The sequence below is a fragment of the Oncorhynchus kisutch genome, linkage group LG3 (genome assembly GCF_002021735.2).
Source record: "Oncorhynchus kisutch isolate 150728-3 linkage group LG3, Okis_V2, whole genome shotgun sequence".
Taxonomy (NCBI): Eukaryota; Metazoa; Chordata; class Actinopteri; order Salmoniformes; family Salmonidae; genus Oncorhynchus; species Oncorhynchus kisutch.
The window spans coordinates 40245051-40317139 of NC_034176.2; the positions used below are offsets into that span (position 1 = coordinate 40245051).

A 72089-nucleotide genomic window follows, 5' to 3' on the forward strand; every position below is an offset into this window, starting at 1 on the left:
TAACTTCACCCGTCAAATACATTTCAGCTGCCAAAGCCTGGGAGTCTGGCACTATACATTGTATTGCCTTAGTAAGGTAGGAGCAGGTCTGAATTCAAGAGACTTCACGTAATAAAGATTTGAGCTTTTCCAGATCCTAAAGCAATGGATCTCAGCTCATATGTGTAACACCCAACTGGATGATGACTCTGTGCTACGAAGCTCACCACACATCAGCTATCTTTACAATCATAACTATATAACATCATTGAGAATGCTATTCTTTGACTACAGCTCAGTGTTCAACACCATAGTGTCCTCAAAGCTCATCACTAAGCTAAGGACCCTGAGACTAAACATGGCCTAAGCATGGCCAGGCATGACTCCAACACCATCATTCAATTTGTTGATGACACAACAGTGGTAGGCCTGATCACCGACCACGATGAGACAGCCCATAGGGAGGAGGTCAGAGACCTGACCGTGTGGTGCAAGGACAACAACCTCACCCTCAACGTGATCAAGATAAAGGAGATGATTGTGGACTACAGGAAAAGGAGGGCCGAGCACGCCCCCCATTCTCATCAACGAGGCTGTAGTGGAGCAGGTTGAGAACTTCAAGTTTCTTGTCGTCCACATCACCAACACACTAACATGGTCCAAGCACACCAAGACAGTCGTGAAGAGGGCACAACAAAACCTATTCCCCCTGAGGAGACAAAAGATTTGGCATGGGTCCTCAGATCCTCAAAAGGTTTTTACAGCAGCACCATCGAGAGCATCCTGACGGGTTGCAATCACTGCCTGGTATGGAAACTGCTCGGCCTCCGACCGCAAGACACTACAGATGGTAGTACGTTTCCTGCCATCTATGCATTTTCACTTTAATAACTCTACCTACATGTACATATTACCTCAATTACCTCGACATTGACTCTGTACCGGTACCCCTGTAAATAGCCTCACTATTGTTATTTTACTGCTGCTTTTTAATGATTTTTTCCTTTTATCTTTTACTTATTTAGGAATTTTCTTAAAACTGCATTGTTGGTTAAGGGCTTGTAAGTAAGCATTTCACTGTAAGGTGAAATTGAATACCTGTTGTATTCGGCGCATGTGATAAATAACATTTGATTTAATGTTTGATGTTGGGGACGATTCAGACAGAGATTGATGTCTTTCCTGCGCACTTCTCAGTATTTGGTATTTAGACTTATCAATCAATTGGTAGATTTAAAAATACCCTGATCTTGTAGATTATTTAGGTATAGGAATGTTTTTGTGAATCATAAAAAACTGGTTTGGAGAGCCTTTAAGCACTAAAGAAAGAAAAAGGTGGTTTGATTAATTTAGAAAATTGCCATATTCAGTTCTTCAACCCATGGTAATGTTGGAAGTTTAGTGCACATGTAATTATAATAGGGAGAACAGTGTACAATAGTAGGCCAGTTGCCTGCACTAACCATGAACGTTTGTGATGACATGGCAAAGTACTGCGCCATGGGTCGGGTTCAAAATGTTACAGATTGGTCTGCGCTCCGCTCCATAACAAGTTAACTAGCCTACAGTGCATTCGGAAAGTATTCAGACCCCTTGACTTTTTCCAGGTTTTGTTACGTTACGTTATTCTGAAATTGATTAAATACAAACCCCATAATGACAAAGCGAAAACAGGTTTTTAGAAATTAGTGCAAATTGATAAAGAATTCTAAACAGAAATACCTTTTGTGCATAGGTATTCAGAGCCTTTGCTTTGAAACTCGAAATTGAGCTCAGGTGCATCCTGTTTCCATTGATCATCCTTGAGATGTTTCAACAACTTGATTGGAGTCCACCTGTGGTAAATGAAGTTGATTGGACATGATTTGGAAAGGCGCGCACACACACCTGTCAATATAAGGTCCCACAGTTGACAGTGCATGTCAGAGCAAAAACCAAGCAATGAGGTCGAAAGAATTGTCTGTCGAGGCACAGATCCGGGGAAGGGTACCAAAACATGTTTGCAGCATCGAAGGTCCCCAAGAACACAGTGGCCTCCATCATTCTTAAATGGAAGAAGTTTGGAACCACCACGAGTTAAATATGTGTGGTTATTAGGCCTACTGACGGCCGATACTGATAATGGCTAATATTTAACATATTTAAAAAATCGGGGGTAGCCTATAATTAAGACATTTGAGAGTTCCCATTCCTGAAAGTTAATAGGCGTACAATTTCAATTCTGCATAATGGCACAGCATTTCATAAACTTTACTGTCAGAAAGTTGATGTGTTAATATGCGTCAGTTTAATGCCATATGACTGGTTTCACATTTGTCTTAAGCGATTATAAGGTAAAATATATCTAAAACAAGTTTAATTTATATTTGCAATTCCCTTATCCAAATCGATTACTCCGTCCTGCTCTTATCAATAGCACTTATCAAATTGTAAATCACAGTGCATGGACAATGGTGTTGTTTTTAATGAGATTGGAATTATGAGGAAATTAAATCAAGGTCAGAATACGGCATATCTGTAGACACACCTCCGCCTCGCCTTAATTTATTCTACCTCCACCCAAATGAATAGCGGGTGAATGGCATGCTATTCTCATGCGTATGTTCAAGGTCAGAATATGCATGGAGATAAAGGTACATTAAAAGGGAATTACTTCTGATTTCCATCGGCCTAACTTCGTTTGGAATCGGCCCCATTGTGCTTATGTAATGCATTTATTATGAAAATCATTATGCCATTTTATTCCTGGGTTTACCACAGCCTACAAAGTCAAGTCACGCATACTTTACAGACATGTTTAATAGTCATTTCACATTTTTTACAAACAATACAGAAAATAATTATTTACTGGAGTGTTTTCTCTTACTGTAATTTAGGGGAAAGCAACTAGATTCAGCTGCTGGCCGAATTTTGTCAGAGTGGATGGTAGGGGAACCGAAACATAATTATAATAATTTGTACACTGCAAATTGACCACAACCAAAAAGAGATTGTATTTGAAAATAACTATACTTTCTTACCTTGATTACATTCAGACATGATCACATCTCTTTTTTATTCGTGGGAATACTTGATGAACAGATTTTGTTCATACATTTACATTTAACTGACACAAAACAATTCTAATAGTATAAAAAAATAATTTTGTTAGCATATTTGTATGTAATTTCTCACTAGGAACCACTTTGTGCCTGCCTAATTTGCAATGCAGAAATCATCCTGCCAGTTCCTCCTGCTCAGGCAGAAACTGTCACATACAGAATATGGAGATGAGAGACTACATGTCTACATTACACAGTATACTATTATAAGTGATGTGTCTGTTGAACGACCAATAGGTCCCTCAGCTCAGTACGTGGTTATGTATCTCCACTCCACACAGTTCATCTGGTAGTAGATATTGCACGGTCGTGTCTATTGCGGCCTTCAGTCCTGCCTTTCCTGAATAATGGGACATTGCCGCTAGTGCCATAGATGAAGATCTGCACATATGGCTCAATATATAGAATCTATATTAGACCCTGCTTTGCCACATACATTGTCCTTGCTTCGGGCTCTTGCGGTTCCTATGGTTATGGAGGTATATGTAGATAAACTGGAAACAGTTGGTTAGGTGGTGGTGTTCAGAAATGGCCCACTCTCACCACTTTATCCAGCTGTTCCTCAGAGATTGTCTCTGTGTGGGGAGGGGGGGGGGGTATTGTCTCTTCTATCGCAACCTTTTTGAGGTTCTCAGTGGTGAGGGGTTCGTACGGGGTGATGGGGGGTGGTGTCTGGGTTGGGGCTGCTCTCCTGGTCTTCATAGCCGATGTTGTCGTAGATGTTCTTGGCATGGCTACTCAGCTCCAGCTCCTGGGCCTTGGCCTGCTGTAGCCGTAGCAACACTGCTTTATTCACTCCAGGACCTGAGAGACACACAGGATTGGGAAAAAGGTATCAGTCCAAAAAAGGTCACAGAGTGAAAAAACCTTCATTCAGTGACTAATCTGTTGGTTGACACGCGCCCACGCACGCACACACGCACGTACGCACACACTCTCACCAAAGTAGCTGAGCAGCACGGGCAGGAATATGAGGCCATGGGCCATGCCCAGCAGAGTGATAACCAGGTTTAAACGGAAGAAGAATATCTGGATGAGCTGGGCTTTGGCAAATGCCAACACAACTATGCCAGGCAGGTTCGTCATGGCGACGCCAGCAAACACCTGTAGAACCGCACAGGGACAAACATACGTTCAGCGTAAAGAAAAAAGAAAAAAAGAAAGTCCATTAAGTGTCCACATATTATAGTTTTGACAAGGCCATGTATCTAATGGCTGTACAGGGATTGTGTGGTCTGGCACTTGGACTCACCGCACTGCCCATAGTAGCAGTAGCCTCCTTGGCCCTCTCTACATGTGTAGGCTGGATGCTCATGGCAAAGGATCGTGTCATGTGAGATACAAACTCCACAGAGATACCCACCGCCTGTGGACCAGACAGAGAGGGAAGGGGGAGGGTTAGGGTGTAAAAACGCATGTTTGCTTATGTCAAGTGCAGCTTGGGTGGGGACAGTGGCTTATAGTCCATTTCAGGGAGTAAAGATAGGGGACACTATCTACAGCACGTTTACAAACAGGATTTATGAGGTTTCAAACTGGTGCTGAAGTTGAGACACGTTGCAAGAAGTTGCACCCGCGCCAACACAAGTAGTGCTCTGGTTCCTTACCGTGACCAGGTTGATAAGAGCCACTGCGTTGTAGTCGATGCCCCACAGTGTCATGACGCCCACGGTATCCACGGTGATCATGATGATGGTGAGGAGGTTGAGAGCGCCGGAGCGCAGGTCCATGCCCAGCAGCAGACAGCACACCACAAAGGTTGGCAGTAGGCACAGGGAGATGTTAAACAGTCCCTCAGACACAATGGTCAGGTACTGTTCATAGAACACATAGGTCACCCTGGAAGGAGAGGAGGAGGACAGTCTGATTAACTGATGCTTGTCCACAGCCTCTCCCAGAGGGGAAAGGAGGAATAGATGTATACGGAAAGATGTGAGAAGTGGAGAAAAAGACGAGGAGAAAGGAGGAAGACACTGAGCTAACATACGTGTAGGGGAAGACCTCAAAGTCCTGGGATGTGCCAGGTATGGATCTCATGCTGAGGGTGATGTTGTGGGCCAGCTCTCTGGCTATTTTTAGAGCTGCAGTGAACTCCTTGGAGGTGGTCAGGGCCGTGTGGTACGCCATGAACCTGGTGGCTAACAACACAGAGACACAGGTCACCTTCGACTTCTGAAGCTTTATTGTCTGTGTATTAGGTTAAAATGTGATAAATAATATTCAGTATTCCTCACCTATAATTTCTCCACTCTCATCTGTGATCACAGCCTTATCATAGGCTCCAAGACCTCTGTTAAGAAGAGAAACAGACCATTACACACATGCATGTGTGTGTGCGTGTGTGCGTGTGTGTGTGTGCGTGTGTGTGTGTGTGTGTGTGTGACACTCACCCCTTAGGGCACTGCAGGTCGGGCCTGTTGCCTAGGAAGTCTGGTAGGAAGCGGTTGAATTGCTCCTTGTCGGGCCTCAGTACACCGTTAATAGGAGTCTTCATACACTTCTGCCCACACAGGAAGGCCGCTACGCACACAACACATTATACATCAGGTTAGATACATGTTTCTTTATGTTATATTCATGCATAACAAACAGAGAGGATAATGTTCTTTGTTTTTAGTTCCCGTTGTCCGGCTGTCTCTGAGGTACTTGGTACTCACATTCGCTCGCGGGACAGAATTTCCCTTTGTTAGGACCGATGGAATAGAGCCGACAGCATTTGGATCCAGGGTTTAGCCAGTCAATGAAGTCGTCCACCCACGAGTTTGCTGGGATGGCCATGTAAGATCTGTTAATCATATCAATGAGTTGGGACTCATTAAAACAAGCACCGTTATGTATCAGAAAGTACCCATCATTCTGGCATCGTTACGAACTTCCCCCTTATTTTATTTCACTTTCATCAACGTTCACGCAAACCCCCAGAGTCAGCCCGAACTTTGGCTTTGGAGTACTACCTTTTACGTTTACAACACCAGCTGCTGATATGGCAAATCGAAAACAAAGGTGCATTAATGAGGTGGTGATACCAGCAGCCCTGAGACCTTATCTCCACGCTAGAGAGGACAGAAGTGTGGCGCTTTCTGACCACAAAGGCTATTTAACCACTAACCATAACCTTAACCCTTACCCCTAACATTAACCTTAATCCTAACCCTAGATTAAGAATTAATAGTTTGCTCATCAGATGTGATGATATAGCCTTTCTATCCATCTAGTCCCTGATCTATTCTTGAATGTGTTTTGCGTAACTGGGTTGATCAGTAAGCGCTGTGATTGGCTGTGTGTGAGGTGGCCTTGCGGATATCAATAAGTTCAAGGTTGAGTGCAGTGGGGAAAAGGGTGAGGGAGGAGTCAGAGAGACAGACTGGAAACAGAACAACAACACCGTTAGAAGGAAGTAGTGTTTGAATATACACTCCGTATCTAAAACATTAAGAACACCTTCCTAATCTTGAGTTGCACCCCCCCCCCCCCTTTTCCCCCAGAACAGCCTCAATTCGTCAGGGCATGGACTCTACAACGTGTCGAAAGCATTACATAGGGATGCTGGCCCATGTTGACTCCAAAGCTTCCCACAGTTGTGTCAAGTTGGCTGGATGTCCTTTGCAAAAGGGTTCTTCAGCTGTCCCCATAGGGCAACAGCTGTCCCCATAGGGTTCCAGTTAGAACACTTTTTGCTTCCAGTTAGAATTATTTTGGGTTCCATGTAGAACCCTCTAGGGAAAGGGTTCTAAATTGAACCCAATAGGGTTCTACCTGGAACCAAAAGGGTTCAATCTGGAACAAAAAAAGGTTCTTCAAAGGGTTTTCCTGTGGGGACAGCTGAAGAAGAAACCTTTAATGTTTTAGATAGCACTTTTTTTGTGTGTGGTGAATCATTCTTGGTACACTCGGGAAACGGTTGAGCATAAAAATACAGCAGCATTGCAGTTCTTGACACAAACCGGATGTGCCTGGCACCTACTACCATATCCCATTCAAAGGCACTTCAATCTTTTGTCTTGCCAATTCACCCTCTGAATGGTACACACACAATCCATGTCTCAATTGTCTCAAGACTTAAAAATAAGTTTAACCTGTATCCTCCCCTTCATCTACACTGATTGAAGTGGATTAAAGTGACATCAATAAGTAATCATAGCTTTCACCTGGATTCACCTGGTCAGTCTGTGTCATGGAAAGAGCAAGTGTTCTTAATGTTTTGAACACTCAGTGTATACAAGCCAATTTACCCACACCCAATATAAAGTGCTTTGAGACCAGGTGAAAATAACTAGCTTTCTAAATGTAATTATTATTATTGTTTTTAATCCTCCGTTTAATTTAAAATCGAATGACTACTCACAGGTCAGGGTATTCAGTGGCGTACTGGATCTTCTGAGTGAGAGAGAAGGGGTCACAGCCCACACTGGAACAGGTTGCATTCATACCCGCTATGCTGGTGAAGTTAAAGCCCTTTGTCGTGACAAAATAGGTTGGGACGCCCACCTCAAAGTACGCATACAGGTACTTGAAATACTCCAACATGTAGGAACCCTGAGACAGAGGATGAGAGGAGAAGGTGTCACGTGGCCAGTACATGGATGAAAATGAACTGTTATTTAGGCTGTTTCCTGTCGTTCATACTGTATGTTGTTATATGTTATTCATGAATGAATGAAAGAATGAATGAATAAAGGGTCATGGGAGGTGCTTTCAAGCAGTAGTCCAGGTGTCACTCACCTGGGGCATAGCCAGCTCCTGATCCAGACCCACTGTCACATAGAACATCAGGTAGATGGAGGAGATGAACATAAAGATGAATACAACAATCTGGCAGAGGGAGAGAGGAGGAGGACTTCAACCACAACCGCAACCAAAACCAGCCAACTGAGCTAACTAGAGGGAACACCAATGTATAAAAGGTCAAAAGACAATCGTTTATTTACCACTATGACCCTGGTGACGGGGTGGAGGAGGACGGGGGCATAGTATTTCCTCATGGCGGGCAGAAGGAAACCCTCGTTGGGTTTGGTGGGGGCCGTGGTCTTGACGGTGACGCAGCAGGCCAGCTCGCAGCGGTTCCCGTCCTGCCGTCTGGCGTCCAGGGACAGCAGCGCCACGAAGGCCGTCATCTGCAGCACGAAGTCCATGAGCACAGCCAGGGCAGCGTACAGAGCAAAGGACTTGACAGCAGGCATGGTGCTCAGAGCGCCTGGGGGACAGAGGTGAGGTACAGGAGTGGTTAGTCATTAACATAGAGTATGTAAACCCCCTTCACAGGCGCCATGTGTATGGAATTGATTAAACGGATGGAATGTCGGCTACATCCTGGTATGTATAGACCACTATTGTCATTGCCATTGACGGCGACTTTTGAAAGAACGCGTTGTTGCTAACCTTGTACCCAGGCTCATTGCTACCACATAGGTTTGACAGAGAGAGTCGGCTGGTGGACGAGTCTACATATTTGCACACCTGATGAATTACTACAGGGTTAGGGTCTCTCTGACAAGAAATAACCGTGTCTTTTCTGTGTGCTCTGTTCCTATGTTCTAGAGTGCGCCAGTGGGAGCTCACCCAGGAAGAAGCAGACAGACTCGGAGAGAGAGCACAGGAGCATGCTGGGAGCGACATTTCCAAGGACACGTCCGATCCGCTCCTCCCTCTTCTCGCCTGGCCTCCGTGCGTCCCTCTGGGAGAGAGAGTTTTACTATTACCGGAGAGAGAAAATACTGCCACCTGACGAAGAACATTATGAGTGAACCAAATGAACAACCGGTCGTTGTGGAATACCAAAACAGTCAAGTGTCTTACAGCCACACGCACACGCACCCGCACACACACACACTCAAAGCAGCTGAGCAGTAGGAGTATGAGACCGTGGGCCATGCCCAGCAGAGTGATAAGCAGGTTTAAAACACACACACCTGGTACTCCAGGACGAAGATAAAGATGTTGTCAGCTCCTACGGCCAGCACCAGGAAGGGGACAACCTGGAGGATGATCAGAGAGGAGGGGATACCGATCCAGGCGTAGAAACCCATGGAGGCCAGGACAGAGCAGCCCACCACCAGGATACCACCCAGACCAACCAGGAACTTCGAGTCCACCTGTAGGGACACCACAGAGGGGCATTTGTTGACCACAGTTTCCTGTATGGCATAGGAAAACCTTTCAAATCCACCCTAGTCATATACAGTACAGTGCTTCATCTATTTTACAAACTAGCGTTACAGTTTTTGACATTACGGAGAATTCCATTTGTGTTCCATCTAGCCCTCCAAAAGGCTAAGCAGGCATAAAAATCAGCAATTTTAGAGAATATGACTGCCTGCATCTGGACATGCTGTATCTATACAGTCGTTTCCTCCTTTCTTTCCTTGTGTAACTACTAAGGTTATTGATTTCACTTTCTGCTTCGGGCCAAGTGTTTTCTGTGTGTGTCCGGCTAAAATGGCAGCAGTTGAAAGGCAAATTGGCACATTGTATTTCCCCGAGTGGTCTCACCAGTATTCGACTGAAGGAGGTGTACTCCCCCAGAGCCACAGCGATGTACACAAAGATAACAGCATAGCTGATCATGAAGATGGGGATGTCCTCCGCTGTCGTCCTGTTAATCTCATCCTCCAGTGACCTCTACAGAGAGGGAAATAGAGGGGTTCGGAGAAGGGGTGAGAGATGGAAGAGAGCAGTGGCAGAGAAGGATATATAAAGAAAAGGAGAGAGGGTAGAGAACAGAGAGAGGTAATTATAGACTAATAAAGCAATGTGTTTCAATATTATGACCATGTAATGTCTTCCAAGGCAGGTAATCAATAAGTAGACTGTCTGTATGGGAGATATTCCTGGCTGTGTGCTTACGTACGTACCTCAGCCATGTACGCAAAGGTGAACGGGTTTCCTGGACTCTTCTGGTACTCTTGGACTATGTCCAGGAACCTTTGCTCCCACTCCAGGGCCACCTTGAACTTAATGTTATCTCGAGGGTAGTTATTGAGGGAGAATGTCAGGATGAGAGCTTCTGCTGTAGTGTAGCCTTCCTCTGAGAGGGGGGAGATTACGAAAGCCGGGTTAATACACAGGATTCATCTGATATATAATAACAAATGCCATTTAGCAGATGGTTTTATCCAAAGCGACTCACATTTCACATACGGTTGGTCCCGGGAATCGAACCCACTATACTGGCGTTGCAAGCGCCAAAGCTGTGCTATGCTCGACCGACTGAGCTACGGAGAACCACTAGTCATCTAGTCTATGAAGTGTCATCAAGCTACTAGGTTAGTGTCGGCATCTGTTCTGCGGGATTGGTAGCAGAGCCAAAGAAGAATGCAAGAAAGTATTATTACAAAAAAATAAAACGACATGAAGACTTACTCTCGTATCCTCCCACTGCGAGGAAGGGGAAGACTGGTGCTCCATAATCAGCCATGCAGCTCAACTGCAGGTCAGTGATGTCTTTGAACGACAGGGGAGAGCTGCAGGGAATGGGGCATACAAGATCATGTTTCATTTAGCTGCCTTACTGTCAATGATATAAACATATTTGAACAACGGTAAATGAATATTTAAAAAAAGGCCCTAGAATCTGATTGTGTTTTCACTGACAGAAAGGGAGGCGCGTCACAAATCAGACTTACTTGACGCAGTAGATGAAGTGGTCTCTCCAGTCCACCTCCTTGGTCACTCCTAGCTCCGTCATGTTGACTTTAGCGTTGAGGTTGGCCACACTGTTCTGGAAGTACTGGGGCAGGCTGTTGACAGCACAGTCAGTCAGGGAGGGGTTGGAGGGGTTGAGGGGTGCGAAGCACACATCCTTCAGACTTGCCATACGGTTCAGATCATTCGACCAGAACTCAATGTTCTGCAGATAAGAGTTGAAACAATAAAGGAGTTTAGTATTGCATTACTTTAGTGACTTCTGATTATCACAATCATTAAGAATAAATACAATATGTCAATAATCACATGTTCTCTATCATAGAACTGGTAGAACTACTACTAACACAATGTTCATGATATTTCAGTAATACCAATTGTAGTGCCATTAGTGTTGGTGTCTGTTCTACTCTACCTGAATCTTTCGCTGCAGCTTTAGAAGTTCCAGGATCAGGTCTTTGGCAATGATTCCACTGAAGTTCTGCTTCCCGAACAGCAACGAGTCGTAGAAGTGACCAGGTCGGCCCGGCGCTGTTAGGATCATCTGGTTGGTTCTAAAGAATGGGTCAAAGTGCTTGTCATGGAAGTCCTTCTCCATACGGGCACGGCTGTTTGGGGCTGACCACAGCTGGACCGGGTCGGTGGTCAGTTCAATGTGCATGAGTCCTGTGGCGAAGGCAGCTGTGACCACAGCCGACGCTAGCAGCACCTTGAGGGGGTGTGAGGCGACGAGGGTGCCCCATGCCCGGAACCCAGAACCCAGGAACTCCTGAGTAGCCAGGCTGTTCTTGTCTGTACACGTCACCTCCCACGGTTCAATCAGCCTCTCACTCACGTTGTTCCCATTCTTATCCATCCCTTTCCTCTTTCCTTTCCCTTTCTCAGAGTCCTTGCCCTCTTCCTTCCTCAGGAGGTAGGTGGAGAGCACAAAGAGCAGGAAGGCTAGAATGAGAACGCAGAGGAAGATCACACATAGCACCAGGTAGCCGTCCACCCCCCCGATAGTGAAGGGTTCTGCGGGGGGTGGGGGAGAGGGTACGACCGGGCACGAGGCCTGGCAGTCCTGGCAGGAGCAAACCTCTGCCCCTGTTGGGGTCATCTCGTTACACCCCAGCGCCCTCCCAGCGTAAGGCACTACCCCATCGGGTATCCCCTCGGTGACCCCTTCTGGGATCAGCCTGAAGTCGATGTCCAGTGGGGCCAGGCCATTACTGGAGTCTCCCTGGAAGTCATACCAGCGCTGAGCCGTACACAGTGCTGAGCCATAGCGTCCACACATGGTAGCGATGGCATACCCACCCGTGGCGGGAATCCTCACGTTCTTGCAGGACTCAAAGGATTTGTCGGCAAACGAGGTGGACAAGTAGGCCTGGTAACCCACCACAGCCTCTTTGACAATCCCCAAGGTGGTGATGTTCATGGTGCGTGTCACGTTAATGGTTGTGGTCTGATCAGGGCTGCAGGTGTTGATGCAGTGGAGGTGGGCAAAGTTGTCAGCACAGGAGGGGCAGCGCATGAGCACTGCCTTGGACAGCATCAGGCTCATTTCCAGGGACTTGAGCTGCTTTATAGAGCAGCAGGCGGTGGTGCTGCCCTCTCCTCGGTCCAGCATGGGGCACACCTAGAATCATAGCAACAGTAAGGTCATTTACCTGAAACTTGACATTGCTCTGTCGCTTTAAAACACTGCCGCTGTCAGCTCTCTCTCTCTCTCGCGAGCGTGCGCTCTCCAGAGCAAACAGACAGAACCACCCAGAGAGTTACTGGGCCAGAACCACTGACCTTTTTGAGTTGCTGGTAGTGCTCCCCCTCGAGGGCTCGGGCACGACTGTAGTTGAGGCAGGGGATTATGGGGGGGAGGAGTGATCCCACCACCGTTGGGTTTCTACCACACTCCTCGTAGAAGGCACAGTATCCTGGCTCATGACGGGCCTCTAAGACAACCTGGGGGAGACATACACAGTAGGATCTCAATTTGATCACTATTTGTTGCTGAGAATTGTCCTGCACGGCAGGAAATGCAAACTTGTAGTGTATTTGAGTTTTAAAAATGTTGTCATTACCACTTTGACTTGATTTGCCCTAACGAAAAGTGTATCAACCCCTACAAAAATGTCCATTAATTATAATCCACATAATAATTCACATTTCCTGTTGCTGGAGGATTATTTCCTGCTGGAGCAAACGGGCTCAAATGAAGATCCTAGTGAAATGACAGAGTTAGTATGACTGAGGGGAGATAGTGGTGGTGTAGCCATAATACACTTTCACCTTTTCATCCTTCTGGTTGGGATACTCTTCTAATTTCCACTATCTATTTTTCAACTGATTTCTGGCCTACAAATATTCTTCTGTATTCGCCTTGTTTTTTTAACCTGTTTGTGCGTAATGACAATAAGGGGGTGGAGAGAGTAAGTTACTGTATGTTTCAAGGCTTAATCACCAGCACAGATAGTATTAGTATGTACAGGAATAGAGAGACAATTTTCAACAGAAGGAAACAAAATGTCAGATCAGCTCACTATTTCTGAGTACCTGACTGTTTCTGCATTCAACATGGCTAAATCACTGGATTATATGTTTGCCTTGTTTAGTAAGGTGGCAATAAATTGGTAGTGAAAGAATATCTTCACTCCCTCAATTAGTCCATTCGTCTGCATCAATACAGTCAAGTTCCCGGCATCTCTGTTTTATAACAATAGAGGAAACGTTATTGGACTATTGACCACTAAGTAAACATGACGGTCGTCCCTTAGTGAATAAGTATAAAAACTACAGTCCCTCTATTTTTACAATGAATTGTATAATATTACATACACCTAAACTTTGCATTAACATAAACACATCCCAGTAGATATTACAGTTACACTTTCCTTTAAGTCTATTATTATATTCAAAGAAATATAGTCTCATTCGAGTACTGGATTCTGAGTTATTGTGATTCTGTTAGTGTTGAATGGCAACGTAGACACTTGCAAGTTGTTTAACTAGCACACCCTGTAACACCAGTGGTGGAAATGGAAACGCCATCAACACAAAACGTTCCGTCTCTACCTCTGGGTAACAGCCATCGGGGAGAAACAGAAGGACTTACCAGACAGGCCAGGAGTGTGAGCAGGGCAGTGGCACGGCTCATAGTGGGTCTACCCATGCTGCTATTCCACAGCACCTCACAGCTTAGAAAGAGCCTGGAACTCCAGGTAGATTAGGATGGAGTGTCGGTTTAGTTGCCGTCGTACTATGGCAGGTCTCCCCTTTCAAAAGAGAGTTTTAATCTCAATACGATCACTTGAATAAATAACAAAAATTAGATGGGTTTTTTTCCAGTGAAGGGATGATATAGTGAGAGAGGCCTCTGTGTGTTAGTCCTCTCTCTCGTTCTCTGTCTGTCTGCCTGCCTGTCTGTCTGTAAGTCCCAGGGGTGACAGTCAGGGGCAGGAAAAGGCGAAGCCATCAGCCACCCCACCCCATGACTAGTATCAGTGGTGTGATGTCACCTGTTTTATCTGGCCTGATGCAGCAAATGCCAATCAGAACGAGCAAAGAGACATTCATCTGATTGATAATTAACCGGGGCAATGAGGATGGTAGAATGTTACCAGGAGACAGAGAAACTGGGAAAACAAAATAACAAACATACCGCCACCGCCCTCTACGGCCCACAAAACCCCTGCGCTTATCCCCCTTACCCCTATTCCAGCTTTACCCCATTAACTCAAGGTTTGCCTCACTTGTATTTGTGTCAATGAACAGGGAGGAAACGAGAAGGAGACAGCGAGGGAGAAACAGAGAAAGAGAAAGAGGGTGGCGGAAAGGAGTTTACAAGAGAGAAAGAGTGAAAAGTTAGGAGAGAGAGAGAGAGAGAGAGGAGTAGTGAGAGTGGGAGAGAGAGAGTTGCTGTAATTCATAGGCTGATGTCCATCTCCTGAGCACGTGTGTTTGTTTAACTGAATGTAAATACTTCTGGGTCGATGGGAGCTTCTATTCCAGAGCACTTTATGACCTACAGTTGGACAGGTGGTATCAGAGATTAGTTTAACGTTGTGTTTGGGTCCCTCTGATATCTGTAAAAAAATATATATATATTTTACCCCATTTTTCTCCCCAATTTCTTGGTATCCAATTGTTAGTAATTACTATCTTGTCTCAACTCTCGTACGGGCTCGGAAGAGACGAAGGTCGAAAGCCATGCGTCCTCCGAAACACAACCCAACCAAGCCGCACTGCTTCTTAACACATCGCTCATCGAACCCGGAAGCCAGCCACACCAATGTGTCGGAGGAAACACTGTTCACCTGGCGACCTTGGTTAGTGTGCACTGCGCCCGGTCCGGCACAGGAATCGCTGGTGCGCGATGAGACAAGGATATCCCTACCGGTCAAACCCTCCCTAACCCGGACAACACTAGGCCAATTGTGCATCGCGCACCAGCTGCGACAGAGCTGGCCGGCTGGCTGCGACAGAGCCTGGGCACGAACCCAGTGTCTCTGGTGGCACAGCTAGCACTGCGATGCAGTGCCCTAGACCACTGTGCCACCCAGGAGGCCTGACCTTTATGTCTTAAAGTAATGACGGACTGTCGTTTCTCTTTGCTCTTTGCTTATTTCAGCTGTTCTTGCCATAATATGGACTTGGTCTTTTACCAAATAGGGCTATCTTCTGTATACCACCCCTACCTTGTCACAACACAACTGATTGGCACAAATGCATTAAGAAGGAAAGAAATTCCACAAATGAACTTTTAACAAGGCACACCTGTTAATTGAAATGCATTCCAGGTGACGACCTCATGAAGCTGGTTGAGAGAATGCCAAGAGTGTGCAAAGCTGTCATCAAAGCAAAGGGTGGCTACTTTGAAGATTTGTTTAACACTTTTTTGTTACTACATGATTCCATATGTGTTATTTCATAGTTTTGATGTCTTCATTATTATTCTACAATGTATAAATAGTACAAATAAAGAAAAACCATGGAATGAGTAGGTGTGTCCAAACTTTTGACTTTGTAGTGTAGCTAAAGCCTTTCTCATGAATCTTATCAGGGCCTGCTTGGGATATGGTCTCTACTCCAAGAGTGTGAACCTTAGACCATGGCCTTCCATGAGGAAGGCTCAAGGTCCCATTCCTGTTCCCGGCCATAGTGCCCGTTGTGTGGGAGAGGAGGGAGGGATGACACTGGGCGATCACTGATCATTCTCTGCACACACCTTATACAGTCTGACAAAGCTTAGTCTGTTATTCTCTAACCCATATATAATCAAGTAATAATGATGGCCAGAGACTACTTTCTCTGTCCACATGGTTGTCATACCCTGAGCTGCTGTAAAAGGGGCAGGAATGTTAGATTGTAATCAGTTAGGGCATTCCTTTCAGGCTCACAGGGTAGCATCAGAACATATCAGCAGAAAGAGACGCATGACATGGCCCAGAAACACAGCAGCGATTGCACTTGTGTTTGCGCTCATGCTTCACTATATGGTTCAGTTTACTTGGTGGTTCACATATTTCTTATTAGAAAATACTGGGGTCTGTTCTTTTTCAAAAATGACTGATGAAAATGTTGGCAAGCCATCTGAAGTGGGAGGTAGAAATCATCACATTATCAAACCTTGAGTTGCCAAGGGTTCAGGGCTAAGGGGATGTTTTTGGAACTGGGCGATCACTATCTATCACTCACTTCTCAGGTAGGTAATTATTATTATTAATTATATCAGGACAAGAGTCATCTCATCATAAGATCTATGCTTATGTTTGGCCTGCCTGGACTGTGTCCATCACTATTACACGTCAAGGTAATCTGTGAGGTACAGCCTCTGCAGCTCCATGACTGAGGCTATGGGGAACCAAAAGATGCTTCAATCTCTCTGTGATAACACACAGATATGGGTGATAAGACAAGAGGTGATCTGCCAGAGATAGTTCTTCCTCAACAGTGGATATAGGGGACAGTCCACTGGTGATGTCAGGTGCAGTATTTCATAGTAGTGGTCCCTATATTGAACAACTAAGGGACATTTTTACAAATCAGTGCTCTTAGACTAGTCTCATTAGGGTTCATTGACACAAGTGCCGCTTGTACCACTGTTGTGCTGAACTACAAATACCAGAAGGCTAGAGAGCCTAATAGAGGGTTTTCGGTTGAAATCCCAAGACTGATGTGTGAAATCTGGCGGTATTGTAGTCTATATTGCTTTCCTCTTATCTCGCTCTATCTTTTCCTCAGCAGGCTTGTCCTTGAGCAGGGTTCAGTGTACTTATATTGTTGTCTTTATGGGGCTCTTTCTCCACACACTCTTTATACTGTATCTATGAAAGCCCTGTCTGGCACACTCCCCATATGCAAACACACAACAATATTTGGTAACGTCTTGGTGACAATTGGTACTTCCTGGTGTTCGATGCGAATACTATTATTAAGTATTATCGAGTAATAATTATGTAATCACACTGTTATAGTTTGTAGGTAATTAGTGGGCTGTAAAATTAAGTGTTACCATTATTATGTTTTTACTTTGAAAGTGTGAACTAATTTCATAATAAATCAAATATTTAAGAAAAGTTGAATGAGTAGAAGGGTGACAGAGCAAAAAAGTGATTAAACAGGCTGACTATCCTTTATTGGCCAACACAATATGATGCCAAAGTAATCTTTCGGGTTTTTATACCATTCTCATCAGCAATATAACAATTTCCTCTTCGTCCTGCCAGTGTGTGCGTGTGTGAGAGAAGGTACAACCCTGGCACATGTCCTTTAGAGCACAACTGTGAAGGCCACTCCTTTCTTTCTCATTCTAAACAGCGTCATGGCTCCTATCATCCCACAGAAATCATGATGGCGTGATGCTGTGTAGGTCGACATCTTCAATGGGAAGTCATGGACACACGCCTGCACGGATGCACACACACTCACACACTCACACACAATTACTCATGCACTTAGCTATAATTTCTATTAAAAAAGTGATGTAATACATAAGTCTCCAAACAAAAATTTGTATATTTGTTTACTTCCCATGATAGGAAAACTCTAACATAATAATCGGTTTATTGCTAAAGTACCTATACTGTGGCTGCCCTAAAGCCGTAAACTTTACAGTCTATCGTTCATCTCCTCTGCAGCCAGTAGCCTTTGAACAGCCTACAGGCCAATCTAAAAGTAAACCACATACAAAATAAAACATCATAATTAACAGAACTTTATTATGGTCAGGCCAGGCTATTCTACGCTATGGTTTTTATATGCTTGACAAGTTAACATTCCTCTTGCACTAGGAAATGTTTGTTCCAATTGCATCAACAAAACCAATTGTATCACATTAATATTTTGTTTCAATGATAACTTTAACCTAACTAATCCTGATTCAAACATGCAATCTTGCAGCACAAGCAGCCGCATGCCTATACTTCTAAATGCCTGGTTATCCAATAATTATTATGATCAAATTGAACAATGTGTAAACCCACTGATATAAGGCCCCTGTGGTCTGTGCAGAGATAGAAGGACCCCTGGCTCTGTCTATCTGTGTAGTGTAAAGGTCTAATCACTAGATAGCTAGGCAACATCGCTCATCTGATACCTAATATCGCAGGCACACTTCACCTGTATGGGAGATCTGAAAGTTGTGTGGAGATATTCTGGTGTGATAGAGTGGAAAAGTCATGACCCCACACCAATTAACAGGATAAGGGGAGTACTGTATTGCAAGGTCGGGGGGGGGGGGGGGGTAGATACAGATATATGGTAGATACAGAGCATTTGGAAAGTATTGTGTTGTGGACATCTTTTGTGAAAGAATGAGACACCACGGTAATACTGAGAAAAGTTCCGAATTGTTATTAGTTTTCTTACATGCAGAGTCCTGAGTCCTCTTCAAAACTCTCTTCATGAATCCGAAACAATGATTTCATGGCGTGCAGAGATCCTATGGACAATGAAGTGTCGTCTCCCACTACTCTTGCAAAAGTGCAGATGACAACACCACAATTTCCCACTCGATGTTTCCAGACAGTATAATAGAAAAGTCATATGCCTGTGGGGAGAAGACCGCCTACAAGATCAATTATAGTCTTGCACCTTACTTGCGGCACCACCTCCTGGACAAGTTGCAAAATAGCATTTTACATTTTAGTAATTTAGCGGACACTCTTATTCAGAGCAATTTACAGTAGTGAGCAGATACATTTTTCGTAACTGTCCCCCGTGGGAATCAAATTCACAACCCTGACGTTGCAAGCGCCATGCTCTACCAACTGAGACACACGGGACTGTAATGTGCTGCTTTTTGACGAATCGCAGAACAAACCACTTCAGCTTGTTGGATTCGGGCTAAACTTTGAACATTGAGATATTAAAGACATGATAGATCAGACGCATAGTATATAAAGGAGTGAGATCTGTAGAAAGACAGTTGCTGTGGAATGTGCTGGGTGGACGGGAGAGAGTCACCGAGTGCGACTGGTGATACGAGAGGACATCTGTGGATTAGGCGAAGGAGGGGTTGAGTTGAGGAGGTCAGGTCAGATCCCCCAAAGGGAGAAATAATGTTTATATTATCCTGTTACCCTCTTACTGTCGAACCATAAGATGTAAGGATTGGAGAGAAGGAGGGGTGTCTAAAGTGGAGTATATATATTTGTGATGGTGAGAAATGTTTTTTTTTGTCTGAATTACATCTGTAACGACCCTTTGGGAATAATTAAACTTGGTTAAGCTTCTCTAGTGTCCGTGAATGATTTACTCTGAAAAATGTGAACCTAACAAGCTAAAGCAAATGGATGTTCACGTAAGGTTTTTAAACCCCACAACCAACAAGGTTACCACACACTACCTGGACTCATCTTTTATGGGACATGGCTCAGCAAAGGACTGTCCTTCACAGTGTTGACAGATAAACTTAACATGTTTCACCTCCTACAAATTTCGATGTTTGGACCAAATGCTAACCACAAGTTTTACAGAGAATTCATATCTAATGCCCTGGCAGAAGCCACAGACAGAGAGATAATTGACATTGAAACATGTTCCTTGCAGTGTTCAGAAAGCTTTTCGAAATGCATTTGACTTCATAGACTGGGACATAGTGTCTGAAGTCTCTCGTTGGTTTATCTTGATCAGCAAAGACAAGCAATGACACAAGTATTTAGTGAATATGTTAGTTCAACAATGCTCTGCAGTCATCCCAGTATCCCAGTACGGTTTGAGTTGAAAGCTCTTATGAATGAAAGGTGTGTGGTGTGAACAGGATTGTGATGGAACTTAATTTCAAATGAAGTGTTTTGTATCTGTGCCAGTGCCCAGACTCCTGTATTTGTCAACACATGGTTCCCAATTCATACTGAACAAAAATATAAATGCAACATGCAACAATTTCAAAGATTTTACTGAGTTACAGTTCATATAAGGAAATCAGTCAATTGAAATAAATGCATTAGGCCCTAATCTATGGATTTCACATGACTGGGAATACAGATATACATCTGTTGGTCTCAGATACCTTGGACATTCCTGCAGTCAGCATGCCAATTGCGTGCTTCCTCAAAACTTGAGACATCTGTGGCATTGTGTTGTGTGACAAAAACTGCACATTTTAGAGGGGCCTTTTATTGTCCCCAGCACAAGGTGCATCTGTGTAAGGATCATGCCATTTAATCAGCTTCATGATATGCCACAGGTGTCAGGTGGATGGATTAATATTGGCAAAGGAGAAATGCTCACTAACAAGGATGTAAGCAAATTTGTGCACAACATGTGTGCGAAATAAGCTTTTTGTGTCTATGGAGAATTTCTGGGATATTTTATTTCAGCTCATGAAGCATGGGACCATGATTGGCTGAGATAATGGATGGCCTGGACATATCAGGAGATGAGTTTGGATTCATCTGTCTATAACATGAGCTGTTCAGTATGTGTTGATAGTCCTTTCTACCGGGCCGTTTTTGAAAGATATAACGTTAGTCCTCAAGAACTACAAAAGTATTGCTACTTTTCTCAAAGACATTGAGGCCTTGAATTTAGCATGCACTATCGACAGATCAGTTGGAAAAAGTGATGGGCTACTTTCTGCACACGCCACGGTCAGTGTGAACCGGAGTGACTTGACACAACGCTGTCCAAACAAGATGTAGCTACAAACAAAACTGAGTTAAATGGTTCCAGTCTACCGTAAAGCGTTCATCCATGTATATGAGTATGTCTAGCTACATTTTCAGATATTATACGTTTCTAATTTACTCAGTCATTTTCATTGCAAGTTAAAGCGTACTGTTAGCTAGCTAGCTAGCGAACGTTAGCTTGCTGGCTCGCTAGCTAATGGTATGTGTCTGATCTGTGTAGTAATATTATTTAAATCATAAATTCATTTGGATTGCTAGTTATAGCCTAATGTTAGCTAGCTAATGTTGACTCTAGTTGTTAGCTTTAGCCACCTGCAGATTCATACTATCCCTATGACAATGTTTGTATTGGTAGTAGTATGAGTTGGGATTATGCCGGTTCGTTGTTTAGCTAACTAGCTAGTCTAACAAAAGTCTCCACTTCGCCAGATGATTACATGACCCATCAAGTTAGCATGTTGTATCTGGGGGTGATTACGGCCATCTAATGTATTTCATGAACATGTGTACATCTCTAGACAATAGTGACCCATCCACATCTGCTAGATGTGGCTTGGGGGTGGTTATAGAATTTTCTTCACATGACCCATCAATTTAGACAAGTGTTTTTCGGAGAAGCTTCATCTAATAATTATACCATTTTTTTTTACCTGGACACTTTCTGGTTTTGCTATTGCTACTATGCTAGTTACCATTTCACTGAGCAGTTTACTTACACCTTCTGTGTCCTGTGCATGTGACAAATAAACGTAGATGTTATTTGATATAGTGTGTGTGTTTACCAGATGTAATGTGAAGAACAACATTACCTGCACCAAAGTCATGTTAGGATATAGGCCAAGGACGAGAAAGTGTATTTTTACAGGCTACTACTTTTACCACTTTTAGTCTTAATCTTTGGTTGTTTACTAAACTACTCACTCTGTTTAGCACATGGCCTCACATGTGAATCCTTAGTCCCACCCACAGAAATGGGTGGGGCTAAGGCTTAAGAGATGCTGAATGGGTGGAGACAGAGCTCTCCAGTAAGTATACCAAAACATTCAAGGACCAACTTTATCAACTTTCAAAGCAGAATTACTTTCCCATTATTCCTCAACTGCAGTGTATGATATACCATTGTCTAGTTCTGAGTCTCTACTTTTATCCAATGTAAAAAAAAAAAAACAGAAATTCCAATTCTGCCACATAAGACCAAATTGAGGGGGTCGGTCACATTTTTTCTCAGTGTGGACATGAAGAACAAAACACAAATGCTGTATGTAAACAAGCCTTTATTATTTGAAAAAATGTATTTCCTCTACCTCAGCTAAATTATGAGGAGCATTTAAGGAAATCTCTTTTGATTTCTCTCTTACTATTCAACAAACATTTTGTCAAGTTACTGTATGTCGATATTATGACTTTGCTGTCAATGTGTGAAAATAATGTACATTAATCCACAATTTATAAGAAAAATAGAAACTTTGATTCTTTGTTTTGACTACTCTTCAAGGGTGGGAGGTGATAGTAAAACAAGTGCGTAATCTACAACCACCAGATGTACATGATCTCTGCAGTACATTCTCCAGGAAAGCTTTGCAACAACTTTTCAAATTGAATTGGTATAAAATGTGTTTTCCAGATATCAGTGGTTCTATTTTTCTACTCTAAACTGACATTTTTGTGTGTGTTAACGTTGTATCAAAATAGCTACTCGAGCAGTTATACAGACCACTGGCATTAGCTTGTGTGCCTGACTGTTTTTGCATTCAACACTGCATTGTTCCTTTGCTCAGTTTTTGCAGATATACCTAAACACTTCTTGTGGCCCCTTTGTTGATCTGAAAGAATGGATGGCTGGGAGGCTACCAGAGTTATTGGAGTTTCAAGAACCTGTCAGTTCTTTAAAGGGATACTTTGGGATTTATCTACTTCCCCAGAGTCAGATGAACTCGTGGATACCATTTTTATGTATCTGTGTGCAGTTTGAAGGAAGTTCTTAACTAGCGCTAGCGCAATTGCTAACTAGCTTTAGCGCAATGACTGGAAGTCTATGGGTATCTGCTAGCATCTTTCTAGTCATTATGTTAATGCTAGTTAGCATTGGCTTGCGAAACTAACTCGAACTTCCTTCATACTTGACACAGAGACATAAAAATGGTATCTACGAGTTCCTCTGACTCTGGGGAAGTAGATAAAGGGCATCATTGCTAAATATCCCTTTAAGGGGTCACTTAGTTGTCTACTCTAAGAATTGAGTTGACAGCCTGGGCTCAGGACTATGACATTGTTCCTGTTCAAATACCTTAGAATGCATAGGAAGTGGGGAGGAAGGATGTATTGTAAATGTATTTGAACAAGGCCTTGGTGTTTAGTTTAGTAATCGTCGATCTTGTACTCGTATTTGTAATCCAAGATGGAGTCCGTGAAACTTTCCGGTGCCGACGTTTGCCCCTCTCCTATGAACCACGAGTCGTACCAAGCAGTGGTGGGCTCCGCCTCTATTGTCGTGGGAACCGGCGTGGTCGTCGGGGGCAACGTTGTTGTCGATCTCCTCAGTCTCTTTTGCTGTAGACTACGATGGCGGTCGATCCGTAGCTTTTGCTTTTGTTCCTGGCGCACCTTAACAGCCATGGCGGAGACCCCGTGATGCCTGTTGCCATTGGAGACCGTGTACTGTCTTGTTCCGCCGTTGCCGTGGCTGAGCAGGCGTATGGGCTTGTTGCCGTGCAGGGCCATGATCTGTGGATGAATAGATGGCATTTACATAGTGCTTCAAGTGGCTAATAGGCAATATAATTGCAGGTGTAGCAGTACCCACTTGTTTGATGCGGTCCCAGTTGGACTTGGCCAGGTTAAAGCTGCAGGTGGTTGCCCCTGCCTCGTAGCCCACCACACACAGCTTGGTCAGGGGGGCAAAGCCTTCTGCCCGCACCGTCACACGGTACTCACCTGGGTTCAACAAGCGCCAGTAGTCCCCTGTTACAGCTGTGGAGGGAGCAGAGAGGAGAGGGATTAGACTGCTCACTCACTAAAGATGGCACTTGCAGGCTCCTGGACGTCCACTGCATGTACGTTTGTTCAGGGGGAAGGGACAACAGGTTGTTACCAATATCTACCCCATCTGTAGTATATACCAATATAACAGTGCATAGCTACATTCATGTGTTCACAGCAGTCAGAATGCCAAGGGCAGTAGGCTATGGTACATGGTTAACACAAAGCCAGACACTGTACCCACCTGTAGAGACATCATGGTTGACCCCCTCTACAGAAACTGTAGCATTAGCGATGGGGTTCCCCTCATTGTCTTTTACTACGCCCCTGATCCCACGCTGCACCTGAGTGGGGTGAAAACCAGGGTTCAAAAGGTCAGTCACTCTACAGAAGTGGTATACAAACTTTTTCAGTGGGGACCCCCATTTTTCCCACAATTTCTTGCGATCCCAGAGATGGTTGTCCTTCTGGAAGGTTCTCCCATCTCCACAGAGGAACTCTGGAGCTCTGTCAGAGTGACCATTGGGGTCTTGGTCACCTCCCTGATCAAGGCTCTTCTCCCCCGATGGCTTAGTTTGGCTAGGCGGCCAGCTCTAGGAAGAGTGTTGGTGGTTCCAAACTTCTTCGGACCTTCAATGCGGCAGACATTTTTTGGTTACCCTTCCCCAGATCTGTGCCGACACAATCCTGTCTCGGAGCTCTACGAACAATTCCTTCGACCTCATGGTTTTTTTTCTCTGACATACACAGTCAACTGCGGGACCCTTATATAAACAGGTGTGTGCCTTTCCAAATCATGTCCAATTTACCACAAGTGGACTCCACTCAAGTAGAAATCTCAAGGATTATCAATGAAGACAGGATGCACCTAAGCTCAATTTCGAGTCTCATAGAAAAATAGAAAAGGGTCTGAATACTTGTGTAAGTAAGGTAATTTTTTATATACATTTGCAAAAAAAAAACTATTTTCACTTTGTCATTCTGGGGTATTGTGTGTAGATTGAGGAAACATTTTTATTTATTCCATTTTAGAATAAGGCTATAACGTAACAAAAATGTGGAAAAATTCAAGGGGTCTGAATACTTTCCGAATGCACTGTATATATACATAATTTTACATTTTGGCGACCCCAGATTTGAATACCACTGCTCTACGGCCACAGTCCAGGACTGTGTGCGTGTTTTGGTATACTCTCAAAATGTGTTAATAATTTCTCTGTGTGTGCATAAGTGTGTCTCTGTGTACCTGCTCCATGAAGGTGAGCATGGCCTCTCTGTTCTTCTCCCACTCAATGACCAGCTCACTCTGATGGGGGAACTTATCACAGCCAAGGAACACTGACAGCTCCAGACAGTTAGTGTGCAGGTAGCTGAAGTCATTCATACCTGAGGGAGAGGGGGAGAAGATAGGTGAGAACCCGCAATGCAAATGATGAACCACCAGAGAGCGCCATTATCCCCAAAACTGGGTCCTTTACTCTGATCAATGTTACATTACAGGTTTCAACCTTTTTGAACTACTGTATGTAATGTCGACTATCATAAATAATGGCTTAATGAACAGCAGACAACAATGGAATAAAAAAGGGATGTTGTCGGTCCTTACTTCCTGTGACGGGCTGCCACTTGGCGCGATTGACGATTCCAACGCCTCCAGTGATGTCATTGCCGTGACAAGAGCCGTGGGAAGTGTATGTCATCGACAGGTGAGTAGAGGCATAAGAGATGGCCAACCACCTATAACACACAAACACACACACACAGTCAGATAGGGTAATCTGATCCTAGATCTGTGGTTAACTTGGGCTCCCGAGCGGCACGGAGATCTAAGGCACTACATCTCAGTGCTAGAGGTGTCACTGCAGACACTCTGGTTTGAATCCAGGCTGTATCACAACCGGCTGTGATTTGGAGTCCCATAGGGCGGCGCACAATTGACCCAGCGTCGTCCGGGTTTGGCCGGTGTAGGCCGTCATTGTAAATAAGAATTCGTTCTTAACTGACTTGCATAGTTAAATAAAAACATTTACTTCATGCTACACACCTGAAAAAGGAGGCGTCTGCTGTGGCCCTGGGTTCATCCTCAGGCTCTGCGTACCCCCCTCTCCCTCTGTCATCCTCCCCTCTCCCTCTGTCATCCTCCTCTTCCCTGTGGCCATAGCCATGTCCCCTCCACTCCTCCTCCGGCTGCTGGTATCCTCTGTTATACTGATCTTCTTCTCGCTGCTGGTATCCCCTGTTCCACTGGTCTTCTTCTGGCTGCTGGTATCCCCTGTTCCACTGGTCTTCTTCTGGCTGCTGGTATCCCCTGTTCCACTGGTCTTCTTCTGGCTGCTGGTATCCCCTGTTCCACTGGTCCTCTTCTGGCTCCTGGTATCCCCTGTTCCACTGGTCTTCTTCTGGCTGCTGGTATCCCCTGTTTCTATCGTCTTCCTCCGGCTCCTCGCGGTCGTAGTCCCTCCCCCACGCCGTCACGTCAAACTCCTCGTACCTAGAAGAATGATTTAAATGGAGTTGATTGTTTATTTGGTTTCATATCATTATTATTCCTGCCAAAAATACCAAGAGTGCAGGAAGTGAAAGAGAGAAGAAGCGCCTCGTACTGTCTCTTCTTGCGACTCTGTGCCCTCTCTCTCTTGCCCTCTCTGGTGCTGGTGCCGGCGGTCTTGGTTAGGTGGTGATTGTCGTATGGGTACGCCACGAACCTCTCCCCCCCCTGGAAGTTGGCCCCCAGTACGAATGGGTGGCTCTCCATCCACAAGATGATGGCTCGAGTCTCCACAGCAATCTGCAGGACAAGAAGCAGCCGTCTTTTTAAAATGTAACTAGGCAAGTCAGTTAAGAACAAATTCTTATTTACAATGACGGCATACCCCGGCCAAACCCTAACCCGGAGGATGTTGGGCCAATTGTGTGCTGCCCTATAGGACTCCCAATCATGGCTGGATGTGATACAGCCTGGAATCGAACCAGGGTCTGTAGTGACGCCTCTAGCACTGAGATGCAGTGACTTTGACCGCTGTGCCTCTCGGGTCCCCTTGTTAAGTTGATAAACAGAGAAATGGACTTGCTTGTACTGTCTCTGCTCTTCACACCATCTACATTTACTTCCCTCCTTTTTCTCCCCTCCTGTCTTCATCCCCTCTCTTTCTCCCTTACCATCCTCTCCCTCCCTCCACCTCCTTCCTCCACACACCCTGTCTTCATCCTCTCTTTCTCCCTTACCATCCCCTCCCTCCCCTCTCCCTCCCTCCACCTCCTTCCTCCACACACCCTGTCTTCATCCTCTCTTTCTCCCTTATCGTCCCCTCCCTCCCCCCTCTCTTTCTCCCTTACCATCCCCTCCCCTCTCCCTCCCTCCACCTCCTTCCTCCACACACCCTGTCATCCCCCTCTTGATCTGCAGGGATCTTGACATGGTGATTGGGGATCAGTTTGGGCACCATGCCCTTGTCCTCGGCCTCCCACAAAACACTGTTCAGGTCTGGGAAGTTCTGGAAGATGTCATGGCCGTCCTCCGTCCAGTGGCCTGTTGTCCAACCACTCAGCTCGGAACCCTATGGTGTCAATGGGACAGGATGTTATGGAGATATGGGCTGCATTTTTACTGCAGTAATATCAATGTGTTAAAACCAAACGTCTTAGGTTTTGCTTGAATGTCTCTAGTCTTGACTTGAGGTATGTTTTCTTCTCTTGAGGAAAATAAAGTTGGGTGCTAGACTGTTCCTGCATACAACAATACTTTCCTACAGGACAACAAGTTGGCTAAATCAGAAACTGTCTGGCACCCCTTTTCCTTAATAGAAGAAAACAGATTTGCACCCTGGAAGTGTAAAGTATAAATACAGGCTGTATTTCCCTGTAAGGGTCGTTCTTGAATTACGGTGGCATTTTGGCATGGCATTTTGGAAAAGAATTACTTGATTTTTCATTGAAATGTAGTTGGGTACATCTTCCCATTCTAAATCAACTAATATGGTAGCTTAATGACTTAAAATATGTTTTTACCATTATGTTAACATTGTGCCACCAGTGGAGTAGTAACACCAATGAGGATTTTGTGAAATGGAGGCCACAAATGCTCAAATCTAAGGTTAATTTAATTAATTTAAGGTTCATCCTTAAATTAATAATTTACTATAGTGATTCATTATTTCATTTATTTAAATTGGCTGACACAAAATGATAAATGAAATTCTCAAATGTATGACATACTGAAAGGTCGTGATAAGATAATAATTTTCTTTAATATAGAACCCTCCCTCAATAACAGTTTGCCACGGGAGAAAATGCTCAAGGTCTTTGTATATCTTTGTAATCAGGGATTTTCAAAGTGGTAACACCAACGACATAAAACTGAGGGACACACATTATACTAGTAAAACAATAGGTGTTTCTATTGATCTACAGCAAGGTTATTCAACTCTGACCCTTCGAGGTCCAGAGCCTGCTGGTTTTCTGTTCTACCTGATAATTAATTGCACCCACCTGGTGTCTCAGGTCTAAATCAGTCCCTGATTAGAGGGGAACAATGAAACAATACAGTAGAACTGGCTTCAAGGTCCAGAGTTGAGTTTGGGAGATCAAAAGTATATTAAATACTTTTGTTTACTGTCTAGCATTCAAAATAATAGATACAGTATCTCTAAACAACAAAACATGTCACTACACCCCTACACATCACCAGTGGGACAAGCCAATTTGCTAGCCCCCTGTAGTTTCAACAATGCATACAAATAGTTGTTTTGCAGTATAAAGGACTTACATATGTTTTCTTATTAAATAACAATGAAATACATTTAGAATATATTATTTGTAATGTTTTGGTCATTTTTAATTGTTTTTACATGGTGCCAAAGTCAAGGGACAACGTTTACCAACGCAATACAAGAATGAACCGTATGATATCCAGTACTGACCACTGTCAGGGCCTTCTCCTGCCCATCCGGGTTGAGTGAGGGCACCAGGTGGATACGTATTCCCTCCACCAGGCGGCGCACTCTGGGGTTGCCATCATTGTACTCCTTACACAGGTACTGCAACAGAAGAAGAACCATCTCCCGCCCCGTCGCCTCGTTTCCATGGAGACCGGCCGTGTAGCGGAACTCCGGCTCACCTAAGGAGAAAAACACAGATTGTCATTGTCTTTCCATGCTTGAGAGAACACGAGTACAGAGCTTTCTATGAAGGTTAGCCTGGAATAACAAACGGGTGCAGTTAGCCTGGAATAACTAATGGGTGCATGTTCTGAAAACTGTGGACACAGACACAATATTTGTTTCATCCTACCTATCTCGTGTTCTGTGGGGTTGCCTGATATCACCATGGCCAGGATGTCCAGTCCGTTGGAGCTGCGACCCAGGCTGTACATACTGGTGATGTTGGGACACTCCTCAGACACGGACTTCATCATCTACCAGAAGAGACACACAGGGGAAAGCAGCATTTACCAACCCTGGTCCGGGACACCTTCAGTGGGGTCTGTGCAAGTCTTTGTTCAAGCCCAACAAATCTTATTAAATGAACAGAGTTCACGACAGAGTTGAAGTCAGTTGTCACAATCTGTCAGACAAAACATTAGACCTGATGGCACTGATGACCTTAAGGTTTGAAGTCCCCTGAAATGGGAGTGTTCCGTCTCACCGTGACCATGTCTGAGTAGTTGTGATGTCTGAAGTCCAGGTACTGGACTGGAGTCACCTCATTCTGCAGCCTCTGGTAGGCACTGGTGGGGTCTGAGGAAATAAAAATGCACAGTGTGAATGTTTGCATGTATTTTACGTTTTACTATCCTTGTGGGGACCAGAAGTCTAGTAGGGTGGGTGCGTGTGTCACTCACCAGGCAGTGGGCAGCCTAGTACCTCCAGCCTCATACAGCAACTACCATTCCAGCTCTGAGGGATAACTCTGATGTAGCGTGCTAGTATGGGCTCAGCTAACTGATTCAGCACAGGGGTATCCTTATTGGAGTTACCAAAAAACAACTAGAGACAGAGAGAGGGGGGAGGAGGGGGGTAAAAAGAGAGGCAGAGACAAATATATTTGACATGGTGAACTTTTGTGCCCCATTAAAAAAAGCATGAGAGTGAACCCTGGGACCAAAGTACATTTGAAGCAGCGAGGCTGACACTCACCCAGTCAGAGTAACCGTCATGGATGGTTTTCCATTCTCTGCTGTCATTACTGAATTGCACGTAGTACGATGTCACAAAGTCACTCCTGAAACAGAAAGACGCACACACATTTTGTCACCATTTTGTCTTTGATATTTCTGAAATTCACTGTGTGTGTGTCTGTGTGTGTGTGTGTGGTTTGGTTTCACTATCCTTGTGGGGACCAGAAGTCCTCACAAGGAGGGTAAAACAAGGAAAAAGTATATTTTAGTGTTAGGATTAAGGTTAGGGATTAGGTTTAGGGTGATCTGATAGGGTTAGATTCAGTTTCAGGGTTAAGATTAAGGGTTCGGGTTAGGAGTTAGGGAAAATAGGAATGGGAACTCATGTTTTGGTCCCCACAAGGATAGTAAAATAAACGTGTGTGTGCTTGTGTGTCTTACTCGTTGCGTGAGTCTCGTCCCTGTGTTATGATCCCAGTAAACTCTGTTGCTCTGCGAGCGTCCATCTCAAACCAGTGAATATTGTCCTCTGGGTTAGGACACCACGCCCCACCATGCATGTCCTCCTCATCATCCGAAGCCTGGAAACCATGGAAACCATACAGTGTTGGAGATGAGTGTAAGGGGGCTTACCGTCGGGTTCGAATTATTGTGAGGAGTGTACCTGCATGTTGAGTCATGCTCTGTGTTGGCTGGAGCAGTACTGAGACTTAGGGTTAGTCAATGTGTTAGGGTTAGTGTATAAGAGTTATGGGTTAGTGTGAGAGGGTTAGGCTTAGCATGTGAGAGTTAGTGTGTGAAGGTTAAGGTTAGAGTGTGTGAAGGTTAAGGTTAGTGTGTGTGTGAAGGTTTAAGGTCAGTGTGTGAGGGTTAGTGTGATAAGGTTAGTGGGTGAGGGTTAGGGTCCGTGTGTGAGGGTCAGTGTGTGAAGGTTAGTGTTAGTGTGTAAGGGTTAGGTTTACCTGTATGTTGAGTCGTGCCCTGGCTTGGCTGTAGCGGTAGTGAGACATGGAGGAGGCCAGCAGCTGGTCTGATTCTATCCTATGAGACTCCATACCCAGGGGAGGACACTCTGCCACCAGGGGAAAACATCTCAGTCACACACGCATCACAAAAACTTCAAACCACAATGGAAAACCTCTGAAGCTCTTGCTAAAACTTTTACTAACCGAGTATTGTATCATTGGATGGTAGCAAGTTACTTACTTTTGGGCTCCTTGAATACGTGTGGTCTCTTCTTGGCTTTGGCCCTCTCTTCCTCCTCCCTCCTCTGCTGAGCTCTCTCTGTCAAACAGGACCATAGTCAATCACTAACTACAATTCCAGTAATGGATTCTCTGTGTGTGTGTGTGTGTGCGTGCGTGCGTGTGTGTGTGTGTGTGTATTTATCGACAACTGCAGTAATGCCTCAGAGGATCCACATTGCAGATAGGCAGGAAACCAGATGTATTATATTTCTCCAAATTCAGGAATGTGCTGATTAAATTCAGATTGTTCTTTTTTTCTTCAGTAAATCTAAGACAGGCCGCACACTGTTGTATCCGAACTTTCATAACCACCAGTCACATTTTATGGGTAACCCTGCTTAAAGTGTCTATCTCTAACTGGATGTGAAAGCTGTCACATTTTGTATTAAATGTGATTTTGTTCTGCATACACATGTGCAATCACGGCTAGTGGTGGACAGAGTAACCCCGCCCCCCATTCTACAAGGTGTTGAAAGCGTTCCACAGGGATGCTGGCCCATGTTGACTCCAATGCTTCCCACAGTTGTGTCAAGTTGGCTGGATGTCCTTTGGGTGGCAGACCATTCTTGATACACACGGGAAACTGTTGTGCGTGAAAAACCCAGCAGCGTTGCAGTTCTTGACACAAACCGGTGCGCCTGGCAACCTACTACCATACCCCATTCAAAGGCACTTAAATATTTTGTCTTGCCCATTCACCCTCTGAATGGCACACATACTCAATCCATGTCTCAAGGCTTAGAAATCCTTCTTTAACCTGTGTCTCCCATTCATCTACACTGATTAAATTGGATTAAACAAGTGACATCACGAAGGGATCATAGCTTTTACCTGTATTCACCTGGTCAGTCTGTTATGGAAAGAGCAGGTGTCCTTAATGTTTGTACACTCAGTGTAATCTCCCATAGACAAAAGTCCCTGGTTCCATTCTGATGATACATTTAGCTGGTTCTACTCTCCTCGCTGTGCAGGAGGTACAGTACAGAATGGAACATGTGGCAACAGCTGTTGGTTCTTATCCCAAGTGTTTCGATCTTCATTCTAAGCTCATGATTTCAACATCTCTCCCCTCCATTACTGTTGACTCTCTACTCTGTTTTTATCCCTTATGTTGTTTCTCTCTTTCCCTCATCTTTCGTTCCAGCATGTTCTGTAACCTCTCTCTGCTGTCCCGTCTCTTCCTTTCTTTCTGCTCCAGCTCAAAGCTTCTTCCATGCACCAATGCAGGTTAAAGACGTTTACATTTGAGTCATTTAGCAGATGGCACTCAATGGCACAGCAACAGGGGATTCGAACCAGCGACCTTTCCTTCCCTCACAACACATCTCTATGGTTCAGATTTGTCCTGCTCTAGATAGAATTCACTTTTGTCCCTCGTCTTAGCAAGTGGAGCCATACTGAAGCTTCACAGCTACATGTTTGCAATGCCCAGGTAGAGACTGATATCTGTGTTTTTTTTCTCCCTCATTCGCTTTAAGCGGAAACATGAACCATTAGGGACTGATATTCCTCCACTACATTATGAATCTGTGAGTGACATGGTCATATGTTCATCTGCTTGACTGACAGTGCAAAGTATGACATCGCAGTGTTACTAAGTTTTACTTGCAATGACTCTGATATGTGGTTGTTTTACCTACCTTAGTTTAATGGACACAAACAAAAATGCTGAGTTGTTTGGCTGACCCATCTGCTGGGTTGCAGACATTTTTTTACGTTGTGACCTTCCATTATAGAATTTTGCTTTGATGTGGATTGAGGCCTATATACTGTACATTCATATCAGTTGTGTTCCTCCGTTGTATTCAACTTTCCTATTTCTAATGTGGGATTGTGTTTCTGTGCCCAATTGGAAACTAAAAAAACTATGGAAATGGATTGTGATGATACCCATGAATGACTGCTGCACAATGTGCTTGTTTTATTATTTTTTTAAATCAGGGATCAAATTTGATTTGATATATATGAAATTGTTTGGTGAAACATGCATAAAAGGAGAGTAATTGCCCATAATTCTGCACTTTATTATACTTTTGTACATCCAATTTTGAAATTGGACAAAAGTGTGGTTGCGTTGATCTTTTTGCAGGACAGTTGTGTTCCTTTTGATGAATGTATTTGCAATTTCGATGGTTTAATATAGTTTTGATGAATGTATTTATATTTTGAGAAGTCAACTATATTTTGACAATGCATTTTTTGACAACACAAAATAACCCAGTGTGTGTTCTATCCAATATTTACCCATATTTACCAAAAACCCCAAATTGGGTTGTTTTTAACCCAGCATTTTTTTTGTGAGTGCATTGACTGTAAGTTGCTCTGGATAAGAGTGTCTGCTTAATGACCAACATGTAAATGATACTGTATATGTGAAGTATCTACAACTGAAGATAGATAGATCACTGTCATTCAGATCATAATGGAAAATAGGCTGTGCACAATACCTCTATCCTCTCTCTCCTTTTCTTTCCTTTGGATCTCTCTCTCCTCCTGTTTTTTCGCTGTGGTAAACAAAGGAGGGAAAAACAATCATGGCTGAATTTGAGGTTACTTTCCCCCACCTCCCCATTACATGTACCAGTATACTGTGTATGTGGGGTGTTTTCAGTGGAGTGAAATATTTAGAACGTTGCAGATAGAATAAAAGATAACGTCATGATTTCCTATTGTACCTGACAGACAACCAATCATAATATACACAAACGTTCTGTAACGTTTCCCCCTCCTGAACAGACCCAGGTGTTTCTTAAGGTTTGCCACAATATCCAAATGATAAACATGACAAAGTGTTTGAAGGGGGTAATAATCTTGATCTGACTGTTGTTTGTTCCAGTTACTTGGTATTTTCTTATTTGGGAGTTTGGAACATCAGCTGCCAAAGTCTTGCTCAACCCAAACTTGGACAACAGACCATATAATTGAAACAGTATACAGTTCTTTTTTTTCATTATTGTGGGGAATGAGAAGTGTTGGCCCATTACTTTAGACTCTGTGGTAAAGGCCCAGTTCTTTATTGTGTCTATCTAATCTTTATTTCACCACAGGGTCCCATTTGAAATGAAAAACATATTTCTATTGAAGATTTGGCCAAGGGTTTATTTTACAGTGCAGAGTGTGTGTGTGTGTGTGTGTGTGTGTGTGTGTGTGTGTGTGTGTGTTTTACCTCACAAGGATAGTAAATCAAGGAAAATACAGACAAGTGGAGACATTTCGCAATGCTATTTTAGGCTTAGGGGTTATGTTTAGGGTTGCAATTATGGTTAAGGTTAGAATTAGGTTTAAGGGTTAGGTTTAGGGGTTGGGGTTCGGTTCAGGATTAGGTTTAGGGGTTAGGGAAAATAGGATTTTGAATGGGAATCAATTGTTTGGTCCCCACAAGGACAGTGTGTGTGTGTGCCCGTGTGTGTACGTACTCTGTCCACCACTATGCCCGTAGTCATACTCCTCGTACCATGGGCTTTCATAGGTGGGTGGTGGTGTAACAAGCTCCTCTGTATTGGAAGGAGAAAACACAAACCCATCATTACAGTATCACACTGTTTCTGCATTGATTCAACAGTACATAACCGCCATGGCAAAGCCACAACAACCTGGCTCAAGCAGAAACAGACTTGCAGTCTGTCTAGTAGTACTAATCTATTTTTTACTAAACAACATCACAGAGAGAGTCTCTTTGGTTTCATGTGTGCCTTCCAAAGCTCTCTGAAGCTGAAATGCAGTATGTAGTTTCAAAACATTAATACAGTAATCTTCCACTACAGTGATGGTGGAACAGAGCCTTTATTTCTGCAGCGACAACAGACACTCTGTTTGGACCCACATAAAGCTAGCATAACACGCTGCCTGTTATTTGCCTAGTTAAATGTTTCATTTAAGTTTACAAGGAATATCACAGAGCAGCCATCTTGTGAAAGGCTTCTCGCTCAAAAACAAACCATGAAAAGCCTTTGGCTGTTTAGAACTACACTCTCACACACTCACTCTCCTCTAAAAAGCAGGGTGATGATCTAGCCTCCTACTCTGTCATTCCCTGGACTAAGAGCTCTATTCAATCTGATCCGCTTTAGCCGACATCAGCGTGGCGGTTGTTTTGGCGGTGTTGGAGGTGGAACTGCATTAGAGCTATCAAATCCACAAGCGTCTCCAGGCAATATACCTAAAGCAGACATTGGCATTGGCTGCACAGAGTTGCATTAACCTCTACGGAATCGGTGTCCCTAAACCGGGACGGTTGTTGCTAACATTCAGTAATGTTACTAGAATGACATTGTAAGTAACAGAAAACTTTCCAGGACATAGACATGTCTTATATGGGTAGAAAGCTTAAATTCTGTATAATCTAACTCCTGTGTCCAATTTACAGTAGCTATTACAGTGAAAAAAGACCATGCTATTGTTTGAGGAGAGTGCACAACAACAAAACACTTTTATCACGGCAACTGGTTTGATACATTCACCTCTGAAGGTAAATAATGTCCTTACATTCAGTAATCTTGCTCTGATTTGTCATCCTGATGGTCCCAGAGATAAAATGTAGCAACGTTTTGTTTGATAAAATCGATTTTTATATTCAAATGTAGGAACTGGGTTCTACAGTTTGAACCCCTGCTGTCTACCCCTGCTGTACACCTCAGACACCGCCAAAACATCAACTGATCTGATTTGAATCTAGGTCTAAGCGTATGGTTTACAGGATCGACTTCCACACTATAAACCCTAAAACAGGGGTTGTCTTTCATTCTTAGAAAGGAGGAATAGCAGCATACACTGTGGCCCTCTAAACAGTGACTGACTGCCTGATTGACCGACTGACTGACTGATTGATTATTTGAGATGTAAGTCACCTGTAACAGCATAGCTCCAGTCATCTTTCTCTGTGGGGACGACCTCTGTACCATCAGGGAAAGGAAGATTCTCGGGCACCTCATCTGTTATTGGAGAACAGAGAAAATGAGAAAGTGAGAATGGAGATCTCAGAGAAGAAAGAGAGCAGCAAAGAGAAAAGAGAGAGCAAGATCGAAGAGGCACATGAGAGTAAGGAAGGAGGCAGATGGAGAAGTAAGAGAAAGGAGAGGGTGAGAATGGAGAGAGATGGTGGAGTGAGAACAGAGAGAAATGGAGAGGTGCAGGAGAGTGAGATACTGTAGGAGTGAACATCTGGAGGAATGGTAGAGTGAAACAGTAGTGGAGTTATGGACACAGTAAAAGTAATGAAAACCTGTTGCAGCTATCACACAAAGTTCAGATGAGCTGAGCATTGCAATGAATGTCACTGACAAACCTTCACATGAGATGAGATTTCCATCATATAAGGTGGAAAACCTGACTCATTGGTTAAAGGGTCCAGTTGGCAAATATCATAAAGGGTTCGATTTAGAGTGGATCTAGATAAGAAATCGAAAGATAAAAAGTTATTGAATTTAACCCCATCCCATCCCAATCCACACCTTAACCATTCAGAGTTCATGCCAAACCTTAAGAATTTGGAGTTAATGCCCGAACTTAACCTTTAACACTTCGAAATTCAACATTTGGAACAACTTAGCAATTTAACATTTGAGAAAAATCTAATTCTGACGAGAGACTGTGCGGGCTGGTAGGTTATACACCTATAGTACACGTTTAAACTAATAGCTAGTGTTTGAAAAAATACTTTGATAATAATTTTGAAGTAGTTAGTAAAGTTAATTGAAATTGTTATTTTTTGTCATTGATGCCTTTGTTACATTCATTCATTTATTCCATCCATAGACTGTATATATAAACAGTATACTAAACATTAGGAACACCTTCCTAATATTGAGTTGCGCATGGACGTCGGGGCATGGACTCTATAAGGTGTCTAAAGCGTTCCACAGGGATGCTGGCCTGAATTGACACCAATGCTTCAAGTTGGCTGGATGTCCTTTGGGTTGTGGACCATTCTTGATACACACGGGAAACAGCTGAGCATGAAAAACCCAGAAGCATTGCAGTTCTTGACACAAACCGGTGTGCCTGGCACCTATTACCATATGCCATTCAAAGGCACTTAAATCTTTTGTCTGGCCTATTCACCCTCTGAATGGCACACATACGCAATCCATGTCTCAATTGTCTTAAGGCTTAAAAATCATTCTTTAACCTGAATCCTCCCCTTTATCGACACTGATTGAAGTGGATTTAACAAGTGACTTCAATAAGGGATCATAGTTTCACCTGGATTCACCTGGTCATTCTATGCCATGGAAAGAGCAGGTGTTCTTAATGTTTTGTACACTCAGTGTAACAGCTCAGTGCTGCCCCTTCTCATTGAATATCTCAAGTATTGCAGGCTGCCATTAGAAACTTAATTATACTTATATTTCAATATAATTCAATATTATCCTCATTTATACCACAGCATTGTTGAGTACTCGTTTCTGATTGGTTAGAAAGGCATTCTGTGTGTGATTTTACAATAATCAATTCAAGGACATACATCTGAATAGCAGCACGGATATTGACCATGAAGATTGCTATTTTCCAATTGCCTATAATGGAGGATCCTTCTTTCTGGCAATAACAGCCCGTAGTACCCCGGTCGACCTTGAACTTCATGGCTTCAATGAAAGGGGGAAGTCGTTCTCCCCTGACTCATTCATTAATTCGGTCAATTGAGTTATTCATTTTAGGACACAGAGGGGGATGAAACATACATCTGGCGTCCCAGTAGTCCTCGTCTCCCTTGTCCACCTTTCCATCCACCACAGGAGTGGGGGGCGTGGCCGTTGGGTTCTCTCCCTTCCAGTAGTCATCTTCTGGGTCGACCACTGGGCCTCCAGGCTCCTCCTCATCTGGCCTCCAGTAGTCATCCTCTATCAGAGGGACACATGGACAGTAGAGGTAACTTTATTAGTGTGGAGATTTGTTTTTTAAGCAAGATATAAAACAAAATCCACATGGTTTTTCAAGGTACAAATAAGATCATAAACAAAGTGGCTATACTATAACGTTTTGAGTGGTATTAGAACACAGGCACCGGCTTCAGAGAAATTATATAATAATTTGTCATCTGTACACATGATCTCACCGTTGTCTGTGTAGGGGTAGTCTGGGTATGGGTCAGGTTCTGTGGGAGCTTCAGATGGGACAGAGATCAAAGTATTACAAACAACTTTGTTACTCACGCAATGCAAAGCCATTAAAAAATCTCATCAACCAATTCTAGTCTGTTTTTATAGAAAACGTTGATTGCAGTAGTAGAGTGGTGTGTTACTGCATTACCTGCTTCTGTGTACACCTCTGTGGTAGTTGTAGGTGGTGGTGTGGTAGTTGTGGGTGGTAGTGTGGTAGTTGTAGGTGGTGGAGTTGTTGTAGGTGCTTCTGTCCGTGGCTCCTTTCCTTTGCCCTTCTTTGGCTTTTTGTCTGCTTTAGGCTTCTTGGTGGCCTTGGGCACTTTGGGCTCCTTGTTCTTCTTGTCTTTCTTGTCTTTCTTGCCCTTCTTTTTATTCCCTTTGCCCTCCTCTTCGGCTCTCCTGACCCTGGCTTGGAAATGGACAACGGGGGAAAGGAAAGTTAATAAACTTGGTCATTTTGACATGTTAATCCCTGAGGGTCCAATGTCAGGATTAACAGTATATAACAATCCTCTAACAGTCAGATAAGACAGGATATGACAAGATGGCATTCAATCAAAGGCTATACATCAACACCAACTCTCTGCTACTGAAGTAGACTGATGAGAGATAGAGACACAGATAAACAAATATAAATAGAGTGATAGAGGGGGCAGAGAGAAAAAAAAAATCCAGAAAAACTCATGACAAAAATGTTATAAATTGATTTGCATTTTAATGAGGGTAATAAGTATTTGACCCCCTCTCAATCAGAAAGATTTCTGGCTCCCAGGTGTATTTTATACAGGGAACGAGCTGAGATTAGGAGCACACTCTTAAAGGGAGTGCTCCTAATCTCAGTTTGTTACCTATTAAAAAGACACCTGTCCACAGAAGCAATCAATCAATCAGATTCCAAACTCTCCACTATGGCCAAGACCAAAGAGCTCTCCAAGGATGTCAGTGACAAGATTGTAGACCTACACTGGGCTGGAATGGGCTACAAGACCATCACCAAGCAGCTTGGTGAGAGGGTGACAACAGTTGGTGCGATTATTCGCAAATGGAAGAAACACAAAAGAACTGTCAATCTCCCTTGGCCTGGGGCTCCATGCAAGATCTCACCTCGTAGAGTTGCAATGATCATGAGAACGGTGAGGAATCAGCCCAGAACTACACGGGGGGATCTTGTCAATGATCTCAAGGCAGCTGGGACCATAGTCACCAAGAAAACAATTGGTAACACACTACGCCGTGAAGGACTGAAATCCTGCAGCGCCCCAAGGCAAGGCTCAAGAAAACACATATACATGCCCGTCTGAAGTTTGCCAATGAACATCTGAATGATTCAGAGGACAACAGGGTGAAAGTGTTGTGGTCAGATGAGACCAAATTGGAGCTCTTTGGCATCAACTCAACTCGCCGTGTTTGGAGGAGGGGGGAATGCTGCCTATGACCCCAAGAACACCATCCCCACCGTCAAACATGGAGGTGGGAACATTATGCTTTGGGGGTGTTTTTCTGCTAAGGGGACAGGACAACTTCACTGCATCAAAGGGACGATGGACGGGGCCATGTACTGTCAAATCTTGGGTGAGAACCTCCTTCCCTCAGCCAGGGCATTGAAAATGGGTCGTGGATGGGTTTTCCAGCATGACAATGACCCAAAACACACGGCCAAGGCAACAAAGGAGTGGCTCAAGAAGAAGCACATTAAGGTCCTGGAGTGGCCTAGCCAGTCTCCAGACCTTAATCCCGTAGAAAATCTGTGGAGGGAGCTGAAGGTTCGAGTTGCCAAACGTCAGCCTCAAAACCTTAATGACTTTGGAGAAGATCTGCAAAGAGGAGTGGGACAAAATCCCTCCTGAGATGTGTGCAAACCTGGTGGCCAAATGCAAGAAACATCTGACCTCTGATTGCCAACAAGGGTTTTGCCACCAAGTACTAAGTCATGTTTTGCAGAGAGGTCAAATACTTATTTCCCTCATTAAAATGCAAATCGATTTATAATATTTTTGACATGCGTTTTTCTGGATTTTTTGTTGTTGTTATTCTGTCTCTCACTGTTCAAATAAACCTACCTTTAAAATGATAGACTGATCATTTCTTTGTCAGTGGGCAAACGTACAACATCAGCAGGGGATCAAATACTTTTTTCCCCTCACTGTACACATTCATAGTATGCTGCATGCTAGGTATAGGATGTGTTTGTAATTGTGCTCTTGTACTGCCTAAATCGCCACGGAGGGCATTGCATTTGTATTGCATTGTTTTGTTTTGGGAAACAATAAGTTGTGTAATTACAGAAGTCATTGGAGTGTATTCATTGGTATTTCCCTCTCTCTATTCATGGCTATTTGAATACCTGTGCCAGTGACCTACAGTTGAAGTCGGAAGTTTACATACACTTAGGTTGGAGTCATTTAAAACTCATTTTTCAACCACTCCACAAATGTCTCGATAACAAACTATAGTTTTGGCAAGTTGGTTAGGACATCTACTTTGTGCATGACACAAGTCATATTTCACTTATAATTCACTGTATCACAATTCCAATGTGTCAGAAGTTTACATACACTAAGTTGACTGTGCCTTAAACAGCTTGGACAATTCCAGAAAATTATGTCATGGCTTTAGAAGCTTCTGATAGGCAATTTGACATCATTTGAGTCAATTGGAGGTGTCCCTGTAGGTGTATTTCAAGCCCTACCTTCAAACTCAGGGCCTCTTTGCTTGACATCATGGGAAAATCAAAAGCAATCACTCAGAATTTTCTTTTAGACCTCCACAAGTCTGGTTCATCCTTGGGAGCAATTTCCAAACGCCTGAAGGTACCACGTTCATCTGTACAAACAATAATACGCAAGTATAAACACCATGGGACCACGCAGCCGTCATACCGCTCAGGAAGGAGGCGCGTTCTGTCTCCTAGAATGGAACGTACTTTGGTGCGAAAAGTGCAAATCAATCCCAGAACAACAGCAAAGGACCTTGTGAAGATGCTGGATGGAACAGGTACAAAATTATCTATATCCACAGTAAAACGAGTCCTATATTGACATAACTTGAAAGGTTGCTCAGCAAGGAAGAAGCCACTGCTCCAAAACCGCCATAATAAAAAGCCAGACTACAGTTTTCAACTGCACATGGGGACAAAGATCGTACTTTTTGGAGAAATGTCCTCTCGTCTGATGAAACAAAAATAGAATTGTTTGGCCATAATGACTATCGTTATGTTTGGAGGAAAAAGGGGGATGCTTGCAAGCCGAAGAACATCATCCCAACCGTGAAGCACAGGGATGGCAGCATCATGTTGTGGGGGTGCTTGCTGCAGGAGGGACTGGTGCACTTCACAAAATAGATGGCATCATGGAAGGAAAATTATGTGGATATATTGAAGCAACATCTCAATACATCAGCCAGGAAGTTAAAGCTTGGTCGCAAATGGGTCTTCCAAATGGACAATGACCCCAAGCATACTTCCAAAGTTGTGGCAAAATGGCTTAAGGACAACAAAGTCAAAGTATTGGAGTGGTCATCTCAAAGCCCTGACCTCAATCCCATTGAAAATTTGTGAGCACAACTGAAAAAGCGTGTGCGAGGAAGGAGACCTACAAACCTGACTCAGTTACACCAGCTCTCAGGAGGAATGGGCCAAAATTCACCCAACTTATTGTGGGAAGCTTGTGGAAGGCTCCCTAAAATGTTTTACCTAACTAAGTTATACAATTTAAAGGCAATGCTACCCAATACTAATTGAGCATATGTAAACTTCTGACTCACTGGGAATGCGATGAAAGAAATAAAAGCTGAAAGAAATAATTCTCTCTACTATTATTCTGACATTTCACATTCTTAAAATACAGTGGTGATCCTAACTGAGACAGGGAATTTTTACTAGGATTAAATGTCAGGAATTGTTACATGTATTTGGCTAAGGTGTACTGTATGTAAATGTCCGACTTCAACTGTACCTGTGGAACAGAGGCTCTGTATTCATGTCATATTCATGTGTATTCAATATTCATCTCCGTTCGTAACCCAGCCAAACTGTAATGGCACGCTGTCAGAGCGTCACAACATTGTCCTGTCCCTGTCCTTAAGAAATCTGATTCTGTGTAGTTGGTGTTTCTAATATATTTTCAATTGTGCAAGCCATAAATATGTAGCCTATAACAGTAGTAGTAAGTTTTGCACTACAAGCTATGTAACAATGTGTACCCACAAAATAGTTACAGTACCTACTAGCTAATGTAATTTCCATGTAAATACAAGATTTTGGTGCAATTTAATTGGGAAATGGGACTGATTAAATCCAACAGATGTGTGTGCTGAAGTTTACTCGATGTTAGGCTGTGAATCTCAGAAACAAAATGTGTTTTATAACTAACACTGCATCATCAGCCCATCTCAGAGGATGAATCCTTCCATTTTGGAGCTGGGATCTGTGGTACAGAACAGTACAGTAGAAAATCAAAGTTAGCTGTACAAATCTGTCTCCAAGATGCTCAGCTCAGAGCCCAGCCAGGACTGTTACTGCAGCAGACTGAATCTTCCCCAGTCCCAGGTCTACTCTGCTTTGGGCCAAGAGACAGTCCAGGTGTGTGTGTGTGTGTGTGTGTGTGTGTGTGTGTGGAGACACTGTTGGACTTGTCATAGTGACTGAAAGGTGTGTGTGGGTAATTCAGGAAACTGCTGGCTTCTTTCAAGACCAACACTCTCCTCCACCTGCCTTGTGCCCTGTCCCCTGTGCCTGCCTGATGATGTCATATAACGTTCTCCAATCCTCGTCCTGGAAGGAGGCATCTGTTCCAGCCCAACAACCAGATGCTGTTGATGATTCTACTACTAAGGTTTTGATCATTAGCTGATATGATGATAAGATGTGCTATTGCTGGGCTGGAACAAAGGCCTGTACACCAGCTGAATTGGGTCCCATCTAGTAGGTAAAACCATCCATGTTTCTAGCCACAACTCAGATGGGATCCAATTCTCCACTTAGTAAAATATATAGCATTATAATATGAATGTTCCTACTAGGCAAAAACTGGTTGAATCAACGTTTCCATGTCATTTCAACCCCAAAATTCAATGTGATAACTTTTAATCAACGTGGTAAACTGATCGGATTTGCAAAAAGTCTTCAAATTAAGAGAATTTTGTATTTTTTTCATCAAACTTTTAACCTCAATGACAGGGTGACATTTTTGGCGTTGAATTCATCCTAGTTGACAACTCAACCAAATGTAAATACAAACTAGACATTGAACTGACGTCTATGCCCAGTGGGTTGGCTTTGTTCTTACCTGGTAGGGCATCCTCCTCTGTGGCTCTCTTTTCCTTGCTAGTTTGGCTTTGTGTCTCTGTGAGTTCCTCTTCTTTAGCTGGTTCATTCTGGGACTCCTCTCCATATAGGGCCTCCATCCCTTTCTCCTCTACAGCCTGGCCTAAAGAGACAATACCTCCTGCACTCTCCCCTGCTCTGGGCAGTAGCACACAGCATATGGCCAGCTGAACCAAACACACCACTGCAGTATGACCTCCCATCCTCCTTATTCTACCTGCCTCAGGATTCTACCTCAATATTCCACTGAAAAGTTCCAGCTCAGTGTTCCGATTAAGTATTCCAGCTCTGTATTCTAGTTCAGATTTCCCAAAAGCTTGCCAAAAGTTCCAGCTCAGAACGCTACTCAGAAATTCTACCGAAGTGTTCTATATCTGAATTCTACCCCAGAATTCTACCTCTCAGTTTTCTACTCTAGTGTTCCATGTCTTCTCTACGGTGAGGAAGATTCTGGAGCTCCAAGCCACAGCCAGACACAGACTCACTCAGAGCATGAGGCAGGGCTGGACACAGAGAGAAGAAAATAGTGAGGGAGGGAGGAAGAGCGAGGGAGAGCAGTCCAATTGTCCTGCAATTTAACTAAACGAGATCCACAGCTCTCCTGGATCGACAGCTGAAAAAGTTATGGCTGAGAGAGATATAATCCCCTTCACCTGGCTGACGAGTTTCAACAGGTGCAGAGATCAAAAGGAGATCTCAGCATAGATTGAGCAGAGCAGCTCACTGGAGAAGCCAGGAGAGGGAATGAAGAATCCAGGTTGGCTCTATAGAGGCTGTAACTCCTGGTTGAAGAGGTGAAGAGAGTTTAGTCCAGCAGCAGAGCACTTCTTCCACTTCTTCCGCCTGCTTTCCCCTCTGCAGACTGCCACAAACAGGCAGGAATGAATAGGGGGAGGAGTCGAGGACAGTGTGTTTGTGCTAACAATATTGAAACCCACAAATATTTAAGGAACAGAGGAACATTATATAACTAACTATACAGTATAACTATATAACTACTGCTATACACACCATTATCTATTCAAATACTGTCCATACACACCATTCACATACACATTTATAATTTATATTCCTGACTCAGGTCTAGAAGCTAATTTCCTGCAATTATATCCATTTTGCTTTGGGCTTTTGTACTGTGTTTTTACATACTGTATTCTCGACATAGTTCATTCTAATATTTCTACCACTGTACATTGCATTTTAGTTACACTGTTTATACACACCACATGTTTATTTATATACTGGATTCTTGACATATCTCACTCAAATATACCTACTGCTGTACATACAGTGCCTTCAGGAAGTATTTCTTGACTTATTACACATTTTGTTGTGTTACAGACTGAATTCAAAATGGATTCAATATATTCTTTCCTCGCCCAAGTACGCACAATATCCCATAATGACCAAGTGAAAACATGTTTTTTTTAAGTTAGCAAATTTAAATACAGAAATATCTCATATATATACACCACTGTTCAAAAGGTTGGGGTCACTTAGAAATGTCCTTGTTTTTGAAAGAAAAGCACATTTTCTGTCCATTAAAATAACATAATATTGATCAGAAATACAGTGTAGACATTGTTAATGTTGTAAATGTCTATTGTAGCTGGAAACAGATTTTTTTGAATGGAATATCTACATAGGCGTACAGAAGCCCATTATCAGCAACCATCACTCCTGTGTTCCAATGGCATGTTGTGTTAGCTAATCCAAGTTTATAATTTTAAAGGGCTAATTGATAATTAGAAAACCCTTTTGCAATTATGCTAGCACAGCTGAAAACTGTTGTGCTCATTAAAGAAGCAAAAAACTGTCCTTTTGAGTATCTGGAGCATCAGCATTTGTGGGTTCGATTACAGGCTCAAAACAAAGACCTTTCTTCTGAAATGTGTCAGTCTATTCTTGTTCTGAGAACTAAATGCTATTCCATGCAATAAATTACCAAGAAAGTGAAGATCTCATACAAGGCTGTGTACTACTCCCTTCACAGAACAGCGCAAACTGACTCTAACTAGATTAGAAACAGGAGTGGGAGGCCCCGGTCCACAACTGAGCAAGAGGGCAAGTACATTAGAATGTCTAGTTTGAGAAACAGACGCCTCACAAGTCCTCTGGCAGCTTCATTAAAGGTCCTGAATGCTCTGGAGCAGGTTTTCATCAAGGACTTTGCTCCGTTCATCTTTGCCTCGATCTTGACTAGTCTCCCAGTCCCTACTGCTGAAAAACATCCCCACATGATTATGCTTGCACCACCATGCTTCACTGTAGGGATGGTGCCAGGTTTCCTCCAGACGTGATGCTTGGCATTCATGATCTGAGAGTCTTTAGGTGCCTTTGGCAAACTCCATGCGGGCTGTCATGTGCATTTTACTGAGGAGTGGCTTCCGTCTGGCCACTCTAACATAAAGGCATGATTGGTGGAGTGCTGCAGAGATGGTTGTCCATCAGGAAGGTTCTCCCATCTCCACAGAGGAACCCTAGAGCTCTGTCAGAGTGACCATCAGGTACTTGATCACCTCCTTGACCAAGACCCTTCTCCCCCGACTGCTCAGTTTAGCCAGGCGGCCAGCTCTAGGAAGAGTGTTGGTGGTTCCAAACTTCTTTCATTTAAAAATGATGGAGTCCACTGTGTTCTTGGGGACCTTCAATGCTGCAGAAATGTTTTGGTACCCTTCCCCAGATCTGTGCCTTGACACAATCCTGTCTCAGAGCTCTACGGACAATTCCTTTAATCTCATGGCTTGGTTTTTGCTCTGACATGTATATATATACACACACACACACACACACACACACACACACACACACACACACACACACACACACACACACACACACACACACACACACACACACACACACACACACACACACACACACACACACACACACACACACACACACACACACACACACACACACACACACACACACAAACAATTTGTCTGACTCACAGACTCAGCCAACCAGCTACAGAAGAAAAAAAACAGCAAAAATAGATTCTAAACAAGATTGTTTAGATGATGAGTAGTACTGTCTCTTGAGATTTGGCCAAAAGGACCTATTGATGAAATGTGTTTAGAGTTATAGCCCACAAATCAAGTATAATATAAGCATCTGGATGGAAATGACTTAAAGTGAGTAAGAAGGGTTGTTTTTGACCAATCTTGTTTTTGTCTCTGTTTGCTTGATGAAAGCAAGCTGGATTTATAGTATTTTGGCTGGTGCATATAGCGCCCGATTCCAACTTTAACAATTTACACCTTTCCTACGCACTTCTCAATATTTGGTAAGTATTTATTAATCCTAAAAAACAGGTTTGGAGAACCTTCAAGCACAAAAGAAAGAAAACCGTGGTTTGATTCATTCAGAAAATTGCCCATGGTAATGTTAGAAGATTAGTGGACAGAATTATAATAGGGAGAATAGTGTAAAATAGTAAGCTATACCCTCGTCTATTGCCTTTACGACAGAACTGTGTGATGACACGGACAAATATTGCGCCATATGGGTTCAAACTGTCACGGCTTGGCTTGGTCTGCACACTGCCCCATAATGATTTAATTATGTATTTTCTTCTACACTGAAGAAAAATATAAATGCAACATGCAACAAGTTCAAAGATTTTACTGAGTTCATTTAAGGAAATCAGTCTATTGAAACAAATTCAATAGAACCTAATCTATGGATTTCACATGACTGGGAATACAGACATGCATCTGTTGGTCACAGATAACTTAAAAGAAAAAGTAAGGGCGTGGATCAGAAAACCAGTCAGTGCCTGGTGTGTCCACCATTTGCCTCATGCAGCGCAACACATCTCAATCGCAAAGAGTTAATCAGGCTGTTGATTGTGGCCTGTGGAATGTTGTCCCACTCCTCTTCAATGGCTGTGCGAAGTTGCTGGATATTGTCGGGAACTGGAACACGCTGTCATACACGGCGATCCAGAGCATCCCAAACATGCTCCATGGGTGGTGACATTTCAGGTGAGTATGCAGGCCATGAAACAACTGGGACATTTTCAGCTTTCAGGAATTGTGTACAGATTTTTGCGACATGGGGCCGTGCATTATCATGCTGTAAAATGAGGTGATGGTGGCAGATGAATGGCACGACCATGGGTCTCAGGATAGTGGTAGATGAAATGCAATTGTGTTTGTTGTCCGTAGCTTATGCCTGTCCATACCATAACCCTACTGCCACCATGGGACACTCTGTTCACAACATTGACATCAGCAAACGGTTAGCGTGTATGTTGTTGTGTGGGCTATCTGCCATCTGAGCACACACCCCCGGGGGGCCCAGTGTTGACGATCAGTGTGGCGGGAGTGTTGTTTCCTACCCTCACCACCTGGGGGGGGGGCGACCAGTCAGGAAGTCTAGGACCCAGTTGCACAGTTCAGTTCCAGTTCCAGGGCCCTGAGCTTAGTGATGAGCTTGGGGTGCACGATGGTGTTAAAAGCCGAGTTGTAGTCGATGAACAGCATTCTCACATACAGTATATATTCCTCTTGTCCAGGTGGGATATGGTTGTGTGCAATGTAGTGGCTATGGCGTCATCTGTGGATCTGTAGGGGCTGAATGCAAATTGTAGTGGGTCGAGGGTGTTGGGTAAGGTGGAGATGATATGGTCCTTTACTCACTTCGGCCACAGAGATACCACAGTCCTCATGAGCAGCGGGTGGCCCCGTCGATGGCTCTGTGTTATTCTCCTCAAAGCAGGAGATGAGTAGGCGATGAGTTGTGAAACCTGTTTCTGCAAACACTACTGTAGCATTTCTGAATATCGTACCTGTCATTTTTTGACACACACACAGAGACGCATGCACCCTTACCCACACACACACCTCCCTGAGTGGTGAACTGATTCACTTTGTACGCCTCTGGGCCGAAGAGCAGAGAAATAGGCCAATATGTAAATACTGGTAAACAATAGATAAAGACGTCATGCAGAGTTAGATTTCAGAAAGAGCTCTGTTAAACTGTGTTTGTCTCTACGCTCTCTATGGGGATTCAGACTCCAGGGATGACGTTCCAGCCAAAGAATGCTGCAGATTACGATTCCTGTTCAGACTACAGTAAGGTCAAACTGAGAGGTCAGCGTATTTGGCAATGCTACAGGCACAGAGGGGAGTGACTGGAGTTTTACTAATTTGACAGGGGAGCAGAGACAAAAGCCTCATACGTTTCTGTGGTTTTCCCATGCTCTCCTACCCTACCCCATCACTGGAGGATTTAACAGACCCAATGCAGAGATTAAACATAAAAGTGAGAGGAAAAAGGTAAATCAAAGTATGCGAGATTGCTGAAAAGTTTCTCAGCACCTTAAAAATGTCTGTTCTTAGACTACAGCACCATAACGTACAGCATTCCATTTTCCCTCAAAACATTTCTTTCTTCTTTGCAAATGTGATCATTACTATATCTGATTCAGCGTAGTTTCCATAATTCTCTTGAATTGTTCTCCCAGTGGGGGTATTGTGGGACTGCATGGCACAATGCTTAATGGACACCAGCCAAAGATAACTACTCCACAATTATAAAACTCATTCTCATAAGCTGAACCTGTAAAAGCAGTGTTATGTAAACTTCAAGATATTTGAGCACACACATGAGCACTAGCCCGTACACACACTTGAATACTTGAAGAACTTGGATCCACAAGGAAATGTGAGCATAAAAGGCCCATTCTTTAGAGGCCATACAGATGCCATACAGATGTCTCATTACTCAATGAAACACAGATACGCACACAAATGTAATACACTTCTTTGTTCAACTTCCAGGTTTTCTGAAACCTGATCGGAGAATGGGACACAGATGGTCACATCCTAACCCAAGTCGGAAAAGCAAATTCATCTTCATTCTCTTATCCTCTCATGACACTATGTTGATCATTGCTCAATGTCTGTTCATTGCTCATGTCTTATCATTGCTCATGCATGTTGTCTGTCACAGGATAATATGAGTTGGAATGGCTTCCTTCCAGCTGGCCTGCACCTTGAACATATCACTTATAATTCTATGGTATGTACTGTATATCTATGGCTTTGTTGATGTCTATTCTCTACTTCTAGCAAGCAGCTCTGAGAGAGAGGAGAGAAAGAGGTAGAGAGGGAAGGAAAGAGGGGTGAGTAAGAGAGAGGGGAAGTGTGTGTGTGTGAGAGAGAGAGAGAGAGAGAGAGAGAGGAGAGAAAGAGGTAGAGAGGGAAGGAAAGATGAGAGAGAGAAGGAAGGAGGAGAGAGAGAGATAGAGAGAGAGAGCTGCCGTATTCCAGAAGGCTCTCTAGGTACACATGGAAACCGATATTTATTTAAACTACTCCCAGCCTTATGCCTTCATTGTCCTTATCTTTCTTTAGACTTGGAACATTCTGAAACCCTCCTAACCCCTTCTCCGACATACCAAGCTACCGTCTGGCTGCTGGAAAATAAATCCCTTTTGCATGCTTCAACATACTTTTATCATCTCAATTTTAGAGTAGGCGGAGACTGTGTTGCCCATTAAAACAATGGGTATGGGTATGAAAGATGGGCGGGACAGAGGCAGAGAGCGGTGGAGAGACTGAAAGTGTTAGTAGCCATCGGTAAGCCTTCATGGCCCCAGGTCCTCTTAAAAGTGATGCATTTCTGTCCAGCTATTTTTTTTTATTTTACCTTTATTTAACCAGGTATGCTAGTTGAGAACACGTTCTCATTTGCAACTGCGACCTGGCCAAGATAAAGCATAGCAGTGTGAACAGACAACACAGAGTTACACATGGAGTAAACAATTAACAAGTCAATAACACAGTAGAAAAAAAGAGAGTCTATATACATTGTGCAAAAGGCATGAGGAGGTAGGCGAATAATTGTGAGTGATAAATGATCAGATGGTCATGTACAGGTAGAGATACTGGTGTGCAAAAGAGCAGAAAAGTAAATAAATATAAACAGTATGGGGATGAGGTAGGTAAAATTGGGTGGGTTTTTACCGATAGACTATGTACAGCTGCAGCAATCGGTTAGCTGCTCAGATAGCAGATGTTTGAAGTTGGTGAGGGAGATAAAAGTCTCCAGCTTCAGCGATTTTTGCAATTCGTTCCAGTCACAGGCAGCAGAGAACTGGAACGAAAGGCGGCCAAATGAGGTGTTGGCTTTAGGGATGATCAGTGAGATACACCTGCTGGAGCGCGTGCTACGGGTGGGTGTTGCCATCGTGACCAGTGAACTGAGATAAGGCAGAGCTTTACCTAGCACGGACTTGTAGATGACCTGGAGCCAGTGGGTCTGGCGACAAATATGTAGCGAGGGCCCGCCAACTAAAGCATACAGGTCGCAGTGGTGGGTGGTATAAGGTGCTTTAGAAACAAAACGGATGGCACTGTGATAAACTGCATCCAGTTTGCTGAGTTGAGTATTGGAAGCTATTTTGTAGACGACATCGCCGAAGTTGAGGATCGGTAGGATAGTCAGTTTTACTAGGGTAAGTTTGGCGGCGTGAGTGAAGGAGGCTTTGTTGCGGAATAGAAAGCCGACTCTAGATTTGATTTTAGATTGGAGATGTTTGATATGAGTCTGGAAGGAGAGTTTACAGTCTAGCCAGACACCTAGGTACTTATAGATGTCCACATATTCTAGGTCGGAACCATCCAGGGTGGTGATGCTAGTTGGGCGTGCGGGTGCAGGCAGCGAACGGTTGAAAAGCATGCATTTGGTTTTACTAGTGTTTAAGAGCAGTTGGAGGCCACGGAAGGAGTGTTGTATGGCATTGAAGCTCGTTTGGAGGTTAGATAGCACAGTGTCCAAGGACGGGCCGGAAGTATACAGAATGGTGTCGTCTGCGTAGAGGTGGATCAGGGAATCTCCCGCAGCAAGAGCAACATCATTGATGTATACAGAGAAAAGAGTCCGCCTGAGGATTGAACCCTGTGGCACCCCCATAGAGACTGCCAGAGGACCGGACAGCATGCCCTCCGATTTGACACATTGAACTCTGTCTGCAAAGTAGTTGGTGAACCAGGCAAGGCAGTCATTAGAAAAACCGAGGCTACTGAGTCTGCCGATAAGAATATGGTGATTGACAGAGTCGAAAGCCTTGGCCAGGTCGATGAAGACGGCTGCACAGTACTGTCTTTTATCGATGGCGGTTATGATATCGTTTAGTACCTTGAGCGTGGCTGAGGTGCACCCGTGACCGGCTCGGAAACCAGATTGCACAGCGGAGAAGGTACGGTGGGATTCGAGATGGTCAGTGACCTGTTTGTTGACTTGGCTTTCGAAGACCTTAGATAGGCAGGGCAGGATGGATATAGGTCTGTAACAGTTTGGGTCCAGGGTGTCTCCCCCTTTGAAGAGGGGGATGACTGCGGCAGCTTTCCAATCCTTGGGGATCTCAGACGATATGAAAGAGAGGTTGAACAGGCTGGTAATAGGGTTTGCGACAATGGCGGCGGATAGTTTCAGAAATAGAGGGTCCAGATTGTCAAGCCCAGCTGATTTGTACGGGTCCAGGTTTTTGCAGCTCTTTCAGAACATCTGCTATCTGGATTTGGGTAAAGGAGAACCTGGAGAGGCTTGGGCGAGTAGCTGCGGGGTGGGGGGGGGAGAAGTTGGCCGAGGTTGGAGTAGCCAGGAGGAAGGCATGGCCAGCCGTTGAGAAATGCTTGTTGAAGTTTCCGATAATCATGGATTTATTGGTGGTGACTGTGTTACCTAGCCTCAGTGCAGTGGGCAGCTGGGAGGAGGTGCTCTTGTTCTCCATGGACTTTACAGTGTCCCAGAACTTTTTGGAGTTAGAGCTACAGAATGCAAATTTCTGCCTGAAGAAGCTGGCCTTTGCTTTCCTGACTGACTGCGTGTATTGGTTCCTGACTTCCCTGAACAGTTGCATATCGCGGGGACTATTCGATGCTATTGCAGTCCGCCACAGGATGTTTTTGTGCTGGTCGACGGCAGTCAGGTCTGGAGTGAACCAAGGGCTATATCTGTTCTTAGTTCTGCATATTTTGAATGGAGCATGCTTATCTAAAATGGTGAGGAAATTACTTTTAAAGAATGACCTGGCATCCTCAACTGACAGGATGAGGTCAAAATCCTTCCAGGATACCCGGGCCAGGTCGATTAGAAAGGCCTGCTTTAGGGAGCGTTTGACAGTGATGAGGGGTGGTCGTTTGACTGCGGATCCGTAGCGGATAAAGGCAATGAGGCAGTGATCGCTGAGATCCTGGTTGAAGACAGCGGAGGTGTATTTGGAGGGCCAGTTGGTCAGGATGACGTCTATGAGGGTGCCCTTGTTTACAGATTTAGAGTTGTACCTGGTGGGTTCCTTGATGATTTGTGTGAGATTGAGGGCATCTAGCTTAGATTGTAGGACTGCCGGGGTGTTAAGCATATCCCAGTTGCATACAGCGAGGCATACAGTAATCGCAGGTGTTGATTGGCAGAGCTAGCTAAAACAGTAGGTGAGACAACAACAGCTAATCAGCTAGCACAACAACAGCAGGTAAGATGGCGTTGACTAGGCAGAGAGGGTCGGATTAACTACACACAGAGCCTGAGTGCGGCTGGGGCCGACAGATAAAAACATAAACAAACAGAATGGAGTACCGTGATTAATGGACAGTCCAGCAGGCATCAGCTATGTAGCCAAGTGATCACCGTTTGTTTTTATAAGATTACATTTCCTCTGGTCTAAGCATGCCAACTGTTTTATTGTGCCTATCTAATCGCCTACCTACTGTATATGTACATAGACATAGTTTCCTCAATTACCTCGTATCCCTTGCACATCGACTTGGTACTGCTACTCTCTGTACAGTTGTGGCCAAAAGTTTTGAGAATGACACAAATATTAATTTTCACAAAGTCTGCTGCCTCAGTTTGTATGATGGCAATTTGCATATACACCAGAATGTTATGAAGAGTGATCAGATGAATTGCAATTACAAATATTTAATACCAAAGTCCTATTTGCTATGCAAATGAACTGAATCCCCAAAAAACATTTCCACTGCATTTCAGCCCTGCCACAAAAGGACCAGCTGACATCATGTCAGTGATTCTCTCATTAACACAGGTGTGTGTTGACGAGGACAAGGCTGGAGATCACTCTGTCATGCTGATTGACTTTGAATAACAGACTGGAAGCTTCAAAAGGAGGGTGGTGCTTGGAATCATTGTTCTTCCTCTGTCAACCATGGTTACCTGCAAGGAAATACGTGCCGTCATCATTGCTTTGCACAAAAAGGGCTTCACAGGCAAGGATATTGCTGCCAGTAAGATTGCACCTAAATCAACCATTTATCGGATCATCAAGAACTTCAAGGAGAGCGGTTCAATTGTTGTGAAGAAGGCTTCAGAGCATCCAAGAAAGTCCAGCAAGTGCCAGGACCGTCTCCCAAAGTTGATTCAGCTGCGGCATCGGGGCACCATCAATACAGAGCTTGCTCAGGAATGGCAGCAGGCAGTTGTGAGTGCATCGGCACCCACAGTGAGGCGAAGACTTTTGGAGGATGGCCTGGTGTCAAGAAGGGCAGCAAAGAAGCCACTTCTCTCCAGGAAAAACATCAAGGACAGACTGATATTCTGCAAAAGGTACAGGGATTGGACTGCTGAGGACTGGGGTAAAGTCACTTTCTCTGATGAATCCCCTTTCTGATTGTTTGGGACATCCGGAAAAAAGCTTGTCCAGAGAAGACAAGGTGGGCGCTACCATCAGTCCTGTGTCATGCCATCCTGAGACCATTCATGTGTGGGGTGGCTTCTCAGCCAAGGGAGTGGGCTGTGCCTAAGAACACAGCCATGAGTAAAGAATGGTACCAACACATCCTCCGAGAGCAACTTCTCCCAACCATCCAGGAACAGTATGTTGATGAACAATGACTTTTCCAGCATGATGGAGCACCTTACCATAAGGCACAAGTGATAACTAAGTGGCTCGGGGAACAAAACATCGATATTTTGGGTCCATGGCCAGGAAACTCCCCAGACCTTAATCCCTTTGAGAACTTGCGGTCAATCCTCAAGAGGCAGGTGGACAAACAAAAACCCACAAACTCCAAGCATTGATTACGCAAGAACGGGCTGCCATCAGTCAGGATGTGGCCCAGAAGTTAGTTGACAGCATGCCAGGGTGGATTGCAGAGGTCTTGAAAAAGAAGGGTCAACACTGCAAATATTGACTCTTTGCATCAACTTCATGTAATTGTCAATAAAAGCCTTTGACACTTATGAAATGCTTGTAACTATACTCCACCATTCCATAGTAACATCTGACAAAAATATCTAAAGAAGCTGAAGTAGCGAACTTTGTGGAAATTAATATTTGTGTCATTCTCAAAACTTTTGGCCACGACTGTATATAGCCATGTCGTTTTCTACTTCCTATACATAGCCATGTTATTTTTATTTATTTTATTTGTTATTCACTGTGTATTTATTCCTCGTGTTACTATTATTTTTTTATTAGATTGTGTTTCTTATATTTAACTCTGCATTGTTGGTAATGGGTAAGTAAGCACTTCTTCTGTTGTCTACAAAGCACGTGACAAATACATTTTTATTTGATTGTTTTAACGGTGGATGTCAACTGTGTGAAATCGATTTCCATAAGCTGACCTAGCTGGCATGACGACTGTGCATAGTGCAGCGATTTAGGGGGAACATGTCTCATTGAACCAGTGAACCTGTTGTAACAGAACAGCAAATTATATCATCTGTGCCTAAAAGTCCAGCAGACCGTTAAGCAGAGGTTGAGGTACTGCAGACAGGAGGGAGGCCACAATGGTACTGTTCACATCTACACCTGCAACAGCGCTGTGTGCATCTTACGACAGAACAGTCATGGAGATCCTCCTGTTGGATGATCTAACAGTTATCCTTCTGTGATGTTAACCTGTGAGATGTTACCTGTAGCATTCACGTCTTAAGGTCAACTGAGAATATAGCAGCGCTTCATTTCACATAATGCCCTGATGCAGCGACTCCAAAGCCCAGTCATCTGCTGCTGGTCACCCCAAGCCTTGACTCCCAGCCTGATTACACACAGATGTAGAACTGAGTAGAGCTAAAGCTCCTTTGGCAGGTTCCTGCCTTTACTCTGTCAGGGCAGGCTGGCCTCTCTGTGGTGCGTGGTTGGGGAATTATATCACTATCACTGACTGCCAATAGGCTGTGATTAGACTTCGGGCTTTAAAGAAATAGTGTTCGATCTGAAGGTAGCAAACCTGTGAAATATAGAATTAATGTACTATTATAGAATTTGGCAACTATGGAGTTACACATCTGGCATTGGTTGGCCAATGACTGCTGGAACCACCATCTAACCCGATCGAAAAACAGCACAGCTGTAGGGTGTATGCTATACTGTAGAGTTTACAAGGAAGAAGGGGAAGTTTAAAACGTTATTACGGTGCAAAAGCACCTTCAATTGCTTGTTAAGTGTCATTTGTCTACCCATTTGAAAGGCAAACTGTAATGCACTCAGAGCCCTCAGGGTTTTAATAGTATGTCTGTCTGTCATCTCCACTCTAATATCACACTACATCAGGTCTCATTTCAGGGCTACAGACAGAACTGATGGAGGACAAATTCTTTCCGCAGAAATGAATTGAAATGAGTTACAGTACCAGTGGAATTAAATGAAGGCATATCAAACCATGTACTGTAAAAAAACATAAAATATACTGACTGTTTCATTGCTTGAATATGGAGAAAACACTTGAAAAAAATATAGATGAGAAACCATTGTGCCTGGTTCTACTCTAGATACGAGCAACAGGTGCTGGATGGATGGGTCTCAGATCTGGCTGTCCTGTCCTCCACTCTGGCTTAGCTAGAGGACGCCAAAGTCTCTTTATTAGAAAAACACAAGTGGCCATGACGAATGGGACTGAGCTTGGGTTGGCTGTATCTCAGCATGCCATCTTTACTTTCCTTAAAAACACTCCCTCCAGATTTGATTGTACCTAGAGAGACATTGTACACCTGGAGAATATGAGGAAAACAGCAGTCTATGTAGCCTAACACAAAACACATTTCCTCCTGGAGGAGAAAGTAGTTTATTATATTTGATTCAGCGCCAGTGTCACAGATCATCTTCAGTTAAATGGAGGTGAACGGGTCTGATGTCATGGTTGTAAAGGCGCTCCTAAGCAGTCTGTTAAACTACTTTACAGTGTCTCTTTTTATTTTATACTTTATTTTACTAGGCAAGTCAGTTAAGAACAAATTCTTATTTTCAATGACAGCCTAGGAACCTAGTGGGTTAACTGCCTGTTCAGGGGCAGAACGACAGATTTGTACCTTGTCAGCTTGGGGATTTGAACTTGCAACCTCCCGTTTACTAGTCCAACGCTCTAACCACTAGGCTACCCTGCCGCCCCACTCTAACCTGACTCTGCTCTCCTCTCAATACCTAATTTTTCTCTTGCTCTCCTTCTCTAGCAGAGGAGAGGTTTGAGCCACGTGTTACAGTTCCCCATGTCTGGTCTACCCATGTGTACCACTGATTCACATATTCCTAGACAGAGGGATAGCCACCCTGACACAGGCCAATAAACTAGAGAGGTAATTTGGAACTCAGTTTGGAAATCAGTCCAGCTTTCAACTTACTCTTGAAAGTTGTAATAGCAGAATGCACAACTTCACCAGACCCAACTATTCTACCCCAGCTACTGCTGGCTTTCGCAGATTCTGCCATTACTCTCCTGAAGTTGCAGGTAATAGGCTACACGAGGAGTCGGCAACCTTTCTCATGTTGAATGCCAATTTATCTTACCATTTCTACCGATCTGCATGCCAGTTATTGTTTTCATTTGCACATTTTCCTGAAACAGTTTCATTTCATTTTCATTTATAATAACGTCTTCATATTTCAAAATCATTGTCATGTGGTTAATCGAAATTCTATCCAAATCTAAATGAAAACAATACAAACCTAAAAATGTACTTCTATTGCCAACTATGTAAAATAGTCTACATAAAACCAACAAATGAAAACATTACTGATCTTCCAAGATGGCGTAGCAGTCAGACGTCTTTGTCCTGTTGTGTCCCTTGTATATATCTTTTTACATCTTTTCCTTCGAATATCTTTAAAAAATATTTTCCTAAACCTCAACTTCTAAATACTCTCCTGCAACCCGCCTCACCCAATGTGGAGTGGATCTGCTTTTTCTAAAGTATTTCTATTTACTTCGGATCTGGAATCCCACAACTGAAGCTAGCCAGCTAACTACCTACCAGCTATCAGTTAGCAAACCATTGCTAGCGGTCATCAGCTAACCTTTAACTCAGAAAGCTCTCGGCAGTTCGAACAAAGTGACTCAAACCAGAGCATAACGGACCTATTTCTCTCCATATCAGCGGACTCCGACCCCAAACTCTGAATATTTTCATCTGGATCTTCGCAACTAGCTAACCGCAATCCTGGGTGACCACTCCTGGCTAGCGTTTCCATCCCGGAGCAAGCACCAATTCGCCTGAAGCTAGCCCGGCCAGGGCTCCTGTGCTACCACCAAGGCCCACTCCTGGGCTACAATATCTGGACCCTTCTACTGCCAGTGCGGGGCACGGAACTCCGCCGATCCTATACGACTGGAATATCGACATAATCTGCCCGAGGAATCCAACAGGCCCCTCAGACGCGACGCCCGCTGAAGGCCCATTTTGCTAGCCTGCTAGCTACCTAGAGCTACTTGGAACCCTACTAATTCCATGACTGGTCTATCGACGTCACCGCACGAAGAGGCAAAAACAGACTTACTCCCATCGCGACGTCCACCAAAGGCTAACTTGCTAGCCCCGGTCTACTAACTGCTAGCTTGCCCGCCCCGGTCTGCTAACTGCTAGCCCCTGCTAACTGCTTGCTTGCTAACCCGGTCTGCTAACTGCTAGCTTGCCAGCCCCAGTCTGCTAACTGCTAGCTTGTTTAGCCCCGGCCTACTAACTGTTAGCGTGTTAGCATCGGCCTGACACTGTAAAGCCCATGGAGAATAAGAGCACCTCCTACCAGCTGCCCACTGCTCTGAGGCTAGGAAACACTGTCACCACCGATAAATCCACCATAATTGAGAATTTCAATAAGCATTTCTCTACGGCTGGCCATGCTTTCCACCTGGTTACCCCTACCCCGGTCAACTGCCCGGCACCCTCCACAGCAACCCGCCAAAGCTCCCACCATTTCTCCTTTACTCAAATCCAGATAGCTGATGTTCTGAAAGAGCTGCAAAATCTGGACCCCTACAAATCAGCCGGGCTAGACAATCTGGACCCTCTCTTTCTAAAATTATCTGCCAAAATTGTTGCAACCCTTATTACTAGCCTGTTCAACCTCTCTTTCATATCGTCTGAGATTCTCAAAGATTGGAAAGCTGCCAGGGTCATCCCCTTCTTCAAGTTTGTGCACAATGGTGCTATTATTTTGTTGTTGGGGGGGGCTGAAGGGGGGGCTCGCCCAGGGAGCCATACAAGTTAGAACCGTCCCTGACCGCACGGCAAGCAGTAACGGAGCGCCAAGTCTAGGTCCAAGAGGTTTCTAAACAGCTTCTACCCCCAAGCCATAAGACTCCTGAGTATCTAATCAAATGGCTACCCAGACAATTTGCAATGCACCCCACACCCCCTTTTACACCACTGCTACTCTCTGTTGTTATCATCTATGCATAGTCACTTTAATAACTCTACCTACATGTACATATTACCTCAATTACCTCGACAAATTGTGCCCCGCACATTGATTCTGTACCGGTACCCCCTGTATATAGTCTCGCTATTGTTATTTTACTGCTGCTGTTAAATTACAATTTTTTAAACTGCATTGTTGGTTAGGGGCTGTTGTCAAGGAAGTGAGTTTGTGTTTATACAGGATGTACCGGCCCCCACCTACCATCAACCAATCATGTCAATGCAAAGCTATAGAGAGCCCTTCTCATTGTTACAAAAAAAATTGAGGCTCATGGCAATGTGGTACAGAGCTCGATTTGGCCTCTGCATACCTCTGGAGGCTTCACAATTGGCAATTGCGTCACACCCTCCTTATGGTGCCTCCGACCACATTTTTGGATCAAGCATTATGTATTTGTTACTACTCGACTAAAACAATCTCGGTTGACCAACAGGCTAATGATCAAACAATCGACCAGTCGACTAATTGGGGTCAACCCTAGCGTGTGCAGAGTTGTTCCCCAATGCTGGAGGGGGGGCCTGAATGAATAAGTTTAGGAACCCATGCTATCACAGACTCTCTTATTCAGATCAACTTGCAGTAGTAGTTAGCACATACATTTTCATACTGGACCCCATGGGAACAGGACCCACAACCCTGGCGAGCAAGCACCATGCTCTACCAACTGAGCCACACGGGTAATAGCGGAGGCCTAGCAATCCTCAGGGCCCAGTATTCTGTCTTAAATGCTGGATTAAATTCATAGAAATAGAATGAATAGAACGAGAGTCCCCATTCAAGTCAATAATTTGTCCATTCTATCCATTCTATTTCTTTGCATTTAATCCTATCCGATAGGTGAAATCTGGATAAATAACCTTTGAAAAACTGGGCCTGGTGTTAATACACCGTCCATATTTTGCCATGCAGGAGATCATTTGCAGTTGTGAATCTGTAGTGAACCAGAGAACCCGGCCTCCCTTCCAGAGGGTGACACTCAAACGTTCCAGACACTTTTGTTGATTTGTCTAAAATATACAGACACAGATCTGGAGGAGGCATCAACCCGTTTTATCATCACACTTTGGATAACCCACAGGCAGCAAATGTAGAAGCCATCAATCACATGAAAGGATAATGAGGGGGAAATGGACTTGTTTCAGGAAACTAGGCACATATCGCACGTCACTACTTCACAGGAGCGGCATTTGAAAGTAAATATACATTTTTAACAAAATGTGTTTTTTTTTGTCAGAAATGCATTCTGGGACATGTGAACTTTCATATGCCTTAATAACAAACTTGTTTTCCATCCATAAATATGAATAAAATTGTTACATTACGAGCCTAGTTGGTTTAGCCGCGGAAAAAGTCAGGAACCTTCCCACTAACCATGATTGGCTGAAATAATCGATGGGCTGGACATTCCGGGAGATGAGTTTGGATTGGTTTGCCATGTAGCATGCTTCTGTCTATAATGTTAGCTATTCAGTATGTGTTGACAGTCTTTTCTACCGCACTGTTCCTGAAAGATATAAAGTTAGCCATCGAGAACTACAAAAGTTTTGCTACTTTTCTCAACAACATTGATGCTCTGAACTTAGCACGCACTTTCGACAGATTAGTTGGAAAAAGTGATGGGCTACTTTCTGCACACGTCACAATCAGTGTGAACCGGAGAGACTTGACACAATGTAGCTACAAACAAAATGGATGTAAATGTTTTCAGTCTGCCATGAAGCGTTCATCCATGTACAGTTGAAGTCAGAGGTTTACATACACCTTAGGCAAATACATTTAAACTCAGTTTTTCACAATTCCTGACATTTAATCCTAGTAAAAAAGATCTGTCTTAGGTCAGTTAGGATCACCACTGGATTTTAAGAATGTGAAATGTCCGAATAATGGTAGAGATAATTATTTATTTCAGCTTTTATTTCTTTCATCACATTCCTAGTGGGTCAGAAGTTTAAATACATTCAATTAGTATTTGGTAGCATTGCCTTTAAATTGTTAAATTTGGGTCAAACGTTTCGGGTAGCCTTCCACGAGCTTCCCACAATAAGTTGGGTGAATTTTGACCCTTTCCTCCTGACAGAGCTGGTGTAACTAAGTCAGGTGGGTAGGCCTCCTTGCTCGCACACGCTTTTTCAGTTCTGCCCACAAATTTTCTATAGGATAGAGGTCAGGGCTTTGTGATGGCCACTCCAATACCTTGACTTTGTTGTGCTTAGCCATTTTGCCACAACTTATGCTTGGGGTCATTGTCCATTTGGAAGACCCATTTGCAACCAAGCTTTAACTTCCTGACTTATGTTGCATCAATATATCCACATAATTTTCCTCCCTCATGATGCCATCTATTTTGTGAAGTGCACCAGTCCCTTCTGCAGCAAAGGACCCCCACAACATGATGCTGCCACCCCTGTGCTTCACGGTTGGGATGGTGTTCTTCGGCTTGCAAGCCTCCACCTTTTTCCTCCAAACATAACGATGGTCATTATGGCCAAACAGTTCTATTTTTGTTTCATCAGACCAGAGGACATTAATCCAAAAAGTATGATCTTTGTTCCCATGTGCAGTCGCAAACCGTAGTCTGGCTTTTTTTATGGTGGTTTTGGAGCAGTGGCTTCTTCCTTACTGAGCAGCCTTTCAGGTTATGTCAATATAGGACTCGTTTTACTGTGGATATAGATACTTTTGTACCTGTTTCCTCCAGCATCTTCACAAGGTCCTTTGCTGTTGTTCTGGGATTGATTTGCACTTTTTACACCAAAGTACGTTCCATTCTAGGAGACAGAACGCGTCTCCTTACTGAGCAGTATGACGGCTGCATGGTCCCATGGTGTTTATACTTGCGTACTATAGGTCTGCATTTTTTTTCTGAGGTCTTGGCTGATTTCTTTTGATTTTCCCATGATGTCAAGCAAAGAGGCCCTGAGTTCGAAGGTAGGCCCTGAAGTACATCCACAGGTACACCTCCAATTGACTCAAATTATGTCAATTAGCCTATCAGAAGCTTCTAAAGCCATGACATAGTTTTCTGGATTTTTCCAAGCTGTTTAAAGGCACAGTCAACTTAGTGTATGTAAACTTCTGACCCACTGGAATTGTGATAAAGTTAATTATAAATTAAATAATCTGTCTGTAAACAATTGTTGGAAAAATTACTTGTGTCATGCACAAAGTAGATGTCCTAACCGACTTGCCAAAACTATAGTTTGTTAACAATAAATTTGTGGAGTGATTGAAAAACGAGTTTTAATGGCTTTAACCCAAGTGTATGTAAACTTCTGACTTCAACTATACATGGGTAAGAGTCTAGCTACATTTTTAGATATAAGTTTCTAATTTTGTCAGAAAGTAATTTTAAATTTAACTTAAAGCGTTCAGAGTCAGAGTTAGCTAGCGAACGTCAGCTTGCTGGCTAGCTAACGTTACGTGTATAACCTGTGTAGTAATATTATTAGTAGTAATATTATTAGTAGAAATGCATTAGAAATCCATTTCCATTGCTAGTTATACCCTAATGTTAGCTAGCTAACATTGAATGTAGTTTGTTAGCTTTAGCGACATGCAGATTCATACTACAGCTAACACAATGTTTGTATTGATAGTATTTAAAAACAAATATATATATATATAACCTTTATTTAACTAGGCAAGTCAGTTAAAAACAAATTCTTATTCACAATGACAGCCAACCCCGGCCAAACCCTAACCCGGACTACGCTGGGCCAACTGTGCGCCGACCCTATGGGACTCCCAATCACGGCCGGTTGTGATACAGCCTGGTATCGAAACCGGGTCTGTAGTGACGCCTCTAGCACTGAGATGCATTGCCTTAGACCACTGCGTCACTCAGGAGTTGGGATCAAATTAGCCAGGTGTGTCTGGCGGTGATTACGGCCATCTACTGTATTTCATGAACATGTCTAGACAATAGTGACCCATCCACTTAGCTAGATGTGGCTGGGGGTTGGTTTTAGCATTTCCTTCACATGACCCATCCATTTAGACAAGTAGGTCGGGTAAGCGTCATCTAATAATGATAAAATATTCATAAAATATTTTCATCTGGACAGTTTCGGTTGTTGATATTGCTACTTGCAAGTAACCACTTCACTGTAACTTTACACCTTCTGTCTCCTGTGCATGTGACAAATAAACTTAGATTTGATTTGATATAGCATGTTTAACACATGGCCTCATGTGAATCGTTAAAGAGACAGGTGGAGCTAAGCCTTAAGAGGGTGTGAACGATACTGATGTAGACAAAGAAGAGCTCTCTAGTAGGTGTACCAAAACATTCAAGGGCCATTTTCTCAAAAGTAGGGTTACAAGTTAATCAACTTTCAAAGCAGAATCACTTTCCCATTGTTCCTAAACTGCAGTGTATGATATACCATTTTGTAGCTCTAAGTCTCTACTTTTATCTAATGTAAGAAACACAATTTCAAATTTTGCTACATAAGACCGAATCAAGGCGGTCAGTCACATATGACAACAATGCTATGTGTAGAAAATCAGGGTCAGGGTCAAACCATTTAAATGCAGTCAGTTTAGGAGATAAATTCAGTATCTACAGTAAGTGTGACAGCCAGAGAGGCAGGACAGATCAGCTATGCATGAGTTACGGATGTGATATCGGCCATGACTAAATGTCTCACTTTTCCACTGTAGAAAAAGCGCAGGGTTGGGGTCAATTTAGGAACTACTTTGTTCCAGTGTGGTGAAGGCGTTTCAATTTAACAGAGTGGAGCTGAGCCTGGTACAAGCCTACACTTCCCTGTCAAAGGGCGCCCTTAAGTGGTGAAGCTACAAAATTACAAGAAAGAAACCCCATCACCTCAAACAATCACCTTTTTGCGTGAATCAGAATCCTGACAAAACTGGGGGACAGTTTAGAGTGTTTCTAAAAATATCCCTGGAAAAGGTCATACTGTGTACAGTCAATGACAGTGTGGTTCTACCCAAGAACTGAGATGCCTGCCACCTACTATATGTCATTTCCTGTCACAAACTCCTGTCACGAACTCGAATACCTCCTGCGCCTCGAACTGTAGTTTCGGCCCTCTTGTTTCTAACGGTTTTATTTATTTTGCGTCAAAACCTGCTACCAACTAGTATCGTGGAAAATTACATAATTAGTCATGCTATCCACTGTTCTACTGTTTTAAATAATTAGATAACAAGGTCGATGAAATCAGGGCAAGGGTTGGATTCCAGAGAGACATCAGAGAGACATCAGGGATTGTAACATATTCTGTTTCACGGAAACATGGTTTCCAGGATATGCTGTCGGAGTCGGTACAGCCACCTGGATTCTCAGTGCGTAGCACCGACAGGAATAAACATCATGAAGTGCTGTGAGAGACTAGTCAAGGATCCTATCACCTCCACCTTACCTGTCACTCTAGACCCACTTCAATTTGCTTACCGCCCCAATAGGTCCACAGACCATGCAATCGCCATCACACTGCATACTGCCCTATCCCATCTGGACAAGAGGAATACCTATGTAAGAATGCTGTTCATTGACAATAGATCAGCATTCAACACCATAGTACCCTTCAAGCTCATCATTAAGCTTGAGGCCCTGGGTCTCGACCCTGCTCTGTGCAATTGGGTCCTGGACTTCCTGACGGGCTGCAACCAGGCTGCGTGGCCATGCACGTCTCCAACTCAATCATTGAGTTTGCAGACGACACAACAGTAGTAGGCTTGATTACCAACAACGATGAGACAGCCTACAGGGAGGTAAGGGCTCTCTGAGTGTGGTGTCAGGAAAATAACCTCTCACTCAACATCAAAACAAAGGAGATGATTGTGGACTTCAGGAAACAGCAGAGGGAGCACCCCCCTATCCACATTGACGAAACAGCAGTGGAGAAGATGGAAAGTTTTAAGTTCCTCGGTGTACACATCACGTACAAACTGAAATGGTCTACCCACACAGACAGTGTGGTGAAGAAAGCGCTTCTTGAACCTCAGGAGGCTGAAGATGCACAATTTGTCTTGTCACCTAAAACCCTCACAAACTTTTACAGATGCACAATTGAGAGCATCCTGTCGGGCTGTATCACTGCCTGGTACGGTAACTGCACCAGCCACAACCGCAGGGCTCTCCAAAGGGTGGTGCGGTCTGCACAACGCATCACAGGGGGCAAACTACCCGCCTTCCAGGACACCTACAGCACCCGATGTCACAGGAAGGCCAAAAAGATAATCAAAGACAACAACCACCGAGCCACTGCCTGTTCACCTCACTACCATCCAGGAGGCGAGGTCAGTACAGGTGTATCAAAGCTGGGACTGAGAGACTGAAAAACAGAAAAAGGCCATCAGACTGTTAAACAGCCATCACTAGCACAGAGGCTGCTGCCTACACTTTAATAAATGGAACACTGGTCACTTTAATAATGCCACTTTAATAATGTTTACATTTATTGCATTACTCATCTCAAATGTTTATACTGTATTCCATACTTTCTATTGCATCTTTATATATTCTTATTCCATTCCTTTACTTAGATGTGTGTATTAGGTATATGCTGTAGAATTGTTAGATATTACTTGTTAGATATTCATGCATTGTCGGAACTAGAAGCACAAGCACTTCGCTACAATCGCAATAACATCTGCTAACCATGTGTATGTGACCAATACATTTTTTTTTCTAACCTGATACAAACATGTCTTTGTGGAACTTAGTTCTAAGACTCAGCGTATAGCCAAGGTCCGCTTGGCTGCGACAGCATGTGACATCCCATGTATGGAAACTTGAAGAAAGGTGAACATTATGGTGTTTTGCTGTTGTGAATGCAGTTAGACAGTTGAGCCCTCAGGCTATCAACCTTGTGGTATCTTAAATCTGCACAGACAACTAATTGTCTTTTACACCCCATCTGACTGCCACGTATACAAAAAGGATGTGGTTCACTATAAAAGCTGAACCGGCACTGTTCGTTGAGCTTTCAACTCTGCACTGTTGAGTGGATAGTTGATTTTCCATTTTTGCAAATCTTATAATAAAGTGTTGTTTGAAAGAATTTACAGTCTCTCTTCCTATAGAATTGCTACCACACTAGCCAACTAACTAGCTAGCTAGGTTGCAATGGAGCCCGCTTCACCTGGAATAACTAAAACGTTTACAGTGCTGTAGAAGCTGTGTTTATACCGCTTTGTCCAGGACAATATTGAAAATCCGGAGTTCCAATGCGGCAATCGTTTGCTTGCGGAGGATTACAGGAATGAGGTGGCTATCCTTAGCAAACAAATTTAAATTCTGCACAAACTTATGGGGGAAACGGAAATTGGAACTTTTTTCATTCTCAACTCCTGTGGCTGTACCCCGCTCTGGCTTGGTGGATGTATCCCCTCATCCGTCCTTATCTGAATGGCCAGTACTATATGGAACTTGCCTACCAAGGAAGTTGTCTCCATCTGCTTCTCCTCCTCCATCTTGCAGTGGTGTAGACGAAGAGCAGCAAGAGGATTGTTCCAATCAGCGCTGGTACCATGTCACAAGTCGTGGAAACCGAAAGCAGCGGCATGCTGCTAAGCAGACTGGAGTGTCTGCGAGAGGTCCAGAGATTGGCATGAGGAATAGCTTTGCCACCCTGGTACCTGATCTACCTGCGCCTTCATCGCTGGGACTGCTTGTTTCTGCGACGGCTGTGCTGATTCCAACTACGCTGACTCCAGCGGTGGCTTTGTCGTCGAGTTCGGCTCCTTTTCCTCTCTCTGGATCTGACGGGGCACTGGCTGCTGTGGGAGGTCTGGACCTATCGCCGGGAGCTGTGGGCATAATGTTATCCTGCTTCTCGTGGCCCGTGAAAGGTTCCACGAATTGTGAGAGGTAGGAATGGGCGTTAACCCAAGGCAGTTAACCCACCGTTCCTAAGCCGTCATTGAAAATAAGAATGTGTTCTTAACTGACTTGCCTAGTTAAATAAAGATTTTTAAAAAATGTAAAAATCAGCCACAATCGGTGTCCAAAAATACCGATTACTGATTGTTATGAAAACTTGAAATCGGCCATTCTGATTAATCAGTCGACCTCTAATGTGTGCCTATGTGCCTATGAACCAAAGTTATACTGTTAGCACTGAGGCAATATGCCCTAGTAGGACGTCCACCGTGTGCTGCTCACCCTGCACTAACATAAATAACATGTGCAAGTCTACGTCTGCTAAACTTCCCAGTAAAGCAATGAAAACAATCAAGCATGCCAGAAAAGTGCTAAAAATAGCCCACATTGGGACTCCCGAGTGGCGCAGCGGTCTAAGCCTACTACAAACCCTGGTTCGATTCCAGGCTGTATCACAACTGACCACGATTGGGGGTATTGATCACATCTTTACTATTGCTGCAGAAATATGCTTTAAACCTGTATCCAAATCCATCGGATGTAGTGGTCACAATAAAGTAGCCATATCTAGGAAAACTGAAGTTCCAAAGTCTGGGCCTAATATAGTGTATAAGATGTCATACAATAACTTTTGTATTGATTCCTATGTTGTTGATGTAAATAATATTTGTTGGTCTGTGGTGAGTAATGAGGAGCAACCAAACGCTGCACTTGACACATTTCTGAAGTTTCTTATTCAAGTTACTAATAAGCATGCACCCATTAAGAAAATGACTGTAAAACCTCTTAAATCTGTGAATTGATGGGGAATTGAAAAATGGTATGGTTGAGAGGGATGAGGCAAATGGAATGGCAAATATGTCTGGCTGCACAACCAATTGGCAAACGTACCGCAAATTGAGAAACCATGTGGCTAAATTGAATTAAAAGAAGAAACTATACTATGAAACAAAGTTAAATTATATAATGATAGTAAAAAGCTTTGGAGCACTTTAAATTAAATTCTAGGCAAAAAGGCAAACTCAGCTCCATCACTCATTGAATCAGATGGCTCATTCATCACAAAAGCCACTGATATTGCCAATTACTTTAATGGTGTTTTCATTGGCAAGATTTGCAAATTTAGATAATATTGCCACTCCTATTTGCCATATCTTCGATCTAAGCCTACTAGAAAGTGTGTGCCCTCAGGCCTGGAGGGAAGCAAAAGTAATTCCGCTACCCAAGAATAGCAAAGCACCTTTTACTGGCTCCCGAGTGGCACAGCGGTCTAAGACACTGCATCTCAGTGATAGAGGTGTCACTACAGACCCTAGTTCGATTCCAGGTTGTATCACAACCGGCCATGATTGGGAGTCCCATAGGGCGGCACACAATTGGCCCAGCGTCGTTCGGGTTAGGGTTTGGCCGGGGTAGCCCGTCATTGTAAATAAGAATGTATTCTTAGCTGACTTGCCTAGTTAAATAAAGGTTAATCAAAATTGCCGATCAATCAGCCTGTTACCAACCATTACTAAACTTTTTGAAAAAATTGTTTGACAAGATACAATGCTATTTTACTGTAAACAAACTGACAACAGACTTTCAGCACGCTTATAGGGAAGGACATTCAACAAGCTCAGCACTTACACAAATGACTGATGATTGCCTGAGAGAAATTAATGATAAAAAGATTGTGTTAGCTGTTTTGTTAGACTTCAGTGCGGCTTTTGACATGATCGATCACAGACTGCTGATGGAAAAACGTATGACTTTACACCCCCTGCTATATTGTGGATAAAAAGTTACCTGTCTAACAGAACGCAGAGGTTGTTCTTTAATGGGAGCCTCTCCAACATAGGTAGAATCAGGAATTCCCCAGGGCAGCTGACTAAGCCCCTTTTTTCAATCTTTACTAATGACATTCCACCAGGCTTGGATCCACCAGGATGACTCAACACTATACACATCAGCTACAACAGCGAGTGAAATCACTTAGTTTCAGAATGGGTGGCAAGGAATAAATTAGTCCTAAATATTTCAAAAACTAAAAGCTTTGTATTAGGGTAAAATCCTTCACTAAATTCTAAACCTCAATAAAATCTTGTAATAAATAATGTGGAAATTGACTGTCATGGTCAAAACATGTTGATACAACAGTAGCTAAAATGGGGAAAAGCCTGTCCATAATAAAGCGCTACTCTGCCTTTTTAACAACACTATCAACAAGGCAGGTCCTACAGGCTCTAGTTTTGTCCCTACCTGGACCATGGTTCAGTAGTGTGGTCAGGTGCCACAAAGAGGGAAGAACAAACTATGGGAGGCACACAGTACTACATAGAGCCATGGCTACATGAAATTCTATTCCACGTCAGGTAATTGATGCAAGCAGTAGAATCACATTTAAAAAACATAAAAATACACCTTATGGAATAGCTGAGACTGTGAAGAGACACACACAGGCACACATACACATAAGACACACACTCCACACACGTACACATGGTTTTTGTACTGTGGATATGTGATAGTAGAGTAGTGGCCTGAGGGAACACACTTAATATGCTGTGAAAAGGGTTCTGAAATGTAATGTCATGTAATATTTCAAATTGTATATGACTGCCTTAATGTTGCTGGACCCCAGGAAGAGTAGCTGCTGCCAAGGCAGCTAATGGGGATAGGGTTGCAATCTTTCTGGGAAATTTCCGTAAATTAATTTAAGCCTGGGAATTTTCCTTAAATTCATCAAAAAAGTTAGCTTACAACAGGGAACCTTTTTTGTGGGATACATATAAGGCAATTCTAGGTCTTGTGGGATATTTTGGTTAAACTATCCCCAATTCAATGGAATTGCAACCATCTGCATGCACAGTGCATTCTTCCATCACATGTACAGCTGATTCTCAAGATATGGCACACTAATGAGATGCGATTGAGCCCACACTAGCACACTGTCTGGGCCAAGGACTACATGCTTTCTGGTAATTAATTTGTTTTAATTACAATACTGGGTGGGGTAAATATATTTTATATGACATAACTGGTAAATAGTAGTCTACAGCAAAGTGTTTTATTTTATTTTTATTTCACCTTTATTTTACCAGGTAGGCCAGTTGAGAACAAGTTCTCATTTACAACTGCGACCTGGCCAAGATAAAGCAAAGCAGTGTGACACAAACAACACAGAGTTACACATGGAATAAACAAATGTACAGTCAATAACACAATAGAAAAGTCTATATACAGTGTGTGCAAATGAAGTAAGATTAGGGAGGTAAGGCAATAAATAGGCCATAGTGGTGAAATAATTACAATTTGGGATGAGGTAGTTGGGTGGGCTATTTACAGATGGGCTATGTACAGGTGAAATGATCTGTAAACTGCTCTGACAGCTGATGCTTAAAGTTAATGAGGGAGATATGAGTCTCCAGCTTCAGTGATTTTTGCAATTCATTCCAGTCACTGGCAGCAGAGAGCTGGAAGGAAAGGCAGACAAATGAGGAGGCTTTGGGGGTTACCAGTGAGATATACCTACTGGAGCGTGTGCTGCTATGGTGACCAGTGAGCTGAGATAAGGCGGGGCTTTACCTAGCAAAGAGATATAGATGACCTGGAGCCAGTGGGTTTGGCGACGAATATGAAGCGAGGGCCAGCCAACGAGAGCATACAGGTCGCAGTGGTGGGTAGTATATGGGGCTTTGGTGACAAAACGGATGGCATTGTGATGGACTGCATTGAATTTGCTGAGTAGAGTGTTGGAGGCTATTTTGTAAATGACATCGCCGATGTCAAGAATCGGTAGGGTAGTCAGTTTTACGAGGGTATGTTTGGCAGCATGAGTGAAGGATGCTTTGTTGCGAAATAGGAAGCCTATTCTAGATTTAATTTTGGATTGGAGATGCTTAATATGAGTCTGGAAGGAAAGTTAACAGTCTTACCAGGCACCTAGGTATTTGCAGTTGTCCACATATAAACTGTGTTTAAATCATTTCTAATTTAAAACTTATGGCTTCGAGGCAGTATTTCGACATCTGGATGAGAAGCGTGCACAAAGTAAACTGCATGTTACTCAGGCCCAGAAGCTAGGATATGCATATAATTGGTAGATTTGAATAAAGAAATACTCTAAAGTTTCCAAAACTGTTAAAATAATGTCTGTGAGTATAACAGAACTGATATGCCAGGCAAAAACCTGAGGAAAATCCATCCCAGAAGTGGGATATTTTTGATGTGTGTAGTTTTCAATTGAATGCCTATACAGTATGTAATGGGTTTGGACCCAGATTGCAGTTCCTATGGCTTCCACTAGATGTCAACAGTTCAGTTTTTAAACATTGTTTCAGGCTTGTTTTCTGAAAAATGAGGAAGATTGACACCATTTTGTAAGTGGACTGTAGAATGAAGCAGAGCTGATTTGCGCGCGTGGCCGATTGCGCGGCCTTCATTGTTTTTCCTTTCTATTGAATACGCTATTGCCCGGTTGAACTATTATAATTTATTTAGATAATAGACAACCTGAGGAATAATTATAAACATCGTTTGACATGTTTCAACGAACTTTACCGGTACTATTAGGATGTATTCATCTGCATGTTGTGACCGCCATTGAATTACTGAACAAAATGCGCCAACAAAACAGAGGTATTGGGAAATAAAGAGGGACTTGTGTAACAGGGACTCTTGTGACTGCAACTCGATGAAGATCATCAAAGGTAAGTGATTCATTTTATTGCTATTTCTGACTTTCGTGACTCCTCTACTTGGCTTAAAAATGTTTGTATGCTTTTGTAAGTGTGGCGCAGTCCTCAGATAATCGCATGGTATGCTTTCGCCATAAAGCTTTTTGGAAATCTGACACAGCAGCTGGATTAACAAGAAGTTCATCTTTATGCCAATGTATAACACTTGTATCTTTCATGAATGTTTATTATGAGTATTTCTGTATTTTGAATTTGGCGCTCTGCAATTTCACTGGATGTTGTCGAGGT

The 72089-nt window shown here is 43.5% G+C and overlaps 2 protein-coding genes across 2 annotated transcripts; both read right to left on the reverse strand.

The window, feature by feature from the left end:
- Positions 1–2760: 2760 nt before the first annotated feature.
- npc1l1 (NPC1-like 1) lies at positions 2761–14175 on the reverse strand. Its single transcript, XM_020474906.2, has 20 exons — positions 13816–14175; positions 12504–12665; positions 11137–12342; positions 10703–10926; positions 10440–10540; positions 9932–10104; positions 9570–9698; positions 8990–9172; positions 8640–8754; positions 8009–8274; positions 7803–7892; positions 7426–7616; positions 5738–5865; positions 5471–5600; positions 5315–5370; positions 5068–5218; positions 4688–4919; positions 4333–4446; positions 4022–4184; positions 2761–3884 (listed from the first exon to the last, which is right to left on the reverse strand). The coding sequence occupies exons 1-20, from the start codon at positions 13870–13872 to the stop codon at positions 3712–3714; spliced, it is 4044 nt and encodes a 1347-aa protein (XP_020330495.1). The 5' UTR covers positions 13873–14175; the 3' UTR covers positions 2761–3711.
- Positions 14176–22089: 7914 nt separating this feature from the next.
- On the reverse strand, positions 22090–44532 carry aebp1b (AE binding protein 1b). The gene is made up of 23 exons (XM_031806031.1): positions 43560–44532; positions 38423–38683; positions 38229–38276; positions 37855–38013; positions 36022–36105; positions 34591–34668; positions 33622–33678; positions 31134–31211; positions 30890–30999; positions 30369–30508; positions 29947–30031; positions 29652–29796; positions 29456–29547; positions 29102–29225; positions 28732–28928; positions 27193–27369; positions 26416–26600; positions 25857–26303; positions 25419–25549; positions 25059–25198; positions 24057–24156; positions 23637–23803; positions 22090–23557 (listed from the first exon to the last, which is right to left on the reverse strand). The coding sequence occupies exons 1-23, from the start codon at positions 43798–43800 to the stop codon at positions 23192–23194; spliced, it is 3612 nt and encodes a 1203-aa protein (XP_031661891.1). The 5' UTR covers positions 43801–44532; the 3' UTR covers positions 22090–23191.
- Positions 44533–72089: the final 27557 nt, after the last annotated feature.

Bases quoted from the DNA above. Each gene is read 5' to 3' on its own strand.
- npc1l1 (XM_020474906.2), bottom strand. From the start codon at position 13,872: ATGGGTAGACCCACTATGAGCCGTGCCACTGCCCTGCTCACACTCCTG. The intron at 12,666-13,815 runs GTAAGTCCTTCT...TGTCTCCCCCAG, and splicing joins TCACACTCCTGGCCTGTCTG to GTTGTCTTAGAGGCCCGTCA. The intron at 8,755-8,989 runs GTGTGTGTGTTT...TCTCTCTCCCAG, and splicing joins TCTTCGTCCTGGAGTACCAG to AGGGACGCACGGAGGCCAGG.
- aebp1b (XM_031806031.1), bottom strand. From the start codon at position 43,800: ATGGGAGGTCATACTGCAGTGGTGTGTTTGGTTCAGCTGGCCATATGC. The intron at 34,669-36,021 runs GTGACTTACATC...CTTCCAATACAG, and splicing joins CTGGAGCTATGCTGTTACAG to AGGAGCTTGTTACACCACCA. The intron at 23,558-23,636 runs GTGGGTACTGCT...ATTCATCCACAG, and splicing joins ACTGGGACCGCATCAAACAA to ATCATGGCCCTGCACGGCAA.